The sequence below is a fragment of the Nelumbo lutea genome, chromosome 1 (genome assembly GCF_056320005.1).
Source record: "Nelumbo lutea isolate HS-2025 chromosome 1, American lotus-T2T, whole genome shotgun sequence".
Lineage (NCBI taxonomy): Eukaryota > Viridiplantae > Streptophyta > Magnoliopsida > Proteales > Nelumbonaceae > Nelumbo > Nelumbo lutea.
This window is the reverse complement of record NC_142684.1, coordinates 87,630,773-87,702,007: the sequence shown is the minus strand read 5'-3', so window position 1 is coordinate 87,702,007 and position 71,235 is coordinate 87,630,773. Positions and strand designations below refer to the sequence as shown.

General features: G+C 40.5%; 4 protein-coding genes and 1 pseudogene across 6 annotated transcripts in view; 4 read left to right on the top strand and 1 right to left on the bottom strand.

Annotated features, from left to right (window-relative positions):
* The first annotated feature begins 106 nt into the window (after nt 1-106).
* LOC148875947 (putative protein phosphatase 2C 39) lies at nt 107-3,043 on the top strand. Its single transcript, XM_088965802.1, has 5 exons — nt 107-400; nt 1,310-1,561; nt 1,708-1,984; nt 2,372-2,526; nt 2,694-3,043. Exons 1-5 carry the CDS (start codon nt 368-370, stop codon nt 2,829-2,831), a joined length of 855 nt encoding a protein of 284 aa, XP_088821928.1. The 5' UTR covers nt 107-367; the 3' UTR covers nt 2,832-3,043.
* Nucleotides 3,044-14,875: 11,832 nt separating this feature from the next.
* LOC148875946 (protein TPX2-like) lies at nt 14,876-19,996 on the top strand. 2 transcript variants are annotated; one of them, XM_088965797.1, is made up of 22 exons: nt 14,876-15,139; nt 15,418-15,500; nt 15,601-15,686; nt 15,778-15,862; nt 15,950-16,011; nt 16,115-16,203; nt 16,314-16,506; nt 16,595-16,691; nt 16,821-16,934; nt 17,030-17,149; nt 17,299-17,475; nt 17,588-17,734; nt 17,823-17,899; nt 17,998-18,076; nt 18,184-18,315; nt 18,409-18,489; nt 18,613-18,732; nt 18,817-18,983; nt 19,102-19,210; nt 19,305-19,364; nt 19,451-19,545; nt 19,633-19,996. In XM_088965797.1, the coding sequence occupies exons 1-22, from the start codon at nt 14,998-15,000 to the stop codon at nt 19,751-19,753; spliced, it is 2,436 nt and encodes an 811-aa protein (XP_088821923.1). In that variant the 5' UTR covers nt 14,876-14,997; the 3' UTR covers nt 19,754-19,996. The 2 variants fall into 2 exon arrangements, with proteins under 2 accessions (XP_088821923.1, XP_088821924.1); XM_088965798.1 differs by having other exon boundaries at nt 14,902-15,139; nt 16,320-16,506.
* A 1,136-nt stretch (nt 19,997-21,132) lies between these two features.
* Nucleotides 21,133-22,148, top strand: LOC148875945 (auxin-repressed 12.5 kDa protein-like). The gene is made up of 3 exons (XM_088965799.1): nt 21,133-21,430; nt 21,519-21,738; nt 21,857-22,148. Exons 1-3 carry the CDS (start codon nt 21,325-21,327, stop codon nt 21,891-21,893), a joined length of 363 nt encoding a protein of 120 aa, XP_088821925.1. The 5' UTR covers nt 21,133-21,324; the 3' UTR covers nt 21,894-22,148.
* A 943-nt stretch (nt 22,149-23,091) lies between these two features.
* Nucleotides 23,092-43,467, bottom strand: LOC148875944 (putative E3 ubiquitin-protein ligase RING1a; annotated as a pseudogene). Its single transcript, XR_016105388.1, has 8 exons — nt 43,044-43,467; nt 42,880-42,922; nt 40,098-40,156; nt 34,456-34,537; nt 34,170-34,290; nt 33,946-33,987; nt 23,488-24,098; nt 23,092-23,401 (listed from the first exon to the last, which is right to left on the bottom strand). The product of XR_016105388.1 is annotated as a putative E3 ubiquitin-protein ligase RING1a (transcript).
* Nucleotides 43,468-70,916: 27,449 nt separating this feature from the next.
* MBAC1 (Mitochondrial substrate carrier family protein) overlaps nt 70,917-71,235 on the top strand; it is a 9,789-nt gene continuing 9,470 nt past the window's right edge. The window contains exon 1 of the mRNA XM_088965786.1: nt 70,917-71,235. This exon is cut by the window's right edge and continues 543 nt beyond it. The gene's annotated coding sequence lies outside the window, so the exon portion shown is untranslated.

The window sequence follows — 71,235 nt, the reverse complement described above, 5'->3', positions numbered from 1 at the left end:
ATCTTGTCTGCAGTGAGTCCAAGTTCGGTGAAGCATACTCCGAATGTCTGGTAATTTTTCTCGTTTATTTTTTTATTTAATATTTAATTTATTTGGTTTTATGAGTAGAGAGAATAAATTAAGTAAAAGAGAGAGATAAAGAAGAAAAGTAAAGGAAAGAAAAGATAAAAGTCGTCGACGGGACGCGGTCTTCGCTTCCTTCTGCCTTCACGGCAACGATGGTGATGATGAGTGTCGTCTCTACGACAGCAGGCGCTTCAGAATCTCTCCACGTATATAAACACTTGTCCCTCATTCCATTCTCCACTCTGGATCTTGCTTTGAAACTCTCGTTGCTTATCAGGGATAAGTCTCCATCAAAGGAACCATGACCGGAAGAGAAATTCTACATAAGATGAAGGTAACCCTCTAGACCGTTCTTCCATTTCTCTGGCTCTTCTATTGGTAATTGTTATTTCGCTGATTTTTTTCTTGCGCCTTGAAATTTATAAATTGAACCAGATTATGGATGTTTATGCTCTTTGGTTCAATTGCTATTCTGAGTTTTGCACTAGATTTTTTTTTTTTGGGATCTAGAATTTGGCTTTCAGTGTTTTTGGATTCTTCTGCCATGGCTGATGAAATAAATTAGAAAGAGCGGTAATTATTGAAACAGTATTTGTTGTCTTTTTTTTTTTCTTCATGATTCATCGTGATGAAGGTTGTGGCTTCCCAGCTAACGTTTGATGATTTGAATTGCTAAGGCATCAAAGTATATGAGAGGTTCTTCCAAGATCACGACATGAGATGGGAAGAATATCCTTCGGGGCTTTATTCCTGTTGAATGACCATCTCCTCTCGGGTTTATAATTGGGGGCAATGTGATAAGCCTGTATGAATTGCGTACCCAATTCCAACTTGGAAAGCCTGCTTCTATTTCATTTATTTTTAACTTTTTTGTTTTATTTTTGGCCTAACAGATCACATTGAACCAACAAATAATTCCAGTTTGAGTGTTTGAAGTTTATCATTCTTTTGTCATTTGTTGGGTCATTTCATTTTAAACTGGGGTTCTTGGAACTTATATAAATCGATGTTGTTTGATGTTTATTACTTATGATTTGTTTAAAAGTAAAATGGACAAATTTTTGCAGGATGAAAGATTTGAGCTATATCCCCGCTCCCTTCTACAATAAGAGAATAATGATAGCCTGCACGGACAGTTTTAGCTGAAAATACTAATAAATTAGGGTGCTGATTATATAACTCTTTTTGTAGCAATAATTGATCAATGCATTTTACTAGTAAGTGATTTTTTTTTTTAATGTAGGAAAAAGCAGGTTTTAGTTCATCTGCAACAGATACAGGGAAAGGCAAAAGCAAGATGTCTGGAAAGCACATCACACATGGTTTCCACTTGGTTAAGGGAAAATCCCATCATCCCATGGAAGACTATGTTGTTGCAGAGTTTAAGAAAGTTAATGACAATGAATTGGGGTTATTCGCTATATTTGATGGCCATATGGGGCATGATGTTCCAGACTACTTGCGTTCTCACCTTTTTAACAATATTCTAGATGAGGTGACATATGTTACATAGTAGATTCCCTTTTCTGTTCTTATTTCTTGATAGATAATTCTATCCAAATAGTTGGGATTGAGTATGGATAATTCTGTCATCATTTGTTTTGTATCATTCTGACCTGTCCCTTCTCTTTGTCCAATCAGCCTGGCTTCTGGACTGAAACAGAGGCTGCAATCAAGAAAGCATATTCCACTACTGATTCTATTATTTTGGAGAAATCAGTTGATTTGGGGAGAGGAGGTTCAACTGCAGTTACTGCAATCTTGATTAATGGTGAGAAACTGGTAGTAGCAAATATTGGAGATTCTCGAGCTGTTATTTGCAAGAATGGTGTGGCCAAACAGCTTTCAGTTGATCATGAACCAAGTAAAGAGCGGGAAAGCATAGAGAGCAGAGGGGGTTTTGTATCAAATCTTCCAGGTAACCAGAATAATGTTGAATTGTTGATTAGTCCGATGTCATTACATGGGAAATACAAATCATATTTCTTAATTGGGTTTTCTCAGAAAACGATATTGAATAGAAAAGCTATCATATTTCTAATTTTTCTCAACTTGGAAAGCATTACAAGTTTTGCAAGATATGATCCACGAGGACCAATCTTTGTTACTGAATGCCATTTTCTTCTAATTAGTATTTCATTTCAAAAAATCATTCTGCTTCATTAGATGTGTAGTCAAACCTATGAATTATTACAAGGGAAATCTGCATGCTGTTTTGAACCAGAAGTCTCCCATACATACAGATCTTTCAAGTTTCAAGTCTATGGTGAGTGAGGACTAAATTTCTATTTCATGATGGATTCAGGGGACGTCCCACGAGTTGATGGGCAGTTGGCGGTGGCTAGGGCATTTGGGGATAAAAGCTTGAAAGGACACCTCAGTTCAGAACCAGATGTAGTGACAGAAATGATAGATGATGAAGCAGAGTTTGCCATCTTGGCAAGCGATGGGTTATGGAAGGTGGGTCTTGTCTAAAATCACTGTCTATTCATTCTTATTGCTGAATGTTATCTTGGAACAAGAGGGTGATCATTATCAGTTTGTCACAGTCCTATTTCTTGATTACTACATTTCATTTTTGGCCTAACACATTCACGTTTTCTGGTTATCTCTGAATCCTTCCCCAGGTGATGTCAAACCAAGAATCTGTGGACGCTATCCGACAGATAAAGGATGCTCAGTCAGCTTCCAAGCACCTCACAGAGGAGGCTCTTTCTAGGAAAAGCAAGGATGACATTTCCTGCATTGTTGTGAGGTTCCATTGACCCTCCTTTTGGCTGGAAGTTCTTCGATTTTGTTCGACAGAAGTCACAACACTGTACTTAGCTGATGTGTCTGTATTTTAGAAATAAGGAACCACATTACTCCTGTTCTTTGTCCCTATAAATTTGTAAAGGCTTCTTTCTATTATTGTTTCTATTGTTTGTAATAGTTGTTGTAGATGTACACCCATTGAAAATACAACTGATTGAATGAACATACTGTGTCAGCATTCCGGTCCCTGTTTACTTCTTTCTTTTGATCAAATTCAAAGTTGATACAATGATACTTAAGGTGAAGGTTTTGTTATGGGTCCGCGCGTAGGATTTCGTCACGGGAATGGGGTGATTCGGCTAGGCTAGGTAATACTAATGATAAACAACATAAGGGATGAGGAATAAGATAAGGGATGAGGAATGTGGTTGTTGGTGGTGAATTGGTGAGCAGAGCTGATGTGGAAAGATAAGAGCGGACTCATTCTGATGAGTTGTCATGTGGGCTCTGCCCTATTATTGCTGTTGGGCGGTGCATGCATGCTGATTGGCGATGCGTGCTGTTGTGTGGTATTGCCAGGGGGTGTGTGCTGTTGTGCGGCCTGTTGTGTGTATGACTGCGTTTGGAGTAGGCACTTGTGTGTATGACTGCGTTTGGGGTAGGCACTGTGAAGATCGGTCTAGGGGATCCAGGTGGTCTAAGTTGATGGTAGTCCATCCCATTCCACTAGAACCTCGAAGGCACCTTGATTGATGCACGACTGTACAAGAGCTCGAGGTTGGAGGATGGGGCTGCTGTCCTTTAGAGGGGGTAGAGGGGGCACTTGGTCCGGGGGAGTCCCCGAAAAAGGCTTCAGGAGGGACACATGGAAGATGTCATGGATTCTGCTGTGCTCTGGTAGCTCGAGTTGATAGGCAACCTTCCCAATCTGCCTGAGAACCTTGAAGGGCCTGTAAAATTTTGGGGCTAGCTTGGGGGGGTCCTCGGCGCTTGAGGGAGAGCTTCCGGTAGGGTTGGAGCCTCATCCAAACGAACTATCCCGGCTCGAAGGTGACTTCGCGGTGGTGCTGATCGTAGGCATGCTTCATGCGTGCCTGTGCATGCTGTAGGCACAAGGAGACTTCGGCCAAGAGGGCGTCACGGTCTTGGAGGCTACAGTCTACTTCTTCCAGCCGTGTTGAGCCTGGTTCGTACAACAGGAGACAGGGAGGGTCCCGGCCATATACCACTCGGAAGGGAGTCATGCCAAGGGAGGAGTGGTAGGACGTGTTATAACAGTATTCGGCCCACAGAAGGCACTCCACCCAACGTCTGGGCTGGTCTCCCACAAGGCAGCGGAGGTACATCTCTATTGTCCGGTTCACCACCTCTGTTTGGCCGTCCGTCTGTGGATGGTAGGCGGAGGAGAAGGCGAGGTTTACTCCCTGCAATCGGAAAAGCTCCTTCCAGAAGGTGTTGGTAAAGATCGGGTCCCTGTCACTAACAATGGACTCAGGTAGCCCATGTAATTGGAAGATGTGGCCGAAGAAGGCGTGGGCCACTGAGACCGCGCTGTAGGGGTGTGATAAGGGAAGGAAATGGGCATACTTTGAGAAGCGGTCCACCACTACAAATATCACCGATTTCCCTCCCACCTTGGGTAAGCCTTCTATGAAGTCCATGGAAATATCTACCCAGATTTGAGTGGGGAGGGAGAGGGGTTGGAGAAGGCCTGCTGGGTGCAAGTTTTCCCACTTCTGTTGTTGGCACGTTGAACAGTTTTGGATGAAGTCCCGTACCGAAGCCTTCATGCCCTGCTAGTGGAAATCTGCATGGATGCGGTGCAATGTCTTTTGGATACCCTCAAGTGTGGCGTTGTGTATACTAGAGATAACGGAGGGAATTAAGGGGCAGCCGGTTGGAAGATAAATTCGGCCCTTGTACAGTACCAACCCGTCCTGTATGCTCCACTTGGAGTTGGTCGTTCCCGCCTGTATTGTCTTGAGCAAATTGCTCCATTCGAGTGACTGTGGAAGTTCATTCCGAATGTCTTCCAGCAGGGAGGCTCGGGGCTGTGAAATCGTATGGAGTAGCATGTCGTCTTTGCGACGGGACAAGGCATCTGCAGCACGGTTCAAGGCCCCGGCCTTGTAGTCCACCCAGAAGTCAAATCCAAGGAGTTTGCTGACCCAATGCTATTGTGGCGAGGCAGTGAGCCGTTGTTCCAGCAGATATTTGAGGTTGTAATGGTCCGTCTTGACTATGAAAGATCTGCCCCACAAGTATGGCTTCTAGTGCTGCACTGCCTTAGCTAGGCCAATAAGTTCTCGCTCGTAGGCGGGCAACTTAAGGTGGCGGTCAGCCAGCTTGCGGCTAAAAAAGGCAATGGGGTGTCCTTGTTGTTGTAGTATCGCGCCTATACCAGTGTCGGAGGTGTCACACTCCACTGTGAACTCAAGATCAAAGTTGGGCAACTGTAGAACTGGTGTGGAGGAGAGGGCTTCTCTTAATTTTACAAAGGCTGCTTCAGCTGTACTATCCCATAGCAAGGTGTTTTTTTTTAGCAGACTTGTTAGTCGGGCTGCCAACAATCCGTAATTGTGAACGAACTTGCGGTAGTAGCCGGTCAGCCCTAGGAAACCATGAAGGGCCTTGGCGGATTGCGGTCTGGGCCATTCTTTGATGGTCTGAATCTTGGAGTCATCCACAGTGACCCCTTGACCGTTAATCACATGTCCCAAGTAAAGGACCCTGCATTCCCCAAAGGAGCATTTTGACCGTTTGAGGAAGAGCTGATGGTGCTACAGGAGTTCAAGAACAATTCGCAGATGCTACACATGCTCCACCCAAGATTTGTCATAGACTAGGATGTCAATGAAAAGTACCAAGACAAATCTACGTAGATGGGAGTGAAACACCTCGTTCATCAGGGCCTAGAACGTGGATGGCGCGTTGCTAAGACCGAAGGGCATGACCAGGAACTCGAAGTGGCCATAGTGTGTTTTGAAGGCCGTTTTCTCTACATCTTCTGGGGTCATTCGGACCTGGAAGTATCCTGATCGGGGATCTAGCTTGGAGAAATACTACACTCCATGGAGTTCGTCTAACAGCTCATCTACGACTGGAATGGGAAACTTATCCTTGACCGTCCGACTGTTAGGTTCTTTGTAATCCACACAGAATCTCCAAGTCCCGTCTTGCTTGGGCACCAAGAGAACTGGGGAGGAGAAAGGAGAGCGGCTGGGGCAGATGATCCCTTGCTGTAACATGTCTGCGCACTACTCTCTATTTCATCTTTCTGCCTATGTGGGTAGCAGTAGGGCCTGACAACAATGGGATCTGATCCGGTTATCAGAGGGATTCGGTGGTCACAAGCTCTGGGAGGGGGAAGCCCCTTGGGCTCCTTGAATACTCTAGAGAAGTCCGTAAGGAGCCTTTCCATATCTGTTGCACATGAGTCCCCACCTTGGAGTGTATGTAGTTGCACCATTGTTCTTATTCTGGTTCCCCACCATGTGACTGGTTTGCCATCCAAGTGGAAGGTCATGGTCAGGGCGGCGAAATCCCACAGAGTTGGTCCAAGCGTGATCAGCCATTTAACACCTAGGACAATGTCAAATTCATCCAAGGATAGTATGAATAAATCTGCTTGGAAGGACTCTATTCCGACCTGAATTCTGGTGCCTTTGCAAATTCTGGGGTTGTGAACTCTTTCCCCATTTGCCACAGCCACCTGTAATTGTGGTCTTCCTTCCATGGGCAGTTCTAACTTGCGGGCTGCCTATTCGTTAATGAAATTGTGGGTGCTACACGAGTCTACCAGAATATGGGCTGACCGCTTTGCTATCAATGCTCTCAGTTGCATGGTTTGGGAGGTCTTGACCCCCGTAATGGCATGGAGGGAGATTTCTGGTTCTGATGTTGCAGGTTCGTCCTCTTCCTCTTTGGGTTCTTCTACTAGAAGACAGAACAACTTCTTACACTTGTGGCCCACAGAGTACAGGTCATCGCAATTGAAGCATTGCCCCCTTGCACGCCATTCCGCCATCTCGTCTCGGGTCAGCCGCCTAATGGGGGGTGCAGACCTCCTGCTCCCTATGCTTGACGCTATTCTGGAGGGGTTGCTCGTAGGCAGCCTTGGTTCTTTGCTGGTGATCGAAGAGGGAGTCACTCCTGCTGTCTTCGAAGGCGCCCATGTTGATGTCGACCGTCCTATACTAAAGCCCCCGTGGGAGATCTACATCTTCCTTTCGAAGGCACGTGTGAGGTTCATGGCTATGACTAGATTAGGGGGTGCTACATCTCGACGTCCACCCTTAGGGGTTCCACTAGCCCTGCTGTGAACATGTCGACTTGTTGGTCTGGGCGTACCGAGGATGCTCTGGCGAGAAGAGTTTGGAATTGGCACTGATAATCCGCCGCAGTCCCAGTTTGCTTGAGGTTGATCAGTTCGCCCAGCGGGTTGCTTGTCAGCGGGGGTCCAAACTGGAGGGGGCAATAGGATTTAAATTGTTCCCAACTAAGCCCGGGTTCTTCCTGCTCTAGGCAGTAGAACCAAAGCTATGCCTCTTTTGTGAGGTGGAAAGCGGCCAGATTGACCTTGTCTCTGTCATCGGTGCATTGGTTGCGGAAGAACTGCTCGCAGCGGTGCAACCATCCTAGTGGGTCTCCAGCGCCGTTGTAGGATGGAAATTCTAGCCGACTGTATTTGGGAATAGCAGCGGCAGTCAGGGTGGCCACCTGATGTTCGCCAGACGTTTCTGCCCAGTCTAGTCTGCGGTTGTTGTTGGTGGCGGTTCCTTCTGAGTTTCTTTCCCTATTGGCTAAGAACGTCTCCAGCAAGAGCCGAAGCTCCCGGACATCATCCTTGACCTCACGTACCTCCATGCTGGTCTTTACAAGTTTGTGTTCCAGTTCGTGGACCTTGGAAGACAGTGGCTCTTGTTCCTCCATGACGGTAGGCTCTGATACCAGAATGTTATGGGGCCTTGCATAGGATCTCGTCACGGGTCGGTCCACCGGGAGAGACTCCTGCCTTCCCTTGCCCTTGCCCTTACATACAAACCCTATTGTGGCAATCGCGTGGGTGATTTGTTCAAGAGATCACCCGAACTCTCCTAACACCTTTCTTTGGTTGAAAAACAGAATGTCTTTACTTCCATTCGTAGCTCCTTAAATAGGAGGTTACATAAGGACACTCCTTATTGGATTCGGCTAGGCTAGGTAATCCAACTTAACTCAAACTCTTAATTACCTACTCCTAATGATAACACAACTCTTAAGATAAGATAAGATAAGATAAAATAAGATATGGGTTGAGGAATGGGGTAGCTGGCGGTGAGTTGGCAAGTAGAGCTGATGTGGCAAGATAAGAGCGGACCCACTTTGATGAGTTGTCATGTGGGCCCTGCCCTACTTTTGTTGTCGGGCGGTGCGCGCCTCACAGTGCCGCTGCCTTGCAGTGCGGTGCATGCTACATACTACTGGGCGGTGCATGCGCGCTGACTGGCGAGGCGTGCTGCGCGCTGCCTGGCGGTGCATGCTACTGCGCGACCTGCTGTGTGTGCTACTGCCTATGACTGCACCGCAGTGTGCTGCCCGTAGGTGTGTCCATAACAGGTTTCTTTCTTGTTTCCTTTTTTTTCATGAGTGCATTCTATTGGAGAATGCAGATGTAATTATGTAAATTATGAATCTAAGAGCAATATTTGATTTATTCCATCATATGGGATGTATGGCCCACAAAAGAGGAATGAACAAGATGCGGCATTGTGGAAAATATGAGATGCCCACAAAGCAATGAACTGTGGTTTGGCCACCTGATGCAATCATCCAATCTACATCTATAGCAGCTTTGTAGCCTGTCCTTTATTTGTGTTTTACACAAACAATGTCTCATCAAGTTTAATTTAATCTTTATTAAACTTGATAAAAGTTGGGCTTTATCTCTGATAACAAGACAAGGGTTTTTGCCTCAAAATTGACCTATTAATAGAGAATAGTGAGAGGAACCTTTGTCGCCCACTTTTGGTGCCTAAAACAAGTTTTCCATGAAACATTCCTCCATCTTTTAGCTTTCTTTTAGTTTAAGAATATTTGATTTTAGGGTTTAGAGTTGGGATTTAGGGGTTTAGGGTTGGATCTGAAAATCAGCCATATTTTCTCACTGCAGTATATCGGTATTGTCTACTACTACCAATTGGGAAATTCTGGATTGACCACATTTGCACTTCTCCAATCCACGTTATTCTGTGACCTTGCTTAACGGTATTTTTTGCTAGTAATATAATTTTGATATTTAATATTGGGTAAAATACAAAAACTTCTCCTAAAGCTTTTGACAATCTTAAAAACCTTCCCTATAATGTAAAATGTTAGATTGATGCAGCAGTTTTTTTCTAAATACCCATTATACTTTTTTATAAATTATTTTATATACAAAATTACTGAAATAATCACATTTTAACTCAATAAAAAATGACCATTTCAGTAATTTTACATACAAAATTACTGAAATATGTTTTTTTATTGAGTTAAAATAGGATTATTTCAGTAATTTTGTATGTAAAATAATTTATAAAAGGTAAAATGAATATTTGAAAAAAACTGGTGCATCAATCTAACGTTTCCGCCGGAACAATGATAGAAGGGAGATTTTTGTTGAGTTTCTCAAAAGTTCAGTGGGGAGATATTTATTAAAATAAAACTATAGGGAGGTTTTTTATGATTGTCATAAACTTCAGGGGAGATTTTTGTATTTTACCCTTTAATATTTAGCCTCAATTTCCGACTAAGTAATAGATCTGATTTCTTTTTTTTTTTATTATTTAAATCCAATTTAATAAAAAACTGAGCTCCAAATTGGATGCAATCATACAATTGATGGTCCCAGAAATAGTAGTTAAAATATTTGAATGCAAAATGAGAAAAAACATTTTGCTTTTTTAAAATATAAATATGAAATTTATAATACAATATACAAGATTTATACTATTGTATTTGTATTCTTTTCAATACAATATACAAATATGTTAAATATAAATACATACAAAATAATACAAAATACAAAGTTTTGCATATTTGTATTTATACTCCTTCCAAGCTCAGGGCAAGATTTTGTTTTGCATTATACATTTTATTTTTGTACCCTTCTCAAATTGAGCCTTAGCCTAAGAAAGAGTACATATAAAATAATACAGAATAAAAAATTTTGCATTGTTAAACATATGTTTTGTACTCTTATGAGTGCTGAGCCCAAAGGGACGAACTCACATTTGATCATCTCTAGATCAGCCTGGACTCGCATCAAGCTGAAAATTTTGAATGCTGGGCCTGGGCCCAATATTTTTTTACCACTAAATTTATAAACCTGAAAAGTCTAGGCTCATATACTGGCTCGGGATTTGAGATCGATCAAGCCTAGGGCTCACATTATATAGAAGGTTCAATATATGGTAAGTTCAAAGTATTGATACACCTTTTTAGTCTTTTTAGGTTATGTTTGAGAATGTTTAGGTTAAAAATAAGTGCTTAAAAATAAGCGTTTATTCGAATAAACACTTATTTGCATTTGACACTTAATTTTTTCAAGTGTCTTTTTTTAAATAAGCATTTATTTTATATAGTGCATCTGGTAGTTTTTTTTCTCTAATAAGCATTTGTGACTATTTTATCATTTATTTTCTTTCAAATTTTTAAAATATTCTCTTGGAAAACACTTTTATTAAATTACTTTTAAAAAACACTTTAGTGAAAGTACTTTTATAAAAGCATTTCTATAAAAGTTCTTTCATTCTTAAAAGTGCTTTTTTAAAAGTGTTTTCATAAAATTACTTTCTTAAAAGTGTTTTTGTAAAAGTACTTTCATAAAAATAGTTTTGCAAAAGTGTTTTCGTAAAAGTATTTTCATAAAAGTACTTTTATAAAATTCAAGTAGGGATACTTTTATAAGTAGTATTTTAAAATTTAATTAGGGATAATTTTGGAAGAAAATTTTGAATAAGTGCTTTTGTATAAACACTTAAAAAAAGCTGGAAATTTGGGATTAAAAAATAAGCTCTTATTTTTAAAATAAGCACTTATTTTGGGATTATTTCCCAAATACCAATAAGTGCTTAATGGCCTAAATAAACACTTAAAAAACTCACAAACATGGCCTTAATTTCAATTATATATTCATTAAAAAAAGGATTCTCAACATGTCTGATATGGGGCGTATGAGCATATCTTATAGGTACTTTGAACCTTGATCATATGTGCTAAGCCCATCCTTTTATCATTTCATAGCGGCATAACACCACTATGCTATCATTTTCTTTCCTTTTTGGTCAAGCTCAGTTTGGAAGGAATACAAATACAAATATGTACAGTGCAAAATCTTGTATTTTGAATTATTTTTGCATGTTTTTTTTTATAGAAAGATAGCAAGATAATTCATTAATAAAGTCTCAAAATACACAAACCAAACAGAGGTTAAGGTCTATTTAAGTCTTGGTTGGCCAGATTTTGAATCCATTCTGGCATATCAAGGATAAACAACCCAGACTCTTGTAGACCCTTTTTTGCTAGCAAGTGTGCCACAGCATTACAAGACCTATTTACGTAACCAAAAGAAATTGTTAGATCATCAGTCAATGGTTTAATAACTAAACAGAAAGTTTGCATCCGAAACTAAATCCAAGTTTCTTGTTTGAAGCGCCTGCACCAAAAATTGACAATCCGACTCCACTTCGATTACTTCTTCTTTGTACATGCTCAAAATCTCCAAGCTATTTAGAATCGCTATTGCTTCTGCCTATATGGGGGAAGTTGGTATTGACTTGCCAAAAACTGCAGCTATGATAGCACTATTTTCATTCCTTAGAACTGCTCCAAAACCTGACCTTTCATGACCCTCAGCATTCCCATCCATGTTCAATTTGAGCTTCCCTGCATCTGGTGCTTTCCAAAAAGATGGTCTTCCATCATTCGAGTTTGGATGTTGAAGTGAAGAATCTTGCGATCCTACTTGGGAAATCATCACTCTCTTCCTCCACATCTTGTAAGAAGAGAGTAACTCTAAGGGATGGATCAATGTTCTCAAGAATTTTCCTGTTTCTAGATTTCCAATATTTCATAAAAGCAGAAAGGAAAAAGACATTAGGTTCTCTTTTCTCTCTCTCTCTCTCCGGTTAACAAAAAACTCCACCTAGATTTGAAACCAAGTATTAAACGTTGATTTGTTCCAACTCTCCCTCCCCCCTCCCATGAAACTGAGGTGAGATCTAAACCATGTAGGTTTTGCGTGATCACATTCAAAGAGGTAGTGCATTACAGTTTCAAGATGTTGGTTGCAAATAGGGCAAAGGCTGTCATTTGATAGTTTTCTATTATAAAGATTTTCCTTCACAGCCAAGGCACTTTGAGAGCATTTCCATATAAATTTCTTGATTTTTGGGTCAGTTTTTTATTTTCAAATTTCAGTCTTGTTTTTTCTCCAATCTATCCAAATTTGTATATGTATTTGCATTTGTATTCTTTCCAAACTGAGCCCGATAAAAATGTTTGCACAATTCACTCGTTTGGCGGTTTAGGTGTAAGAACAAGGCTGCCAACGTGTCAGATCTGGGGCAGGTGGTTTTAGTCACTAATCGATTATTAATGGGGACAAAATCAAAGACCCAAAACTGTATTAATAGTCAGATTTATTGGGTACCTAATTATGTGAAAAGTACATTTATTTATTTGAATAATAACTTAAATTTTAAATAATGATCGTAGAACCTTAATAAAAATGATAGTAAAAGGCCAAATTATTTATATGTTAATATATTAAACATTTAAATTAATATATATTGCATATTCTTTATCAAATTTATCATTTCAAATATAAAATATAAGAAAATTATAAAAAAACAAGAAAATATTATACATATTTAATAAAATAATTGGTTTGGGTCTGAATTCATTCAAGACAAACAAGAACCGGAATTAACCCAATTATTAATCCCAAAATCATAAAATCAGAACCCATTGATAGCCCTAACACTAACACATTGCACTAGTGTTAGGGCAAAATGGCTATTAGACATTAGAGATTTAGAGCCCCAATCTAGAATATGTTCCAAACAAGATTTGACACCACACATCTTATAGTTGGTGAGCCTTAGTCTTGGGATTGGGATCCATTCATAGAAAAAACTGTCCCAATAGGCTTCCAATATAATCTGCGTTCATGCATCTCACCATGAGATTGGGATCTGGTGAGTGGTGATTTGGCCTTCCGCTAATCTAGTAATACATGGCATCCTTTTTTGTTGCTTGACACATCAGCGCCACATGGATAGATGCGTATCTCACCAAATCAAGGAGACACACTCTGGAATTAGTATAGGGCACCTCAGCAAGGCGACTAGTAGCATCTTGTTCAGGGTCGACCTGTGGTACCTCACCGTTATCAATCCAAGGGACCTCGGCATGAGGAGCGACCTCCCTCGATGACTTATTGACCTATGGTACCTGTCAATACTAGGGGTGTAAACGGATTGAATTCGAATCAGTTCAGGCAATATCCGAATTCGAATCCGATTAGAAAATCCGATATCTGAATTCGATTTAATATTCGACAAATATTGAAAATTATTATCCGAATTCAAATCCGATTAAATATTCAAATATTTGATTCAATCCGAATTCAATTACTTAATTATTTTAGATAATTAATAAATATATAAAATAAATATTTTATTGATATAAAGTATATAAATATATAAATTATATATATAACTTAATTATATATAAATTATATAAAATATTTTATATATAAATATATAAGAATTAAATAATCAATTGAATTCAAATATTTATTGAATCGAATCAGGTCATATTTGAATTCGAATCTGATTAACTATTTGGTATGAATAGGATATTCGAATTTGACTAATTAGATATTTAAATTATCCAAATTCGATTCAATTATGTCAAATATCGAATTCGAAATTGGATTTTCGAATACCGTTTACACCCCAAGTCAATATTGGTCAAGGAACCTCGAGGTGAGGATCCGTCTCCTTCGAGGACTTGCCGACCTTCCTGAGGTCCAAATGGCAACCTGTGAGACATGCTCACTGACTTCCTCCGTGGGCATCCCACCATTCCTGGGTGCTCCGAAAGTCAATTCCCATACCAAATGTATCGAAGGAAGGCACAAAAGCCTAGTATGCATGCAAAACAACCTCGAAGGACTTTAGACCAGTAAACTACATCTTCTCGAAGATCTCGGATGCAATGCATGGAGTTTACCCCAAACAATATCTATATAAATGTCTCATTTCCAACTTCAAGAGGTATGCACAATTTAGCTCTCACATCTCTCTATTTCTTTTCGTTCTTTAGCTCTCTCTAAAATTTCTAATTCATTGACTCAATCATCGGAGTGCCCACCTCAAATAAAGTAGCCTAGGCACTCTAGTACTGTTTTTTTGTAGGTAAACCTAGCAAACTAAGCTCCGAATTGCTTCTCCAACAAGGAACTGCCAGATCACACATAATCAGGACCCACTATAAGAATGAGATTCACTATATCATACACGGTGGAATGTCGGTGTGAGGAGCGCTCTCTGATGAGCAGATCCCAATTCATGTGAGGATCTGCTCCTCACAAATAGGCGCCTCACATGCACATCCACCGTGCATTGGGAACATCTCCCGTGAATAATAACTAATACTCACGGGAGATGTTCCCAATGCAAGGTAGGATGTGGGTGTGAGGCGCCAGTTAGTGAGGAGCAGATCCGGTCTCCCAATTCATCTGCGGTTTGCGGACAAAGATGATGTTGTTGGAACGTGTTGGTAATTGGCACAGTTTATTTGATGTGGGTTCCAGTCTTTGGCTATGCACGTGTCAAGGAGCATTATTCTCTTTTAATGATAAGAAAATCAGGGCGCGTTCGGACCGTCAGCTATAGCCGTTAGAATATAAGCGCCTTTCCGAATCGGAGGGTCGCTTCCATGAATTATTGTTAACGCCGTCTCGGTCTCTTTGGGCTGCTACTCTCCTTTTCAAATATTCGACCGTTGGCATTGTAACGTTAACACTTTAACACATTGCCTCTCTCCAACTTCCCAAGTCTGACCGTTTATTTCCTCCCATCTCCTTTTCGTTCCCTCACTGCGGAACATCCGAAGGGCTTCATCGATCAAAAGGTATTCGATCCATCAATGGCAATGGAAGCTGCCATGATCGACGAGACGTACGAGTTCTCTGCGCCTCGTTACTTCGACTTCATTAATGGCGAGACTGAAGAGGAGATGCAAAGAGCAGAGCTCTGGTTCGAGACCGCTCTCAGCTACGCCCCCTCGCGTATGTTGTCTTCTCACTATTTCTTGTAAAGTTTTTCTTAGTTTCTGGCGAGACAGAATTAGACTCTGTTTTCTAAAATCTTTGGGTTCTGCGATCTATCGTGCACTTAAATGTCTTAGAAATTCATGATTTCGGAAAAATGTTCTTGAACTCCTAGAAGATTTTTAAAAGCTTTGTGCAAATATGAGGTGTCGTTTCACTTTACTTGATCTATTTTTTCCTGTTTCTATGTTCAAAGAATAGGATCAAGATTAAATCATTTCTATCAATTAATGCAGCTTTCATGCCAAGGATTAAAACAGGTAGGTCTTTTCAAATAGAAACCCTCTGCGATTTCAGTGATGCGGAAAATATCCAGAAGGTAATTTTTAAAACCTTCATTTAGACTTAGTTTCTGAACCAATTGCTAACAAGAGATACGACCTAATCAACACTCGGTCGCTACCTTAATGACGTTTTAGGCATCTGGATCATCGGACACCACGGTTGCATCCGTTCTCGCTCAAGAAGCAGCATTGGCGCCGGCCGAAGAGGTAAAAGCCTCGAGGTACGTTCATCAGGGATGCATAAAACACATTTTCTTTTTCTAGTTCTTATCGTCCACACGAAATTCTAATTTTTTTAGTTCATTAGTCCAGGCCCCAGTCTGAGCACATCCCCGTGGAAACTGCAAAGGGAAATCAGATTGAGGAAGAAAGTAAAACATGTCGCATTGAACAACAAGTATGTTGATTCATCAAAGGGAATTTTTTTCCACCTGATACTACCTTTCAGTCTTGGAAACTCTTCTAACGAATTCCCCTCTAACAGACTCTTGCTGCTGAGCAAACTTGTGAAGACAAGAATGGTGTTCACACTCAAGACAGTGGAAGGTTTGTTTTTATTGTTAACCTACTTATCCTGAAACACATGGACCTAAATTGTTAGTTTAGTTCTCACATCTTAACTATAGTACCATTTTTCTGCCGGTTTCAGTGTTTTGGCACGAAATAACGCTACAATTGTGGAGACTAAGAGAGAGGGTGCCAATGAGACTACTTCCTCTGTGGTCTCTGTCATCCAAGGTGGTCATCATATTCAGATTTTTTTTTCTCCTAGAATGTTTACATGGTTTATCCTTCTAGAATGTCAAGTCGCATTGCAGTTCACAGTTTTTCAATATTCTATGTTTTAGCGGCAGGTACAGAAGTTTGTACGCCCAAACCACAGACTGTATCTAGGAAAGCAAAGCCACTGGCGACAACTTCGAAGAATAAACTGACAGCAAAGAAGATAGCTAGTGCAATTAGAAACCCATCTGCTCTGAAGCCAAAAAATCAGTCCCAGCTATCGCAAGCTAAAAATGGAAAACCAACCAGTGCTAGAAGGTCGGTATTATATTGATTCATGGTGGTTATTTCTGATTTCTGAAGCTGAAATTGTTATAATTCTAAATATTTTGTTCCCGATTTATAGTGTAACTACTGCCAAAAGCACAGTTGTGGCACCAGATTTTGCTCAAGAAAATCAGGCAATTAAGAGACAGAAGCTAGAGGGGGGAAGATCTAGACAGGTTATTCTTGCAACTTTTCTCGTTTTTATTTTTTGGATACGATATTTCTTACTCTTCCATTACTATCAATGACTATGACTGAATTGTAATGTTCGTGGATTTTTTTTTTTTTTTTTTTTGAAATTCCAGATACTGAATGTCAAAACCCTGAATCTTCCCCACAAATCAAAATCAGGTTTAATTACTGGAGATGCTAAGTTGTGCCCCTTAACTACAAAAACTCGAAAAGAGGAGGACAGAAAGGTTAATCAATTAAGTTCTTATAAAGACTATGAATGATAATCAACGTAAAATGCAATTATTTTACTGATTCAATTAATACTTTCTTTAATTACCAGGTCTATGTTCGGGAAGTGGCTGCTGCTACCCCTTTTGTTTCTGCGGCAGAAATGGTGAAGAAATTCCAGACAAGCACTCGAGAGATGGGAATTCCTAATAGCAGCCTCTCCCTTTCACATGTAAATAATGAAGTACCTTACGATTTCTTTTTTCTCCCCCTTTGTTGTATCTATTTTTCTTTCTGTTCCTTCCCATTAAAATCATATATGAGGTTAATCATCTGTAAAGAGAAATTAAAGTTGGGGGGGATGGGTTGGTCTATCCTCAGGATGCTGCTGCTTCTATTATACAAAGAAAGCCAAAACTGACTTTGACAAGGCCCAAGGAGCCAGAACTGGAAACAACCAATAGGATTCGTGCTACAAGGGTGAAGAGTACTGCAGAACTTGAGGAAGAAATGATGGCCAATATCCCAAAGTTTAAGGCCAGGCCTTTAAACAAAAAGGTCAGCTGCTTGCTCATAATTCTTAGATGAATTTTTATTTTATCACTAAATTCTTCTTAGTTTCCTCCCCAGTTGACTGCTTATTTATGGTTGCATATATTCTTGTCTGCAGATCCTGGAAGCGCCAACACTGCCTGCATTTCCAAGAAGCACCCCTCAACTACCAGAATTTCAGGAATTTCATTTGAAGACAATGGAAAGGGCAAACCAACACGCTGAAACATCAACAGTTGTATCGTCAACTGAATCCTCTTGTCAGGTTAGAATGAGTTGTTTTTACTGTTTCTTTTCCTTTTTCTAGTGTGCTCTACAGTTTGTTAATGGGAAATAAATGGTATTATTGACAGAATGTAGACAAACCCCATAAGCTTACTTCACCTAGGACTCCTCGTCTTGAAACATCATTACGAGCTAGGCCACCCAAGTAAGTCATTTTTGTAAGTTGGGATATTTTGGTTTTTTTAATCAGAAAAAGAATTTCTGGATTACTGATCGATTTTTATCTACATATACTTTGAATAGGGTTAAGAGTTCTCAGGAATTAGAGCAGGAAGAACTGGAAAAGATGCCGAAATTTAAAGCTAGGCCACTGAACAGAAAGGTCATTATTCTTCTCCTCTAAAAGTTATTATATGGGCATAAAACATCAAATAAACTTTATTCAGATTAAATCTTATTTCATTAACACTTAAATATAACATTTTTTAGATATTTGAGAGCAAAGGAGACTTGGGAATTTTCCATAGTTCAAAACCCAATGTGACCAAGCCTCAAGAGTTCCATTTTGCAACTGATGAACGTATCCCACCACCAGCGACTGTTATTGACCTCTTTGACAAGGTAAATATCAGAAGGGGATCCCTTCTTTCTACCTCGACTGTTTTTTGTGGTGTTTCCTGTGGTTTTCTCTTATTTGCTATTTTACCTTTCCAGCTTTCTTTGAGTTCGGAACCTCGCCAGGACCATCAAGTTCTGAAACTGACTACACCAAATCCATTCCATCTCCATACAGAGGTATTATCAACCCAACCTCCTTAAAATATCAGTAACCCGATACTTCAAGGGTTATCTGGGTATCATAGACAACTATGTTTTCTTCATCTATTTTTTTTTTTTTTTTTATGCTTCCTCTGATAGGAGCGTGGAGCTGAGAAAGAGAGAAGGTTGGCAATGGAACTTCAACAAAAGCAATGGCAAGAGGAGAAGGCTAGGATCCCGAAGGCTACACCATACCCTTACACTACAGACTATCCAGTGGTAATGACATGCTCTTATGCCCTATTTTCTTCCTTCCCTCGCATTTCTGAGACTAAGCTTGATAAGCATAATTACCTCATGCAGATACCATCAAAACCTGAGCCAAAGCCATGCACAAAACCTGAACCTTTCCAGTTGGAAAGTCTCGTGAGGCATGAAGAGGAAGTACAAAGAGAAATGGAGGAAAGACAGAGGAAAGAGAAAGAAGAGGTTCAGATGAGGATCTTCAAGGCACAACCTATCATGAAAGAGTAAGATTTCACCCAGATATACTTTTCAAATTAACTGAAGATATATGATTTTCCAGTTAAACTTTTTTCCACACAGAAGTTGATGAAACTTGTATACCAATTTTATGGATGAATGCAGTGACCCAATTCCAGTTCCTGAGAAAACACGGAAACCGCTCACCCAAGTGCAAGAGTTTGCACTTCATGTTGATCACAGGGCTGTGGATAGAGCAGAATTTGATAAGAAGGTGAACAAAAACTTCTTCCTATTTTCCTTTTAGCAGCAGGATCAATCTCTACACACTTTGCACTGATGCATGGAATACTTGTTTATATTTGCAGATCAAAGAAAAAGAAATGATGTACAAGAGGTACAGGGAGGAATATGAATCTGCTAAATTGGTAATAATAACAATATATCTTTTATGTTATAATAAGCCCTTGTTTAATTGCTACTTTGAGCATTGATTTATGTTTGTGACTTGCAGATGGAAGAAGAAAAAGCACTCAAACAATTGAGGAGGACAATGATACCTCATGCAAGATCAATGCCTAGTTTTGCAAATCCTTTTCATCCACAGAAGTAAGCAAAACTAATCTCACTTAAACCCCGTGTTTTATTTATAGATTTTCTTAATTGTGATGGTAACTGCTGTGTGTGGTGGAACAGAGCATGCAAAGAAACAACAAAGGCAAAATCCCCTAAACTGCGAGTAGCCCAGAGAAAAGACAGAAGGCGACTGGTTGGTGTTGCTGCCGCAACTTCTAGTGCTGCCACGAACATGAGATGATTGAGAATGGTGGACGACCCCTTGCAATGTTCAAGAATTCTTGAACCAGAAGGCGACTGGTTAGTGTTGCAGCAGCAACGCAACGTGCTGCTACGAACACGAGAGGATTGGGACTAGTGGGCGACCCTTAATGTTCAAGAATTGTTCAAGAATTCTTGAACTCAATCATCTTCTTTTTGTGATGTTATTCAGACTTGCAAAAAGAAAAAAAAAAAATGAACGACTGTTTTCTTTGTGTAACAATTACGAGTCTTCCATGTTTGCTTTACGAGTCTCAGAGATACCGCTAAGAAGCCAAGCGGAGCAAACTGCTGCATCTGAAGTGTAGTCACAGACCAGGGCTTTGGATAAGATGCGTGTAGAATTTTCCTTCCCCAATCAAACGATTTATTTATTAGACCATTATCTTGGACCTAATTGCTTGCCTGCTTCAGCAGAAGAAATTCGGGACCCACCCTCCATCAGAATAAACCATTATCTTAAAAATTTTTACCGTTTCAAAGGGCAATAATGCCAAAAACCATGGGTGGGGGGATTAAGAATTCATTTTCAAGAAAACCTAAAGCTGCAGCGGATGGGCGGACAATGGCTGCTTCTTTTCATAGTTGTGTTGAAACTTGAACTAGAAAAGAGAATGGCAACAAAATCAATTTTCTTTTTTAGGGTCCATTTGGTGCATCTTTTTATATAATTTTTTGGCTGTTTATAAGTTGGGAAGATTAAAAATCGGTTTATTTTTATTTGGCATACTGAACATTTAACTGCCAAAAGATGGAGCGTCAAAAACGTATAAAACTCATTTTAGGCCGATTTTGGAAAGTTTCAAATAAAACTTTCGACGTCTTTCACGTTTTAATTTCACACAAATAAACCCAAAATAATGCTAAACCCGAAATAATGCACATCTGCCAAATAATCTTCGAACTTTCCGAACCTTATGCTTCTTTTGACTTTCAGAACTAAAACAAGATATTTAGAAAAAAACTTGCCAAACAGACTCTTACCTATAGTATTCAATTAATGAATAGTGGAATCCCCATTTCGTTTTATGTGATTGTGGACAGTGAAAAAAACAGAAGCACTTTCAGTTTCACTGTGTTGTCCTTGCCACTGACCACATGACTGATGTCTGATTCTTTCTCAAAATAAGGGCCCCATCCGTTGTCCCTTCGTCCATCTACCCTTCGTGGGCCCTAGAAGAATGGAAAGAGAAGGGACGACGTCGATATCAGAGGGTGACACATGGGCTACCCTCAACATACATGCTATCTGAATTTTGAGCTCATGAGACCACTAATGAGCTCAGTACTTCATCCTATGTAGGGGGACCCTCTCCCGGTCCTTCATCCTTATCCGCCAGCTCTTACCTATATTTCTACCTTGTTCTCTTTCTCATATATATCTCAATACATGAATGGGTTGGGAGATATTTAAGGGAGGCTTAAAATGGTAATTTTGAATACCTGGGCCCCCACCCCTTCTTCTATATAATTGAGCTATGGTAATTCATTTAGCCAAACTATACTGAATAGTGAATACTGATCAACTCATAAGTCAGGAGGAGGATCGCCATGGTTTTGTTGGAGAAGCTCTGGGACGACGTTGTTGCTGGCCCTCAACCTGACCGTGGCCTCGGCAGGCTCAGGAAGCTCAGTACTAAGCCCTTGAATATTAAAGGCACCTTCCTATTCTTCTTCTTCTTCTATTTCTTCGTCTTTTTTATGCATACATGAAAGGGTTTTTAATTTGTTCGTTTGTTTGTTAGACGTGGAAGGAGAGGGAAGCAACAAGTACCAGAGATCGATGTCGATGCCGGCAAGCCCAGGAACGCCGACGACACCGGTGACGCCAATAACACCGTCGACGTCTAGGAAGGAGAACGTGTGGAGGAGTGTGTTCCACCCAGGAAGCAACCTGGCCACCAAGAGCATCGGCGCTGAGATGTTTGACAAGCCCCACCCTAACTCTCCCACTGTTTATGACTGGTACGTACCATAACTCCCATGGCATGCACGTCTGCCAAAACCAGACAGTTGATCATCTTACTTTTTCATCCTCTTGGATCCCATCTGCTTGATTTCGTGACGTGACTTTTGTGTGTAGGCTCTACAGCTGTGAGACTCGCAGCAAATACCGTTGAGGAATGAAGAAGATGAAGAAGAGCCGAAGAGTGTGTGTGTGTTGAGGAACGAAGAAGATGAAGAAGGGCCGAAGAGTGTGTGTGTATGTACATATTGAAGTGTTAAGTTTGTCCTCTGTCTTTGTGTTCAGTGTTCACTAACTAGGCGAAGAAGACGAGTTATGTTAAGACGACGTTACGCTTTCGCATGTGCGATCGCGAAGATGTAATGACTTTTTTCAGTAAAAAAAAACATCTGTCCGTAGATTTGTTATCGACCTTGGTCTCGCTTTCCTACCATGAGCCACGATGACCGTCTGATCCACTGAATTTTCTGATCATGATTTTATCCAGATCAGTGTGTATCACTTCCTCGTATTTGTAGGTTGTTGGTCGTAGCTAACCTACATACGATGGGATATGTTGTGGGGCACAGACGTGAAATCCAGAAGAAAGAAAGAAAATAAATCCATGGGCTGCAACTTCTTCAATAGGAGACAGCCCGTATATTCCAGATCAACCGTTGCATGAGTTGAGGCGACGGGCAATAATTACACATGTCCCTCATCTAGTTATTAACACAGTAGCATCCCAATCTCATCCTAATCTAATCCTAATTGCGTGGGGCCCGCCCCATTTATTAGATAATTGTTTGATTAATTAATTTAAGGAATTGTTCTACTGCTCACAGATCATGACTGATACCAACCAAGTGACCAACGTTAGTCGTCGGACCATGTGTTGGGACCAGATCCGAACTCACAAAATGGAGCATCAGTGTTCATAAAATACAGACGGGGGCCCAACGAGCACTAGAACGAACCTCATATCCAAAGGCACGTCGGGCAAAATGGCAGTGTCTTTTTATACCCATCCAAACTCCAAAGTAGGATTTGTAACCAACCTACCATGCTCGCCCTCTCACACAGCCATCAAGTGCAGCTAACCCGGATCCCTTTCTACCTCTAAGACTGTTCAAGTTCTACATACAATTGATAAAACCATATGTCAGAACTCAGAAGGCCACAATTGTTTTCTGAGTTTGGACTCATACAATGCAACAGACAAAAGGGTTGATGGGTTGGTTACTCTGTAAAGCGAATTAGAAACCTGGGCAAGTCAAGAAACCTCTTCCCAAAGACCCAAACAGTCAGAAATCAGAACACAGAACTGGTTCATGCTACTTAGAGGGCTAAAGCCATGGGAACAAAGACAGAGATGAGTGTTAAATGCACGAGATGAATCATTAACACGCAGAGGGGCAGAACCAAGAGTATGACATGAAAAAGAAGAAAAAAGGCTACATTACATACATAAATATGAGCTGCACAGACCACGACATGCATAAGCTGTTATTTTTTTCTGTTCTTGACAAACAATGCTTCATCAGGAACTATATTGCCTGAGAGGTCTTTGTTTGTATCTATATAATTTAATATACACCTCCACGGCCTACTCTCCATGTGAAAAGGTTGAAAAGTCACCATGTACCCTTCCTAACTTGATACCTTCTGCCTATAAGTCAGAACCTGAAAGTAGCATAGCAGAAGGGATTTATTATAACTGCAACATATGTGCAACTGATAATAACATATAGATAAGATGGAGAACTGACCAGATTGCCTCGACTGGAGGTGCAACTAGCTTGAATCCCTGCCAGAGTTTCTTGCTCTTCCAATATTTGCACACCATTTTTGCAATGATCATCCTTGGAGGTTGAAGGTTCAAGCCCAGATCCACATTGATCAGCAGTCATATGGTGTGGCTCTTTTACCACTAATATTTCATCCGCACACCACCTTTACCCCAAGCCAGTACTTCTGGATTCCCGATACGGCCAGGAGATGCACCTGTGCTCTCTCTGCCCCCTTCTAAGTCATCATTTTCATCACAACCCCCATCTGCATTTGCAGCTGCTGAAGAAGACTGAGAGAACCTGGGTCCTCCCCATCTCCTGCACCGTTTTGGTTTTACATCTGTAGAGCGTTCTTCTGCAGAAGAGGAATCTTTTCCTCCATCACCATTTGCCTCATCATCATCATCATCAGATCCTTGAATTTCAGATCCACGAGAGCTTCTCCTCCCTCTCAAATTTCGATAGTTACCCTGAGATTTTCTCACAAATGCAGCTGCAGTGGCTTTAGCTGTGGTGCGTCTCCTGCCAAGTGCTTCTGATTGTCGCCGTAAAGTCTGGGCAATAGATGCTTGGATCTGTCCCAGGAAAACCTAGCATAAGAATTTGAAACAACATAAAAATACAATCTAGTGTACATGTGTGTGCTTGAAGGCACCCCATCCCAAAATAATGGGTATCTGCCCTATTAGAATATGGAGTTATGGCCTAAAACATGTTTGTGTATGCAAAAAGCGCATAATAAAAGAAAAACGAAGAAATAAACCAAATATGAGCCATGATAACTTTCTACCTAGGTGGAGAACTGAAGTTAAAACTGTCAAGCAAGGAAATCTTCACCTAACAAATAAATACTCTCTATGTAGAAACACGATACCATTTGGAACCTTTTCTGTTCATTTGAAAAATAATGTAATCTCAGAGGGGTGGAAGCTCAATATACCATATCAATCCCAGAGACTTGGAACATAACTTAACGGTTTTAGCTCAAGGACATCTGCATTGCCAAGCTAAAATATGGTGTGGTTATGGCTTTTCCAAAATCCAAATAATAGCTTGCCAACTCAAGAATCAACTCCTTGGCTCTGCACTCAAAGTTGCCTCCATCAGAGTCAGTTGAATATGCTGACCGATGCTTATATTATTAGAGGTAATAGGAAATTTGACGAAAAAGAGGTTCTGAGAAAAGGATAAATTCTAACACTCCTTCAGACTCAATGCTACTCTCTTAAAGCCTTAAAACCTCAAGAAAGAAAGCAAATTGAAACCAAATGATCAATTTTTATTTTATTTCATTAATGCATTTAATCAGTTAAAGGTATATTTCCCAATTGACTAGTACAGAACCTAAGTTCTCATTTTTACTTCCAGCAGGAGTTATTCAGTCCAAATAAAATATTTATGTATTAATTAAATGTCTTGATAACATGATTAAAGAACCCGATGGAGTACTTGAAAAGTACACTTATGCGGTTATGACAAATTCCAATATTTAGATGACTTACGCACAATTTAAAACCCAAGGACTTCATTAGTGTTTAATAAACCTAAATAAATGATTTACTGAACTTGTATATCTTTTTAATGAAAAAACAAGTAAATTGGTGACGCGTGATCTGCTCACTCCCGCATGGCTAGTGACTGGGCTCGAACAAGGTTCTGATCTGGCAGTGCTGAGCTAGTATTTGTGCATCCGAGCTGGAAAGAAAGAAAGATTAGAGTGCCTGGGTAGGTTTTACCCAAGAGAGCACTCCGATGCTTAAGTTAGAATGGGGATTTTGTGAGAATATGTGAGAGAACTCAAGAACTTTAGTGCAAATACCCTTTTGAGTGGATTTGGGGCTTTTTATAGCTATCTGAGGTTCAGGTGCCATTAGGCAACGTCTCTGAGTCTCCTATGGAACTGTTTCCGTAGTTTAAGGCGTACTAGCACGTCTGTTGCTAGATTCGCGTGGCGGTTACAGGTCGCCCGCGGGTCTTGTGGCGTATGGCTCGGCAAGCTGTTCCTATGGTTGCGGTAATGGTGCCTGCGGAGGCGTGGCGCGCAGAATGGTTTAGGCGAGCTTGTATTGACGGTGACCCAAGCTCACCCCAACTCAGCCGCTCACCTGATGCCGGGTGCCACATGTTGACTTATCAAGTTGTTCTACTGACTTGGACGTTGTTGACAACAACAACGTCCATATATCAGTAGTTGTGCGGGGTGACCAAAATGCCCCTCATCAATTGCCCCCCCCCCTCTCGAGCCGCTGCTCAGCAAGCGAAGAGAGTAGAATCTTCTAGGGCGTTTTTGGCCTACTCACCTTTGTAGGCGGTTTAGCTCGCCCGGTTTGGGCTTGGTTTAAACCGCTTCTTCTAGAACCTACTAGAGTTCGGAGAGAGGGAAGTGGCTTTGCACGCGCGGCATTCATGGCGGACGGTTTGAATTTAAACACACGCCTAAATTCAAACTGAGCACACGCGCTTAGTTTTGAAGTTTTGAACTGGCATGCTCAGAGGTTGAGCCCACGCACCAGTCCCCTGCTGTTGCCAGGTTGTCCTGTGCTTGTGCCGTTGGATTCCTGGCAGTGCGCCTCTGCTAGCTGTGGTTTTCATCTGGACCATCAATTTTGTTTCCCGCAAGCTATAAATATGGGGGCCTCTGGTGAGGTCCCCACATATTCATTGTTTTTGGATTTTTCCGAAGGAGGGTGATCTTCGAGTTAGTCTCCAACGCTGGTCTGCTTAGGCGAGCTCTGTTTTTCGTTGGCGATCTATACTTTCTCCTTATCCCAATTGCTAGTGTTGTCATTTCTAGTTCTCTTTGCTTTTCTGGTGAGTTTCTTTTGTCTTTTTCCCCATATCTCATAGTTTTGCCGAAGATAGGCCATCTAGTGATGGGTCGGATGAGGAATCGAGCTCCTCTAGTGAGGATTCATACGAGTCCTTTTTCGGTGGGGACCTAGTGGGTAGGAGGGAGGAGGTAGAGGTTGTAATAGATTCATTCGAACTGACCCAACTGTCTGGGGAGGCGATAGTTGAGATATGTCAAAGATACGAGATCCTCGATGAGTATCATTGGATTGAGCCTACTACTAGTCATTATCCTTGAGACCACAACAGGGAGGAGCTGTGCATCTATGAGGAGTCACTGGCGGCTAGCCTCCGTTTCCCCCTTTATCCGTTTATAACTGCTGTATTGAAGCGCTACAGGGTATCGCTGGGTCAGCTCGCCCCAAATGGGGTTAGGACACTGGTTGGATTGATCAGCTTATGCCACCATCGGGGCTTCCCTTTGAGTCTCAAGGCCTTCTCGACCTAGTACAGATGAAAATAATTTATGGCCCATTTTGTTTTTACCTTCCTTTCCGCAGCATGAGGGAGATTTTTAATTTTCCCAACAAGGTTAGGGGCTGGAAGCAGAGGTTCTTTTTCCTTGAGAATGATGGTGGTTGGGATGTCAACACTGCCTGGTACAGTAGTTGCCAGAAAGTTACTGAGTGCAGGGATGCCGATCTTCAAGCTGTTGTCCAGCAACTCGCCTAGAAACAAGTTAGGATTGGAGAGTTTCTAGTCGAGCTGATGCTTGTGCAGGCAGGACTGAGCCATATAGGTGGGTCAGTTGTCAAGTCGTGCATTTGCCTATTCTTTTTTCCTATTAGCTCGGTTGCTGATGTTTCTGTCTTTGTCTGCAAGTATGGAGAGCTTGTCTTCTATGATGTCAGCCGAGGAATTGAGATATTCTCGCAAGAAGCGTCGAGCTGGGTGTAGGTCGTCTAGGGGGGAGGTTTCTTTGTCTGGAACCCCTCCAGTCATCGACCTAAAGAGGCAAGGATACCAGATGTACACCGAGCAGCACTCGCCAGAGCCGCAAGTAGCCCAGGAGGAGCGGGAGGCCGGCCCTTACGTGTCCGATATCCCCCCTATCCCCAACATTCCTGATGTGTCCATGATTGATCAGTCGAGCGATGCTCGCATAGCTCTTTGGTTGGGTAGGGGCATACTTCTTCCTGAGGACATGCGGCAATTCAACGAGTTGAATCCACTGAGAACTTCTTGATTTCTTTCTGCAAGGCATCTTATTTTGTTTTTGGTTTTCGCAGGCAAACAAACACCTATAGTCAGGTCCTGCTAGACCATGCTCACTCCGAGCAGAAAGAAAGGGCCAGTATGCAGGCTAACATTGGTCTGCTTAATGCCGAGTTGCAAAGGCTCAAGATTGATTCAGAAGGGGAGTGTGTGGAGCACTAGCGCCTTTATAACGCGAACCTGAGTCTGCACTCTACAGCACAAGCTGACCCATTCCCGACGCGAGCTGAACGAGTCACGATCTAGGTGTGCCTAGGAGGTCGACCGAGCTAGGGAGGAGGTCGTTGCTCTTTACTTGCAGTCCCCCGCATACGGGAAGCAGAGGGCTATGGACAGTATCCCATCGATGAAGAGGGGATTCAAGTTGTATCGTCGCTATCTCAAGTCCCTGTATCCCGATCTCGATGTCAGCTCCATCACTACACGAAAGGTCCCACGTGAGCTCGTCATGCAAGTGGATGAGGAGCCCTTGACCCCAGAGGAGGAGGAGGAAGATGGCAAAGAGGGGGTCGAGGAAGAAGGCAACGAGGAGGCTCAGGATGATGTCAGTGGTGACGAGTAGCTCGGTCTATAGCTCGGCTGGTGGTTTGGTGGAGATGGTGGTTTCCTTTACTGTTTCGAGGGCTTCTTGCTCCTATAAGATTTCCAGGGCCTGCGTGCCCTATATTGTCCGAACTTACTAAACTTTTTCTTTCTTTCTTTCTTTTTTTCTTTTTTTTTTAGCGGCTACTTGGTCCGCTTACTTGTAAGGCCATTTGGCCCCTTAATTTAATAAAAGTAGTTGTTCCTTGCAGTACCTTCTGTTTGTTTGGCTAATCTTTACGTTGTTCAGCTCGCTTTTGTTGTAGAGTATAACTTTGCTGTTCTTCAACGCTGTTGATTCTATCTTCACGATGTCGAACTGAGCTATTAGTTGACTCTGGCGAGCTCGGGGCTCGAAGCACTTTTTATCAGAGATAGTATCTATGCAGGTTGTCCACATTCCAGGCCCAGGGCACTGCCTTCCCATCAAGTGTTTCAAGCTCGTATGCGTTCCCACCTATAGTTTTAGAAACTCTATAGGGGCCTTCCCAATTTCAGACCGAGCTTTCCCACACTGGGCTCAGGTACCATAACTTTCTGAGTACCAGGTTGCTAACCCTGAAGTTGTGTTTCTTGACTCGTGCGTTGTAGTACCGAGCTACACGCTGCTGGTATGTCGCAATTTGAATATCAGCGAGGTCTCTAACTTCCTCTACTAAGTTAAGGTTGGCTCGCAAATCTTCCTCATTTGATTCTTCAGCGCATACTTCAAATCGTAGCATCGGGATCTTCATTTCAATTGGGATCACTGCCTCGGTCCCATAAGTTAGGTTGAAGGGCGTATCACCTATTGCTGTTTTAATGGTGGTCCTGTAGGCCCATAGCACGCTAAGTAGCTTGTCCACCCACAAACCATTGACTCGAGATAGTCGAGCTTTGAGGCCACGTAGAATGGCTCTATTGGTTACTTCAGCTTATCTGTTAGCTTGAGGGTGCGCCACCGAGGTGAAGTTTTGTCTTATTCCCAACCGATTGCACCAATTCTGGAACTTAATGTCCTCGAACTGCTTCCCGTTGCCTGAGATCAATACTCTGAGTAGGCCAAACCTACAGATTATGCTTTGCCAGAAGTCCTGGACATTGCGAGTTGCTATGGTGACTAGGGGTTCGCCTTCTACCCTACCCACTTGGTGAAGTAATCTACTGCCACCACCAGGAATTTTTTGTCCTTTAGCTGGCAGGAAGGGGCCCAGCAAGTCTATGCCCCATTGTGTGAATGGCCAAGGGCTAGTTAAGTACCTTAGGTCGGCGGCTGGCTGGTGTAGGATGTTGGCATGCCGTTAACATTTGTCGCACCGCTGGACCAGCTCAATGGCATCTGCCTTCATGGTGGGCCAGTAGTATCCTTGTCATAAAGCTTTCTGAGCGAGGGCCCTGCAGAGGCGAGTTATTCCTATGGTCGCGGTAATGGTGCCTATAGAGGCGTGGTGTGCGGAATGGTTTAGGCGAGCTTGTGTTGATGGCAGCTCGAGCTCACCCCAGCTCAGCCGCTCACCTGATGTCGGGTGCCACAACTGTTCTGTTGACTTGGATGCTGTGTTGTCAACAGCGTCCATGTGTCGGTAGTTGTACGGGGTGACCAAAATGCCCCTCATCATAAATTAATAATGATTTATATGTTATGCACACCGAGCTCTGCATTACTGTCAGTATTTGACAATTATTTGTCTTTAGATTTGCAATACATGAGAAGTTGAAAACTTACCATAAGTACAAACTCTACCTTCACCAACCCTAACTTTTTTATCGTTACCTTTAACTTAAGATCCCTTTATATTTTCCAATTAAGAAAAGGTAACAGTATTGCATTATATCCAGAAAGCAAAATACACATGAAGATGTATAGTGACGCACATGACTTTCCACATTGATTCCAATAAATCCCTAGTCAACTATGTCCCTAGACCTTCTAAATCTGATATCAGTGAGCCAACCTTAAGCAAGCCACTGTAATCTAGCCATCATCTTTAAACAGCCTATCCTTTTCGGGCACATTGATGATGTTACAACTAAAACCAACCATCAATCAGACAGATGACCGTGCTTCATGCCACTGACTGTATATGTATGCATGACATATATGTGTACATGCACAGATAGATAGGTAGCCTAATAGAATAATCAATTAGGACTCTTCTATAGATGATACGAGTAGGGAGCATAGGGATCCTTTTGGTTTTCTAATGGAATGGCTCAATACAAAGTACATAGGGAGTCTCTAGAAGAGAATAATCAGCTGTTGGATGGAAGAAACAGGGAGTTTAAAGGGACAGGTTTGACAATAGAATGGAAGAAACATGGAGTTTAAAGGGACAAGTTTGACAATAGAAGCTTGAGGATCTAGTCTAATAAATTTCAACCTCCAGAAACTATCAGCATTTTGATTACAGTTAAAATAGCCAATGCATATGGATGTAATAGGAGTTTAATGATTTCTTGATGGATGATCTTGTGAGAGGTTTGCAAGTGCAGCCTGTGGCAGGTTCTTAGACCCATTTTGACCCCTCAACTCCAGGTACACCATACACTCAATTTAATATTCCTTGGAGAACCTTGGGCAATCAAGGATCGGATGGGAACTCAAAAACTTAGGGCAAGATTATTGTTTATCAGGAATTGACAGATCAGGGATATTAGTCAGAGCACACATCTTGGCCTTAGTATTAATACAGGATCTCTGATTGATATATTTGCTAGATTTTGGTAGAGTGGAGGTCAAAGGGGACTTGTGCATTGTTATTGGATGGATCAATCGGGATACTTAGGACCATGATCCCTCTTACCATTTCATCAAAGAAGATCAGTTGTTGGAATCCCAAGTTATGATCTCATTTAGACAGGACCCATAGTCAGCCAATTATTTGATGAGCAAATTGCCTAGGGAAGGAGTGTTGTATATAGGGGTGCAAGTCGGGTGGGCTGGGATCGGGTTGAGATAAGGTCATGCTGAGTTCAGGCTACCTAAAGGCTAGGCCTGGGCCCAGCCCAAAAAATAAAAAACCCTGAAGCCTTAGGTCCAAGCCCAGCCCAAGGACCAAAAATCCAAGCCCAAACCCCTGCAAAATTTTGGGCTAGGTCAGTCCGGGCTCAGGTTGGGCATACCTAAGTTGCACCCCTAATTGTATATTTGGGAGGCCTACCTCTGCCATCATGCTTGCATCGTTTGGAGGTTTTTTGAGGATCATGTCTCTTGACCATAGTTTTCAAAGCGCTAAGGCAAGGCTAGGCGATTGGGGGGTGCCTTGTTGCCTAGTCACCTAGGCGGGATGGATTTTTTTATGTTAAAAGCATAGATCCTAAGGTAGTTCCCTAGGTACCATAACCATATTTCTTTAATAATTATTCATGATTTTCATAAGAAAAGTATAAATTGAAGAAGGAAAATAAAATTCAAAAATATATAGGGGCTGAACCCTTATTTTTGTTATAGGAAAAGAAGAAAATAAAAAGTATTGGTAGTAGTAGTAGTAGTAGTAGTAGTAGTAGTAGTAGTAGTAGTAGTAGTAGAAGAAGAAGAAGAAGAAGAAGAAGAAGAAGAAGAAGTAGGAGAAGAATATATGGAAGAGGAAAATGTGCAGATTAGATAAAAATTCAAGTTCTTCCTTACTTATTGGTTCAGGTTTTTAAGTCTTTTAGGGTTCAATACAGCATTTAGCAATGTTTGTGTTGATTAAACCCTAATAAATAAGAAAATAATAAAAAGAAATTAGTATATAAACACACAATGATTATTTTAGTTTAATAATGTCTATTTTATAATTATAATCTCAAAAAAGAATGAATAAAAAAGTATTTTATAGTACAAAGTAGAAAACTGCTTGGCGATTAGGCAAGGCGATCCTCAAAGGGCGCCTTGTCGCCTAGGCATCGCCTTGAAAACTATGTTCTTGACTTGGGGGCTTTGATGGCTGTACTCACTTTTTTTCTGTTGCCAACTAAATTCACATTATCCATAGGAAAAGGGGGAAAAAAGAATATTCTGTTAACAAACAGTTCACAAAAGGTCAAAAGTAGAGCTACAAAAAGAGGACAGCTGGTGGTTGTTTAGGCCATCTTTGGTTCAACACTCATTCTTGCTCAATTCTTTCCAATGATAAAATTCTAGAATGAAAAAAATGGGTAGAAATGGGCAGAATGAGAAAATGTTGCTATGAACCAAATGCTTTTTTTTTTGAAAAAAAAATGAATTCTTTCTGTGGCAAGAATGAAAATAAATTTTAAATGTGTTTGGTTACAAATTTAATTTTCATTCATTTTTTTCATCAACCAAAATAATAATGTAGGTATACATACAATACTCATTAGCAGATATATATAGTGGAAATGTGTAAGACCCACAACAACTAAACATAAATCAAGTAATCATCCATGTGCCCCCCACATCAATAACAAAATATAAAAGAAAAAAAAAAGGCAAGAAACTACAAAGCTTTTGCATTTGGTTGCATAGAGAAAATATAAAAGAATATTTAAAGGGAGCAATTAGCGCCTATTTAAAAATTAAAACTAATTAGAAGGAAATTAGTTTGCTGAATTGAGTAGGCAGTTGTGCAAATGAAGAAAAGAGCTTGGAACTTCCAAGAAGAAATGGAATTTAAAATTTGTGAAATTAAAATAAAATTAATAACTCGAAGAACTACAAAATATCTAACTTCACCAAATTGATGATAGTATATTCAATAAAGATACTATATTAAGAAAGTCATAAAATATAATAAAACATCATATAATCGTGCCTCATATTGTTCATTTTCATTCTTTAAAGAAGCTCTATGTCAGTGGTCATAAACTGCCAGCCTAGGTCTCAAAAATCGCTGGTAAATTGTGCCTCATATTTCTCATTTCTATGCTGGCGGTCATAAACCACCAGCTCAGGTCTCAAAAACTCCAGCATAGAGTTTTTACCAGCAGATGGCTGGTGGTCAATGTCCGTCAGCACAAGTTTTCACAACAGCAGTGGCCAATGGATGGTGGACCGCTGGCCATCCTATTATTTTTCGTGCTGCAAGTTACCTCAATTTTTGTGCCATGGACTCATTTTTCATTCAAAAATGAATGAGGCCCATTGCAAGAATTTTATAACCAAATTCTCTCATGCAATTCACTTTTGCCCATTCTTGCCCAGAATGAGTAAGAAACGATTATTTTCAGCCTGGCTGGCAGTTTATTTATATAATACATACATATGTAAATATTTTTATAACTATATAGCACATGCACACATACATACATACATATATATGTGTGTGTGTGTGTGTGTGTTTGTTTTATTATTTATATAAATTTGGAAATAGCCTCTCTGTATGTGCAGGGGTAAGGCTGCGTACATCTTTCCCTCCCCAGACACCGCGCATTGGCAGGTGCCTCATGCACTGGGCTGCCCTTTATATTTATATAAATATTATAAAATGACATAATATTTTTATAATTATAACATATATTCTGTGCATAGATTATACGTCATATAATATAAAATAAATAAATATATATATATATATATTTAATGTCTTAGGCCCAAAGCCCAGCCTGGTCTAGCACAGGCCTGGGCTATAGCCCTTATCATAGGTGCTAAGCCCTGCCCAACCCATGATCCCTTACAAATATACACCATTCATCGGTAGCAGGAGACAATTATTTATTCAAGCAGGAGGCACACAATCCCAACACACATGCATCACACATGCATACTCTCTCTCGTGCTGTTGCACACATATACACAAGCAAGCAAGTTAATTTGGTTTTATATTTTAGCACATGCATGCATGTAAATATGTTTGTTAACTATCTGACCTGCTTATTGCGATTCTTCTCCTCTTCATGAAAGGCCAGCTCCTGAAACCCGGCATCCAGAAAAGAATGAGTACTTAGATAAATCACACTCAACTTAACAAACCCTTGTCCTAAGTCCTAACTATATAGGGTCATCCATGGGAAACCTATTTTGCAGTTGTACTCCAACTCATTGCCATTATCCAACAAGAAGAATAAAAATAAAAACTACAGCAAACTTATACCTCTTCCTCGTATTTAGCAATATCTGGATATAAAGCTGCAATTAAAGCATCATAATTTGGATCATCCCTCAAAGAACGACGGCTTGCACAATGTGTGCGGCAAGCAGGGCATTCATTGTTCCTGCAGAAAAGACCAAAGTAGCAATACACATCAGAAAGACTTCAAGATCCTTATGGACAGCCAACTTTTTATAAGTTCCAGCCTAGACCCTAGATGATAAGGAGATTGTAGTGCCTGCATGCCATTGAACCAAATAAGACATGGCAGAACAGTTTCTTAGCATACCCCAGTCGCATTGATTTGTCAATGCATTCCCTGCAAAATCGATGCAGGCATTCCATTACAGTTCGTGTCTTCCGTATTATACCTGTCCATACAAGTGTAATTTTTAGAGAACTTTTCTTTTTTCAAAATGTCAAGAAAGAAAGGCAGGAAAGCGACTCAATGAAACTGGCAAATATTACATATCATGAATTTTGTATGTATTCCTACTTTATATATATGGTGGAATGGCTAAACAGGATATGTGTAGCCAACCCATATAGTTGGCATAAAGCTTTATTAACTAAAATATCTTGTGAGAAGGAAAAAAAATGCACATGGGAAAATGTTTTAAGGTGCAAAAGATATGCCATTTAAGCCCCATCATTGGAAAAATGAGGAATGCAGTTGTTTCTATACCAAAAGAAAAAGTCCTTTCCACACCCCTCCTAGCTAGATCATCAGCCATAGTGTTCTGTATTGACAGATTTTAGTCTTTAGTTTTATTGCCAAAAGCTAAAGGAAGAAATACAGACTCATTTTAGCTAGATCATGAAAAACTGTTTTCAATAACTTGTTCAGTTACTAGGCTTTTCTCCTCAATTAATTCCTCCTATTTTCTTCTTGCTTTTACTGCTATTGCAACCCATGAAGGTTGCTACTACAATTTTGTGGCCTTATCTTGTTCAATTTTTTTATAGCATACAATCAACTCAACAAGGCCTTGCCCCAACTATATATATGGGGTTAGCTACATGATCTTTGTTTTGCCACTCCACTCTTTCAAGGGCTGTATTTATTAATAGAAATTAATAAATTACTAATAGAAATCAGAAATAATACACCAGTGAATTATGAATGATCCTGAGAGAATGGCAGTTAGCCCCAGTTAACCACCCCACAAACAAAACAAACCCAGCCCATTTATCTTCTTAGATTGCAAAATTCAGAACCTAAAAGGCAAACATTAATCATCCCTGCTCATTTTATCCTTATAATGGGGCCCAAACATCTATCTTCTATGTACCCCTTGCTGGGATAAAGCATCCACCAAAGAATTTGTTGAACTTTGTACCCAGCATATTATTAACTGCATGTTCCTCATTAGCCATCCGAATTGCTTGATCTCATTTCTGTAGCATCACATCTCCTGACTCTCCTTGTTCAGCCAACTTATCACAGTTTTTGAGTCCCCTTCAATTACAAGTCTCTCCACCCCCATCTCCTTGGCCTCTTGCACCCCAACCACTGCTGCCATCAGTTCTGCTCCATCAAGGGCCATATTGATTGTAAGTTTTTTATGGTATGGCTTGCTAAAATATACTACAAATACATGTTAGAAGAGAAATGTTATGAAGCATATATTAGAATTGTCCATGTAGCATCTGATGTAGTATTGAACACATATTTATCCAGCAAAGGCATACTAAGCATATGTCAGTATTCAAATATTATATAGTCTACAAAAAGTTGTTGAAGTCAGATCCAATAACCTGTGCTAATTTCTAGGTTCTAGGTTGATCCAGAAGAGAAACATGATAATAGGCTTGGGATAGGACGAACATCTAGGGTGTTTCAAGGGAGGTTTTATTGGCTTATTCAGGACTAATAGGCTCAGGCAACTCTTCCAAGGCAAAGGCATTACTGCAATGATTGGGGTTCATGGCAGTGTTGAATGCTCATCATGTGGAGGTGGAAAGATATACTCAGGCATTAATAACTTGGCTCAGAGATGGAAGGACCATGGAGGTTCATTTTGAACCAAGAGTTTGTGGAGATGTTTAAGAAAAGCAATCACTGGGGAGTGTAAATGAAACAAACCAAGAGATATTAGAAAATAAAGAGAATATGGACTGCATTCTTACTGATCTCATAGCTGTGAAAATGGACAAGGGAAGGAAGAATTCAAAGGTGTCTGCAATGGACTTCATTCTTAGGGAGCGGTACATAATTTCAGCTCATTCCCCACAAAGAAAACAGGTGGTCTTTGACTAGTGACCACTTGAAAATGACTGGATAAAGCTTCACTTTCATGGATGTTTGGTAGGCAATCCAGGGTCATCAGATGTGCTAGGTGTACAGTGTACCAGTGATTGTTTTGGAGCCACTGTTATGAGTTACTTGGAACCAATTGGGGGAGGGAACTAAACTCCAATCATTACTGCAAGGTCTCAAACTTGGTTTTGCTGCAGTAGAATAATAACTTGGAAATTTAGGGGGTTATAGAATTGTCATTGGATGGTTGGTAATTAATTGTGATGGTACTTGGATCCTAAGGCATTAATTGGGAGAATTAAGAGCTTTAGCTTATAGCCTGAATTGCTCATTCAGGTGGATCTCAAGAATAGTAAATTAGATTGCTAACAGACTTGAAAGGGAAAGGAGTGGGTAAACCACACTTGATAGAGGAAATCTAGTCCTGGGATTTAAAGCCTAGGAAAGAGGTTCAAATTGGAAAGAAATTGGGGCTCTTTTTAAGAGGTGAAAAATGAGAAAAAAAATAATTTTGGAATTAGAAGAAAGAAATAAAGGCAGAGTTTAGTCGATATATTTTGCTGGAGATGGTTTAAGTGATTTACAGGTTTGAGGGTATGGAAGCTTCGAAGCTTCCAGAGGAGTGTGTGGTTTGCTATTAAAGATGTGGAATTTTTTAATGGAGGGACTTTGGAAATGAAGGTTGTGGAAAAACAATAGAGTTAGAACAATGAAGTGAACTTATTGTGAGAAAAATGTTGGATCATGGTCTAAGTTTTCTTCTTTGTGTAATTTGCTTCAGAAGTAGAAACTGTAATGACTGTTGAGACAATTAGTTGAATAGTGCTCTTGGGTTATGTTGGAATTCTGTTTTAACCGGGGTGTGGTTGAAAGTGTCTCCTATTTTTCTCTCTCACAGATGATTTCTTATTTTAATGAATTTACTTTATTATGTAAAAATTGTAGTATTTTTCTATGGATCATAACTTGTTATAGCATCCTTTGTTCTTAAACTTTTCAAAGGCAGCTGTCTCCTTTATGCTCATTGTTGGTAAAATCTCTTTGACTGTATTTTTTTATTATTATTGGTAAATCTCTTTGATCATGTTGCTAATTAAAAAAGGCCTGCATAGGTTCAGACACCGGGAGACACTAGATCTCTGATTTCTAATGTGAACATCTCGTTCAAGTGGTTCCAGAGACCAACAAACTCATTAGGCCATTTAGTGTTAGATAATTGTACTTTTGTACTCTTTTAGCTTTGCTGGTTACAAAAGCTCTTTGCCCTCTTGTCTTGTCTTCTAATTTTGTTAATGATTGCTGCGTTAACAAGTTACCATGTAACTTGTTCATTCCTCCCAAGATCCAACACAAACCCTTTGTGTGGGTAGGCCTTAACAAGTTACCATCAATAACTAGGATTGGTAAAAAATATACAAGGCCCTGATCAAAAAGAATTCAAAACAGGGAAAAATACTCAGAAGCTAATTACACTGCAGATCTAGATAGAAAAAGATTCCTAGAATCAAAGAAAGAGTTGAAAGATAAATCCATTAGCTGTCTGTGAACTGCAGCCCATGAGTAGATTCTGCCCCACAAACCTTTTAAAATTGTATCCACCATGTATTGTGTTTATTTTCAAACATTCTCCTATTTCTCTCCGTACATAAAGACCAAATCAATTCTGCCAGAATGACTTCCCACAAGACTTTCCCTTTCTTTATAGACCCTTTAACTGCCAGTTCCAAAAAAGAGATTTCAGGTCTTCGGGGAAATAGAAACTAACATCAAACAGCCCCAAAGCTTTCTCCCAAACCATTCTTGCAAGCTTGCAGTGGAAGAATACATGTTCTGCATCCCTCTGTACTCCAGAAATACATAAATCTTACATATAAACAGCATATCTTGATTTAGACTCCGATTACCATTGAAATCATTTTCTGATCTTACTCGTTTTTTTATGAGACAGAAAAGGACAAAGACAAGGAAATGTAGCCCAATGGAAAAGCACCCCCGAAAAGATTTACATTCTACCTCATTCCCAAGTCTCTTAAAACCGATGCTGCAACAGGAAAACAACAGAACTATAGAGAATCAAATGCAAAAATGTAAAAAATATTAAGCATAATATTAAAAAAAATGTTTAAAAAACTATCATCTCAAATTAAAATACATCAACATAACATGTAAAACATATTTAAAATGAAATTTTAAAAATAAAACCAAGCATAACACATAAAATATAGTCAAGCATGTAAAACTCCCAAACTCTCGATCTCTTCATCTGTAACCTGTTTCACCCTTTCAATACAACTCCCTCTATTTTCAACTTTTCCCAGCCACCTAAACATCAGAAAATTCCTCTCCTCCAAAAAGGATAAACCAAGCTTTTTTTTTTTTCTGATAAGTGGACAAACAAGCAATTTCTACCTGCTTTTCTCTGGCCACTGCCTGATGCAAAGGAAAACCTTGTCCACCATGGTCTTGCTTATTCACTTGTACAATAGCAACAGAGGAGTTAAATCACTAGATCTTATAGTTGCCATTCTTTCTTTTCATCGGTAACTGTTTCTGTTTACACTTATTGCTAACCCATCTATTAATCCTTAGCAAACTTTGGAATCTATTATAATTTATTCTCAACTTCACAGACAGCTTCTCAGCCTCCCTCATATAGATCTCTATAGTTATCATTCTGTTGCACAAACATCAAATATTGTGCAGATTGAGTGGAAAACTAAGTAACAGGAGGCCTACCAGAAGCAAGCATGTAATCCTCAGGAATAAATTGGTCATAAGATCGTGCTAAGCAAAAATTATTGCTTCATCCAGTTTTAAAGCAATATTCAGTCAGGAAATAGGCAGGTGAAGAAATTATGGGGTTTTTATTGTTAAAATAAATTTTATAAAAGAAACAACTGGTTAAAGGATCCAAATAGACATTATAATGTGTCAATACATGTAATATTCATATGATCTCACTGCACTTACAAAAGTTGGCACTATATCTATCTCAGAAAGAGGTTAGAATTGGATGAACAATACCACTAGATACCTCCACTGAATTATTATAAAGAACGCCATTACCCAATGTTAGTCCCAGTTATATTAGGTCTTGGGAGGGGTGGACTGGATATGGACCTAACCTTTGGCACAGAGAGGTCATGTTTCATGTTATTGTGCATACAGCAATAACCATGACATATAAGGATATCTTCCTCCTGATGTGTATGCTCAGGTTTCTCATTTATATTTATTAAACAGTTGAGTATGTAATAAATACCATTCTTCCCAGCAGTGTTTTCACACAAAAAATATTGATATTATAATTTTAATTGCTTTTTAAGAAGATATTTTATTAGGATGAATGAACGAACAACATTAGCAAATAGGGGATTCTTGGAGCAGAAAAGCATGAATAGGATGAATGAATGAACAACATTAGCAAATAGAGGGTTCTTGGAGAAGAAAAGCGTGAAATTTTCAAAAGGCGCATGCCTAGGCTGAGGCACAAGGTACATCAAGCACACTTTTGATGTGCATACCCTAAAATGTGCCTCGCCTGTGCGCCTAGGCGTGCCTTTTGAATCACTGCTTCCCAGTGATAAGATGTAACCAGCACTGATGACTTAAGTTTACCAGCACATTTGTTGGGACCAGATTTTGTCAAGTAAAAGCCCAAATAATCATACCTAGGCATATTGGGCACTGCACTTCTTTGCGCACATCTGATAACCTTACTAAAACAAATCTGCAAACAAAGACCAAGAAACAAATCACAGTTAGATTATAGATAAAAACTTTCTTCAATGCATGCTAATAAACATGTTTAGAGGTTGATTAATTGAAAAGCACATGAATCCTTGCCAGAAATATGAAGCTTATACTTTTTTAGCTACAGCAATAGAAGAAAACCAAGAAAAGTCAAAGGTCTTTCCTTATATTCAGTCCTCACCATTTTTCCTTGCAGCTAAAAGAAAGTTTAATAGAAAAGGAGAAGAGATACAAAGATCATAACAAACAACAAAGAAAGCACCCAGGAAACCCTTCACACCAGAAGGAAGACAGCTCTATACAAATCCTATCTCAGCCCACTCAATTTTCTGTAATTTCACAAACATCCATAATCAAATACACACTGTGTATGATAATACTGGTCATGTACACCACAGGCCGACAGATGAAGTGACAGGAAACTGCAATGGTGCAGGTTAAAAACACTAACAAGGACAAGCCAAGCCAAAAGAAAAAATGCATTTGGGAAACTAAGCAATCCTGCTAGTAACAGCACCTATAATGTAATAGTGGAGTAGAATCAATACAGACATCCTCAAAAAAGTTGGGGTAAGGCTTGTTTGATGAAGAAGAGTCAATGTGGTGGATTAAACGATTTACCTACAAAATTAAGATGTTAAAATAGCAATATCTTCTCTAACATAAATTAAACAAAGGTTGACTTTTGTTGTATCTCACACATCCTAGCAAGATGGTCAGTATAATAGTGGAGCAGAAGTAATGCAGCTAACCCTGAAGGTTGGGATAAGGATTACATGATGATGTAACAGAGATAGGCTATTAGTTATATGTCAATTGACTAACAAAATACGATGTTAAATAACTATGTCTTGTCAAATGTAAACTAAACTAAGAATCTATCTTTTTGTTCTACTCCATGCATTCTAACAAGACAGTAATTAGAATATACATATCTTTTTACATATGGATCAACTTAATGAATACAACACATGCAACAATGTGGCTAAGAGTCTAAGACCACCATTCAGTATGGACAACAGATTCACAGAATCTTTTGAATAGGCACTTGATATTTAATACATATTTCCCTCTGTATGGCTTTATGTATTTATTTATTTTTTGAGAAGTAAATTATCAATTCACTAAGAATGTGTACAATCAGAGGCTGTACAAAGGAAAGTATCAAAGTACAAAAATCACTCAGACCACTATCCCATTGGGAATTACAAACAGACTTCCAAATCAAAAAAGATAATTATAGAAAGAACTGTCAACAGTAAACTTTGCTGAAGAACCTTCGTTTTAAAGCATCCTTGAGTTTCTTTCTTGCCATATCGACCAGAAGACTGCACCTGGAATCAATTGCCATAAAGTTTTCCCTTTCTTACTTAAGCCATGTATCCACCACCCTTTCACAAAAGCCACCACTGATGCCAGGTAGCTACTTCTGAATGCAAAGATCCTAAAAGCCCTCTGCATAGCTTTTTAGTAATGAATGGCAATGCATCTACTGAGGATTTCGTATGGGCCTCAAATACCAGTTCAGAAATATGAAAAACTAAAATTCAAAAGCAGTGAACTTAGTTCTCAACTGGAATAAGCACCTTATAATTGATAAGCATGCATACAAACCATTAAAGAACAGAATTAAAATATTTGATCTCTTGATATAGTCCAGATTAGGAGACTAATTGAAGAGAGCAATATTCTAAAGATGAAAAACTGGTTACAGATATTGGAAGTTGAATAAAAAAGCTGCATCTTATTGCATCATATACTCATACACATGGAAATGTCTTATCAAGTGAGCAAGGATCAAAATCTTGGTACAATAAGTTGATTTGTCAAGTCAACTACATTCAGCCAATTCCCCCGTTATTGAATTTCTCTATATTTTCAAAAAAAAAAAAAAGAGAGAAAAATATTTATGCACACGCATATACACACAAACAAGCTCATAGCATGATACGCACTCACACTTCAATTAAACAGGCAAAAAGTAAAAGAACAAAGAATTCCCCACAATTTCCTCAAACTACCATAATTCAGTCCACACAAGATCCACCATAACAGACTGGCTGATGTGTGAACAATTTAACGAGAACGATGATGAACTTGCAGGGCATCTCTTTATATAACGCATTAGAACATGGGTCCTAAACAAATATTGCTAAATTACAAGGATGGCACACTCTATGTGGGTCATTCCGTCGCGGCTAGAGTAATGCATAACTAACCTCCGACTTGACTTGGTTCGAACATGGAGCTCTATGGATCGACAAACAGCAATGCAAATCCAAGTTTGGATAGAACAGAGAAAAAGCGGAGCAGCAACATACAGACTCAGCTACGCCAAAAAGAAACTCGAATTGGAAGTATCGGACCTACCAAATATAGATAGATCGCTCGTGCAACCGAACCAAAGACTCGCGACGTCGAAAAGACATCATCATCGACGAGATCCAAATACAAAAGAAAACACCACCCACATTCAGGGAGAACTGCTATCTTCCCATAACAGAGGAGATAGAAAAAAACCCAAGTCAAAGGAGCCACGAAAGGCTGGTAAGAAAAGCTAAAGACGATAAGTAAAATAGTAACACATCGAGATCCCCTTACACACCCCCACCCCATACAACACACCAACTATAATATTGCGCACAAGGGAGACGAAAGGGTGACAGAGATACAAGGGAAAGAGGAAATGAGATAACGTACTCGTCTTTATCTCCGCCACTGGACGAAGGGCTTCCATCGAAATCTGAGAAATGGCAAATACACGGAACGATCATGAACCGGAAAACCCAATTTCAATTTCTGTGTAGAAACAAATAACAAGTAAAAGCAGGTTATTTTAACATGAGATGAGATGGAATACGTACCCTCTTCTCCATCATCGTCTTCGCCCACTCCTTCTTCCTTGTGTGACTGGTTTTGGTGGTGGTTTTGCTGTTGATAGTGGTGGCGTTGTTGGGATTCCTCCTCTAGATTCTCCGAAGAACGTTTCTGCGCAGGCATTGCGTCTTCCCGTAAAGAGGATTACATAAAAAAGCACGCGAAAATAGAGAAACTCTTCTTCTGAGCTCCCTCGTTGGTGGTGCTTTGTTTGCAACTCTCTACTGCATGTTCATGGCTTCGCTTTTGCAGGAGGTAAGACGAGAAGAAGTGAGAAACGCCGATGGAGAGAGGGGGGGTAAGGGGCGTGACTGGCTGACCGCTTGAGCAAGCTCGTCTCGCTGGAGCGGTCTCGCCTGAATTATCAATATATTACGGCTACAAAGCACATGCACCAAAAAATTTCTCTTCCCTCATGCCCTTCGCTGGCTGGGAGGGGTAAGAATTTCTGTGATGGGGGTCTTTTAGTAAATTTAACACGACTTGCGTCTACAGATTAGAATCATTTTAGATCGGTCGCCGGCGGACTTGTCCTGAGCCCCTTTTTCAATTTATTATTATTATACGTGGATAAGAATTAAGAAATTTCATATCCGTATCTGTCAATTTTTGAAAAGATAAGGGTAGAAGTGGTATTACAGTTTTGGATGGCACACGCTTTGCACGTGACCCTAGGTTCCCAGTTGTACACGTGGTCGCTGTTTGAGTGTGGTTGGGTTAGTGCGAGGCTGTGAGCTCGTCCGAGTAGCAACGGCTTTTGCTTAATGCTTATGTTCGCTGCTCTCCTTGCTTCGTTGCTTGTCATCATTGGTCCCGTTCAAATGTTCAATCATTTCTCTACTTACTTATGTGAAGTTGTGAACTACCCTCGGTGGACCCCAAACAACCCTCCTGAAAATGTGAAAATTAGGACTTAGGAGCAAAACCAAAGTGGGCTTTGGGCCCATACCGTTTTTGTCCCGCTACCCCTCTTTTGTGTGGAAAGTTGGCCCAATAATTTTACACCCATCAAAATGGAAAATCCTCAAGAAGTTTCAGGGGTTACCGTTATGTGATAATTCAGCTAAAGTAGACAATGAAATAGTATCAACAAAGATAATCCAAAAGCTGAATCATCTGAATCTACGATTGAAACACCAGGTGTTTAGGTTGAGTTAGTAGAGAGATGAACATAAAAATGTGGGGTCGAAAAACAGACTGGCCTGGGACATGGGTTGAGGCCCATCTGGAGTCTTAATCAGCTCATCACTTGGGTTGCCTGCCTACATTGGATTTCGTCTCATCTATATTCTCTTCTTCTCTTTGTTATTTCATTTTCTTATGTCTATTGGATCTTGTGCTTTGGATTGTGGCTTGTGGGAAAGGAAAATGCACAAAAAAGAAAGTGCTTTAAAAAAGCATAGATATAAAGCTTAAATACTTTTATGCCCCCTAAGGTACCAACCCAACCCAACATTATAGTAAGTAAAATACATGAAGTTCAAGTTAGACCAAGTTGACCAAGGCACCAACCCAACATTATATTATATTAAGTTGAGGTACATTATGATGCCAAAAAGCTACAATAATGAATAAGAACTTATAGGATAAGTGTTTGGGAAAATTGCTTCTTTCAAATGGGGGTAGTATAGGTATTTTGAAAATCATATGATTGGCCTAGATGGGCTAAAAACACAATAAGTTCTTGAAAAAAAAAAACAAAATTTTGAGCTATTTTAAAATAGACTTATTTCCTAAAAGGTACCTATTCAGACTTATCTCTAAATGCATACAAGTGATTATCGGTGTGGTCCTAGCTTAAAATAGGCAGTTTTCCAACAAATGCTTACAAATAAAAATATGAGCTCCCAACAAGGGCTTAATCAATCAACCCCACCCCTCCTTGCTCTACGTGCGAGTGGATTTTGATGAATAGCCTGATTGATTACCACTTTTTATGATATTGGTTGATCAGTTATAAGTTTTTCCGGTTTCATATATAAGATTAGGATGGAATTTTCCAACCCTAATCCAATTTGGGTTTAGTTGGTTTTGGATTGGTCAAACCCAATTTGATTCAAGTTGCACCCATAAGAGTAGCCAAAATGTGGGCAAATTAGATGAGGAGTACAAAACATATGGTTTTTTTTTTTTGTATTCAGTGCCATGTACCACTAATAATGTCCCCTTGACCCCTTCTTCCCCAAAGTGCTGGTTGCAGGATTTGATTTAGCATCAACATTGGAACATATGACTTTTAATCATCCATGCTTTTTAACAACAAGTAATTTAAGGGCACATGCTATGCACATGCAAGTAAAGATAGATATATATACATATATATGAAAAGACATTTAAATTGCTTCAATTTTTTACTCAATGATTACCATATGTAACTATGTAAGTATTAACTTTATATGATATGATGTTATTTAAATATTTTGATTTAATTTTTATGGCCTACATAAAAAGTAAGACAAATATCACCATTATATAGCATAGATTATTTTTAATGATATTCATCAACTTTTACTATTGACTGAAGTATATGTAACCACCATTGAAAGATAAGATCTTTTATGTATGATCATGATCATAGTGTTTTTTTTTTTTTCAAACCGTAAGAAATTTGGTCAAGTAATCTACTTTCTAGACTAGTTTTAAAATTTAAGATCAACATATGCTTTGTATTGGACAATTATAGAGTAAATGGTTTGGGTTAAGAAAAGGATCAAAGTGCAAATCACATAGATTTCGAATTAGCATATAGCTATCAGTTTAATTAATATTTTTTAATGGATCAAAAGCTGGTTAGGAAAAAAATATGAAACAAGAGAGTCCTATATATGTTGATTGCAATCTTCATGGCTGTCTCACATGTGCATATCCTTCTACTTCTTTTGTCGATAAATTTGGAACAAGTTGATCTAAATTTAATCGGCAAATTGGCCCAAGCATAGGAGATAGTTCAATTAAGTAGGGTCCGGAGCCCAAAATTGCAATTATAAATTATAATTTGCACTCATCCTTTCTATGGTACCATCTTCTATTCTCGATTTAGATTTAGATTTTGGATTAGCTGAAGGTGTGGTAGTTGTTCAACAGGTCGTGGAACCAATGGTAATGCCTCACATGGGGTCTATAGTGAAAAATTAAATAATTGTGATATTACATGGGATTCACAATCATTCGTTCAACAAACCTTTATCAAAAAATAAATGATTATAAATATGTGGTGAAAATGTTCTTTTTTTTTTCAAATGGGATAGTATAGGTATTTGGAAATTACGTGGTGGGCCAAGACAAACCAGATGTGCAATAAACTCAAAAGTGCTTAAAAATGCATAATTTTTAGCTTATTCAAAACGGGCTTATTTTCTAAAAAAGTCTTACTCAGGCTTATTTTCAAAATGCATACCAGCCTAAAATAAGTGATTAAATATAAGGCACATCCAAACGGGGCTTAAACCACCATCTCAATTGATGAGCCAAGGTGAATCAACCCGAAATTGTAATTTTCAATCAGTTCAGTTCTTAAGGCTAAGTCCCAAAGTCTGGGAGTGCTTAAGTTTCAAATAAGTGATTATTCTAAGAATAAGCACTTTTGAGAATCTCAATGTGGGCTTATTTTTAAGTGTTTATTTCCTTTCTAGCCTATCTTGATCCACCATGTTATTTTAGAAATACCCATACTACCTTGTCTAAAACAAATGCTTTTTCATCAAAAGCTCATAAACATGTATTTTAATAAGCATTTATTCAAGGGTAAATTTCTTAAACTACCCTTATGGTTTAGATAACTGACTAAGTGTACCCTTACTATTTAAAAATTGGCTGATACTACCCCTATTGTTTCTGACAATTGACTAATACTTTCCTTACTGTTAACATCCCTTAATATTTCGTTAACTAAAAGATTAAAAGATTATTTTACCCTTTGGATATGTTTTTTGTAATCTACATAAGAATCAGCCCCCTCGGTGATTGAAATCCGACGACAATTTGATGGAGATTTCAGGCATCAATCCTCTTGGTCACTGAAAACATACCTACCGATGATGCCCCATCTCTCTCTCTCTCTCTCTCTCTCTCTCTCTCCATGTCGTAACCCCATTGGCGACCACATGTCGTCAATGCCCCATCTCTTTGTTCCATTTTCATTTTTCCATTTTCCTCTTTGCATTCGAGAGATTCGCTATTCTCGCGCTCCACAGGTCACCAGAGGCCTGTGAGATGACATCAAAAGGGAGCAAATAAGAAAGAAACCTGGGCTCAGAGGAGGCCTTCAAGAGGAGATCTAGATCCAGAGGAGAGAAGCTGGTCAACTCCCTTTCTGCAGAAGAGATTTAGGTCAGGTGCTAGGCTCAGCTCAACCCAAGTGCCCCTCCTATGGCATTCGTGACATAGCTTTATGCTTGATCTTCGAGCAAGGGGAGGATAAAATCTCTACTATGCCCATCGCATATACAAAGATTGTGAAAGTAGGTGAGGACCGTGACAACGACAATTGACTAGAATCCAATGAGGGCTTTTCCTAATGAGAATCCAACGAATATTAAGAAAGAATCTATTCATATGATAAGTAATCTCTTCTCCTTGTTTCTCTGTCTTTGTTTTGTTCTCCTTCTTTTAGTTTTTTTTTTCATTATCGTTGAATGAGTTGCAATAGGGTGTTTTTTTGCTAGAAATAGTAGTGATGGTTGATTCTGGTTTAACTCTTCATTTTTTTTTCTTATTCTAGTTATATCAAGTGGTCTTGGTGGATTGATAAGTCAAAACAAGAGGAGAAGGAGATTTGTTGGTGTTGCTAAGAGAATCAAGATGGACCTCCTAATCTTACTCTTTTCTATTTTCCTTTTGCTCTTACTCAAGAGAGGGGCCGGATATGGAGGGGGTTATCACTGCCACTAGGTTTGTCATTGCTAAAAAGAAGAAAATAGTAAGGAGGAGAAAGAAGAAAAGGGAGAGGGAGTGGGACGAGAGGGTTGATCTTGATAAAAATATTGATTTGGAAACCGATTAGGTATTGACGAAGATGGTCGAAGAAGATAGAGCAAAGAGAGAGGTTGGAGGAGGAAGGGGTGTCGGGTCAAGAGGAAGGGGACGAGGGTAACTTTGGGTTTTAAAAAAATTTAAATGTCACAAGGTGTCACATGTATATGGGTTTTGACAAAATATTAATGGATACTAACGGTAAGGGTAGAGCTAGACAATTGTCAGAAATAGTAAGGGTAGTGTTAGTCAATTTTCAAACAGTAAGGGTACACTTAGTCAATTAGCTAAACCATAAGGGTAATTTAAGAAATTTACCCTTTATTCAATAAATAATAATTTCTAAATAATATTTTAATAAGCCATTTAGGGGTTGGATGGGCTCCCCACAAAGCATGCCCCATATGCACATCCAACATTTGGGTATGAGTCTGGATCTCCTGCCCACAATAACTCTGCTCATGTCTACCCACATAACATTGCAGCCACACATGGAGAATATCTTATCCTCCTACATAGTACTATGGAGAACATCTCATCCTTTGCATAGTATTCAGCGTCAGTACATGACAATTGTAGCAAACAACGTGTCATCCATAATAGGGTGAGCAACTCTTCCAACAACTAATGATGCTTGATACAACTACCAACTTCCAATTAACAATTTTTTTCTTCAAATTGCATACGATAAAATAAGGCTTAGCTCATCAGCTGCTCATCCTCCTACTCCAAGAGAATCGGAGTCTCCTGCCACTTGTGCTTCCCGTATGGATTTGCCAGAAATTGTCCAATTTGTTTGGAACTTTACTGGCATGGTCAGAATCCATAGCCCTGTAAGTCACTCATTCTTTCTCTCTCTCTCACACACACACAAACAATCATGCACACTCATAAGTTGTTTGTTCAAGATATTTTGATTTGTTGTCGTGGTTTTAAGATATGGCTTTTAATCCATTCCAAAGCAATTACTCCATTAGTTTTCACCAAAACCAATAAAGCAATAAGAAAAAGGGAAAAGCAATTTGAGCTCTGATGACCCGTGCTTTTTGGTATTTAATACATTTTTTGAATTGCTTATCATCTGATCTAGGTTTGGAAAGATGACCCTTTCAGCATCTAGGTGATTGGTAAATGTTGCCAAACTCGTCAAGCTAGTGACTTTCTTACTAAGTGATAATGATCAAAAATCTTCATTTGGGTTGGCACTAGTTGTGGTTGTTGCATCAATTGTGGAGCCTTTCCTATTGCTATGTCACCAAGAAAACACTATATATGCAGGTCTATGCCTTTTTTTGTTTATGCCTTATTATTGGAGTATTTGGTGTTTTACAAGGTGAATTCCTTCATGGAGTGAGGTTATTTTGGTTTAACATACTAAACTTCTAAATTATATTTACAAGCATGGTAAGATAGATTGTAAGCTACTTGGTTCAAATTTCTATTTATATGCTTTATACATATATTATCAAAAAGATTCAAAAGGTTCCTGACAGCTTTCTTCAGTTGATGCTCTTGCCAATTGACGCCAACCTCCTTGTTTAGGATACTATTCACGACCAAAAGAGAGTCAGAAAAGAGAGTTACTAATAAATTTCTCCACTCTAGCACTTTTGATAGGCCATGCATCAATCCTCACCATTTTGATTGGTAACTAGATGATGACTTGATTCTCCTACTTTCTACCCACAAAATTGACTGGTCAAAGGATAATATAACAAAACAATGACAACTTTTTCTTGAGACTTGATCAAAAGATCCATCCACATAGACTAATATTTGGGAGGCTTGATTTTCATTTCCTTTATTCTGTTGATTGTCTATCTCATCTTGTTGTGTATACAAATATGAGGCAACTTTTTCAATCAGTTGATCCGGACTCCATATTTTTTTGTTGTGAACTTTTGCATTGCATGTGTCATAAATGAATCTAAATATAACGAAAAATTTCACAATGTAATAAGCTTTCAAGTCAAGATCCAACCAACTTATTTTGTTTTGGCTCAAATCTGACACCAAGTGGCCTAAACTCAGTGATTGAATCATCTCAAGATCTATCCCAATTTGAGTCGATAGCCAAACTGCTTTTGCATAATGACACTAAAAAATAAATGTCTCCAACTTTCTTGAGTTGAATTATAAAGAGGGCAAACTTTATCAGTATCATGTAGGAATTTTAATTTGTCCCTCATTTTAATCCCCTCCCACCAAGCTTTCCACAAATATTTGAAATCTAAATGGGATTTTTGCTTTCCATATTAGATTCCAACTTTCCCTTGACCCAAATGATGAAGGATGCTTATGCATCAGAAATGTTAGCCTGATTACACACTATATGAGGCATTTTTTGATTGTTTTCAGAGTAGAGAATCTAGAATTTCTTGTGATACATGAGGCATCTAAGTTATATGGTGGATTGTCTCCTCTTCAAAATGTTGTTGTAATAGAGGGATGTTCCAAGACTCATCATTTTCCATTAGGTCCTGTACTTTCATGTCCTCTACTCGATCTCTCATTTGTTCTTTTATTCTTGGACAACCATCCAACATTGAAGGGATCCAATGATCAATAATATTTACAGAGTACCCATTATGTACGTGCCAACACAAGTTTTCTTTGAACATATTTAAACTATCTAGTATAAATTTCCACTATGTGGAATCATTTTTTTTTTGTAATAAAAATATTGGCTTTCTTTTAATGTATTTTTTTCCATATGGCCTCTGACCACAAACCTGATTGGTTTGTAAACAATCTCCATACTTACTTAAAAAATATACCCTTATTAAACTCCTCCGTTCTCTTAAATCCCAAACCTCCCTCTATTTTTGGTTTGCATATTTGGTTCCATGAGAATGTATACATATTTCTTTTCTCAGCAAAACAACCCCACACAAAATCTTTTTTTTTTTTTAATTTCTCCATCTTAGATATTGTTTTTTTCTTAAGTATGACTAATGACATTGAATATACCGGAACTGCTTGAAATACAGATTTGACCAAGGTTGTCCTTCTTGCCTATGATAGCAACTTTGCTTTTCATAAAGCTAATTTGTTATTCATTTTGTTTACAATCTCCTTATGCTAGTTTTCTAATTTACCCAATAGGCATAGTTTAACTCCCAAGTACTTTTCTTGATTTGACATTTGTTTCATCTGTAGTATATTCAACATGAACTTTTTTTTCCTCCTATGAATTCCTCGACTAAAATAGACTCCTGATTTTGCAAAATTTATTTTTACTCCTGATCATTTTGCACGTTGGGATAGTATCTCCTTTATTTTTCTCAATTGGGTTGGCTCGACCTTGCAACATATAACACAATCATCAACAAATAGCAGATGGGTTATGGGAGGGCCCTCTGTACTTATCTTTATTCCTTTAATCTCCCATCAGCCTCTACCTTGTTTAACAAGCATGACAAGGCTTGCACGACAATTATGAACAAGTATGGTGATAAGGGATCCCCTTGTCTTATCCCATTATCTAGATAAAAAAATTCTTTCATTGTACCATTAATTTTGACCGGGGTTTTGATGCAGAAGTTTACCATATCACACCATTTTCTCTCAAATTCCATCTCCTTCATTATTCCAATTATGAAATCCCTCCTTAGTCTATCATAGGCACTTGACATGTCAACTTTAAGGAGAACCCAACTTTTACCTTTTTTTCTGTTTTTTTCATTTTATTAATTATCTCCCGAGCCAAAATGATGTTGTCAAGACCCTATCATCATTTCACAAAAGTTGCTTCATTTGGAGCAATTAACTTATCTAGAGTCTTTTGCATTCTGAGCACCAAACATTTTGCAATTATTTTATAAATCACATTACACATGCTTATTGGTTTGCAGTGACAAATTTTTTTAGGGTGTTTCACTTTTGGTATGAATACAAGGTTTGTGGAGTTTATTTCTGATGGGAATTCTATGGTGTCAAAAAACTCCTTTACTATTCTATAGATGTACGCCTTGCCTTATGATAGACTAGAATTTCTAATAGGAGAATGGAGAAAATCCATCAGGTCTTGGTGTTGAATGAATTTTCAAGGATTTTGTTATCAAGTTAATTTCTTCTTCTAATGGAGGGGTTAGCATCTGGGAGGCCTCCTCTTGTGTAAGCTTGTTAACTACGATGTTTTGTAGTTCTATGTCAGTCACAGAAGCTGTTACTTATTTGACAAATATGACTTTTGAAAGCTTTTTCTATCTCCTCCAAGTTCATATTTAAACAATTTTCATTTTTCAAAAATTGTAAGGAATTCCTTCTTCTGTTATAGTCTGTAACTTGGTGATATTTTGTATTCTTGTCCCCTTCTTTCAACTAGGTTTCTCTGGATTTGAGACACCACATCTGCTCCTCCCTAATAAGCCATTTTTCATATTCCTTCAATAAATTCTTTTTTCAGCTCATATTCCCATACTACCCTCTTCACCCAAATTTTTTATTTCTTCTTCAATTTGTTTCAATTTTTCCTTAATTCTATCAATTTTTTCTTTGTTCCATTGTTTAAGAGCCATCTTACACCTTTTCAACTTATCTAGTATAGTAAATATTGATGAACTCTATTGTTGTTCAACCAGATCCCTACATTCCTCCTCCTCTGTCCACATGGGCATAAAATGAAATTGTTTTGGACCTATTAGTATTTGAGGATTAGTCTCTAGTATAAGTATGGCATGGTCTGAAAATAGGTTAGGGGAGATTGAGATTTGTGCTTTAGGAAAGAGATTATGCTACCAGGGAGTAGCCAATCCCCTATCTAGTTTTTCTTTTACTAATCATTGACCCCTTTGCCCATTTGTCCAAATATATGCCCCAACCAATGTTTGAATTTCTAATAGAGAGTGGGTATCAATTAAGCCCTGTAAAGGACTCGAATATCTTCTTGTGTTTATATGAGAGCCTTGATAGTCACTACCCTCCACAACATCATTCAAATCATCGATCAACATCCAATTTTCCTTCCCAATTAAAATTTATGTCAAATTTTTCCAAATTTGGACCTATGTTGTTTATTTGGGTGTCCATACACCAAACATAACCACCATTCTAGATCTGATGGACCATTTTTAGTACTTAGTAGAATCATTCTGTCCGAAGTATATGTCTTCTCTATAAACATATCCTGCTTTCATCCTACAAACAATCCACCAGATAACCCTATTGCCAGCACACCCCACCAGCCCCCTAGTCTTAATTGTCTCCCTGGCTTATTTGTTTTCTCAACATCGAGTTTTGTTTCAAAGAGGAAAATCAGGTCATGATTCTAAATCCTAAATTGTTTTCTAAGAAAATGACACGTTTGTGGGTTACTGCAATCTCTAATATTCCAATTGAAGATTTTCATGGGATAAAGTATGAAAAGAGCACTAAATTTATAGATTACAGGTAATACATGAGAAATTATATTTCCAAACATATACATGGTAATATAACTTGGAAAAGAGGGGATATGCCCTCTTATCGGCATTTCGAAAGAGTTAGTGCACCAAATGAAGAAACCACTGAATTGATTTGGGTCTAGATCTTCAAGCATCCCCATCTCGTTGCTTATTAGGTTATTCTCTTCCTTGTAGGATGAATTGCCCTAACTATCGAGCATCTCTTCCATTATCTCCATTAGGTTGAGCCACCAGTTCAAGTTTTCCAAATTCATTTAGTTAATCTCTTCAGTTCCATTGCCATTTATCTCAAACTTAGAGCTTGTACCATCCATCTTCGCAAATGGGATTAAAAATGATCTCCTTCCATTGGCTAGATTTATGTTTTGCCCTTATGATTGTGAAATAGGGTTTTGGTTATTGAGTCAAAATAGGATTTGTGGGGCCTGCCCCATTTTATAAATTGGGTTTGTGGACTTGTGTTCTACTTAATTTCTTGCATGCATTCCCGTAGTTGATTACTGGTGCTCAAATTGAATAAAATGGATGGATGGATAATATATCTTATACTCCATGCCTTTTTTTGTCTATGTTTTCTTTTGGCCATTGTCCTTTAGTTCCTCATGTCACTAATGGCTGTGAAATCTCACCACTTTACTAAATCATCCTCAAAAGTTAGTGAAAAGAGTTTTTTTTTCTCATTTTTTTTATCAAAAGAAAGGAGTTATGGGTTCTGTTTGGTTCACAGTTGGAATCAGAATTAGAATGGTCTATTTCCATAGTCTATTTGGTTCAAACGAGAAATGAAAATTGGAATAAGCTTGAATAGGATTTTAGTACCAAGGGAGGATATGGAATGACCATTTCCTTAAATGGCGGAATGCCATTTCAACAGAATGGGAATCGAGTTCAGTTTTTGCTCAATCAAACAGTTAGAATCGGAATGACCCATTCTGATTCCGATTCTATACCTCTACTCCCATGAACCAAACGTGCCCAACCAAACAGTTGTACCATAGATGACGGGAGTTTGGGCTTTGGTTGTTTTAACAATCAAGGGTTGATACTCACAAATGCACATCTCTTGGAGCCATGGCGATTTGGGAAAACAATTGTACTAGGCTGAGTAGATGGGGAAGTTGGGAACAGATTGGCATCACCCTTCATTTCCTCTAAGAGATCTACATTTTCTTATCACGAACAAACAATAAAGTGATACTCTAGAAGAAATTCATATTCTACTTCCCAAGACATTGAATATTTTAGATGCTTCAGTGGATAACAAATGCGGTGACCATAAGTTAGGTTCAATTTACAAAGCCTACATGCTCGCTTGGATAATATGAACCCATATATGGATGTGGTGTGATGGTAAGCTATTGTATATTTCTAAATGACCTTTAGATGTTTCCTTACTACTGCTTGAATCTGTTCCCTATCAATTGTGTCTTATTGTTCAAACTTCCTCTACATGCCCATCTCTAGGATCAGAGCCACATGTTATTGGATGGGTTATTTGGATCACACTTTGGTGATGGTGAGGGACTTTTTGGTACCTTTGATTTTATGTTCTATCATCATCACCTACTAAAAAGAATCTTAAGATTTCCTATTACCTCTTTGGCTAATTTTCATTACCTTTGTTTTTTTGCCAAGTGTCTACCTATCTCCTTACGCTGGGGTAGTTGCATGGGTGGTAAAAGCAGATATTCCTCTCTACTCTTTTGAATCAGATCTAAAAGAGTATAAACAAACAATTTACCAGAATGGACCAAGGCATCTACTAGCAATGCTTGAAAACATAGGTTTTGTATATCCTAGTGGTAGTGGTGCTGCTATCTCAGTTAGGGAAGAGTACAAATACAAATGTATATGGTACAAATACATATAAAATAATACAAAATACAAGGTTTTACACTCTAGATATTTGTAATTTACTCCTTCCAAATTTATCATTGGAAGTAAAAATTATGTAAAAATAAATAAATAAATCAATTAACTGTTGGTATTACAAGGATATTCATGTTACCTGTTGTGTATTCCAAATATTCCTATGTACATAAATCTCAGATAAAATAGAACTGCCTTTCTAAAAGTCCTTACTAGAGCTAACTACTAAATTGATCTATCATAGAACATGGGTGAACTACAAGGTAGAAATTATAGACTTTAACCCACTTATGATTATAGAAGGTGGCAAGAAGCGGGCCAATAGTTAAGGTGGAGGGTTTATAGTACAAAGCCTAACATACTTTAACCCACTTATGAACATAAAAAGTTGGCATCCTTAGATAGTGCATATTACCAAATGCATAATGCCAATTTCTATCTACTCATATTTGACCATACCATGCCATCGCTCCATTTGCACACAAGTGTAAAACATACGTTGTGTCTTCTTCATTCTCTAGACACATTTGGCGTGTATTTGGCTCTGTGGGCATTTATTAAATAATGTTGCCACATCTGCGCAAGCTAGGCATGGGCATTTATTAAAGGTTAAACCACAATTTGGTTCACTCATTTATTGAAAAATGGTAAAAAACTAAAATGTATAGATTTGTGTGCCTTGAGCCGTTGGGGGTAGCAACAAATTCTCTCACTTCCCTTAATGGCATGGCGTTTCCCGAAACCTCTTGTTGATGTGGCATCAACGTGGATGCTGACGTGGTGGTTTGAGTATGTTGATCCCATGCATCGCATACCAAGAAGAAGATAACCCTTTTCACCCTAATGCGAAGAGAACCCTGAGACCTTCCGCCATCGTTGTTTCGTCTATAGAGACTATCGCCACTGTTTGCGACATATGGAGAGACCTACCGCCATTGTTTCGTTGCAGTTAATTCCACTGTCAACCTGAAACCTTGTACTAATTTCGTTGTTGCGGATATTCACATTTTCTTATTGTTTTTGCAGATCTATTATCCCCCATGAATAGACCTTTTGGGCTCTTTTCCCACCATCGATGACCCTCAGTGTTTGTTGTTGTACCCAACTCGAAGGTACATTTGCCTGTCATAGGTTACCTACCAATTGTGATTGTTTATTTTCATTTGCTAGTTGGATGTTGATTCATTTTATTTTTTTTTCCAAATCTGATTTGTTTAGAATTCTATCGATAGAGAACCATCTGTTTAGAGTTCTCTTTTTTCCAAATTTGGTGTTGGATGCATTTTTTTTTCTAGATCTCTATTTACTTTCATCATATCTTTGAAGAAAATCTTACATTTTTTTTTTTGTTTTTGTTTGAGAACTAGTGTGAAAATGAAGGTTAGCCTCATTAAAATTGTAAGGAAATTCACAAAGGAGATAAAGCAACCATCGAGGTCCTATTCAAATTACTTTTGAAGTATATTACCTCAGATAATGCAAACTAGCATGGGCCATGTCAGGTTCAGATGAGTCCACTACAAATGGACTAGGTCCAATCCAATTTGATCAATACTTTAGACCATCTTAGATCAGTACAATTCAATGTCCAGACCATCCAATCTGTTCAAATTGGTTTTAATTTAGATTGGTTCTAGTCCAAACCTAGTCCATTGACACATGTATTCTTAATAAACTAGATATTGGTTCAATCCAACCCAATTCAATATAAATCTGTTATGGATGGACTAAGTCTAATCCAATCCAATTGTCAACACAAATTTCGCGCTAAATTTGGAGCACAAAAAAAATGTGAATAATTTCAAAGAAATTTATTTATTTTTTTGCAAAAATTTAAGTGGGATACAAACTCTCTTTTTTCTTGACAAAGAAGACCCTCTAATTCTCTTGTCTTGGATGAAATCTGAAACTATGACTAGAACTTGCAATTAGGAGAAGCAAGTAACGCCCAAACTTATGCGAACAAAAATTTACTCATTCTCAATCAATGATGTAAACTGTTGAAAGCAATGTCTTTGCTTGTAGAATTGACGAAAGCCTTTTGGATCATGGGAATTTGAAGATTGGAACTTCACAGGTTGATGTGGTAGCAATTTTGGTGCTTCGATAGTTGAAGAGTTGGAACCTTTCTTTTTTCTTCCTTGATCTTAGTACAACATGTTTCTTCTCCTTCTTCTTCAAAAAGAACGACAGCGGTCGGAGACGAACTTGGTGGTTAAAGGGGGAGCTGAATGAGAGAAAGACCATCCTCACAAGAAGACCCCCATCCCCTTTTATAGTGAAAGAGATTGCCCAATTCAGATCTGATTGGGAATCAAGCATTTAATTTGGGGGACCCACAAGATTTTAATGATCAATTTGTGATATGATTTAAAGACTTATTAAGAAAGGAATTGGATTTGCCCTCCTCCCATTTAAAGACAAATGCCACTTGGCAAAAATGGGTTGGGCCCATGCAACTTCTAATTTATTTGGCTAGACTTGATTTTCAAACTTGGCTGATTAATCAATCCCTCTTGTGATCAATTTATGATCCTATTTAGAAGTTAATTAGGGAATGGGTTGGATTTGTCCCCTTTCCTTTAAATGAATCGGCCTAAGAATTTGAATTCAAATTTCAATTTGACTAACTATTGTAATTAATATGATCCCACTAGATTGACAATTCGGTGGTCAATCTTTGGTCCCCTTTTAAATTCATAGATTGGATTTAACATGCCACTTGGCAAAGGGGCTGGGCCCATGCATCATTTAGCCCATTGACCAACCATTAATTTCCTTTTTTTGGTGGATCAATTAAGCCTTGAAAGTTGTTGGTTGCCTTATGGGATTCACTAAATCCTAATCAAAGATTTGTTCAATCTGTCCATCAAATGACAAATTTAAATCTATGATTTTTTTAAGAGCATTGCACTAAAAAATAGAGGCTTAAGCCCATGACCCATTAATGTAGTGTAATGGGCCAACTCCTTTTTTAGTGGGCCCAATAACTTCCTCTAGTTGGTTCGTCTTCTTTTTCCCCTTTTTTTTTTACGTATCAACAAATGCCCCCCAAGTTGGTAGTTGTTATTACAATTGGCAATGCAACCATCGACTTGCAAAGTTTACATTCTTACAAGCTAAGAGTAGAGAATCTTTTCTTTTTTTTTTTGTACCATCAGTAGTTCATACTCTTACAGGTCACTAGTAGATTTTTTTTTATTTGTTTTGGCCGTTCACAGTTTATACTCATGCGAGCCAGGAGTAATACATGAATATTTTTTTATTTGATTCGGCCATTCACAGATTATACTCATGTGGGCCAGGAGTGATATAAATAAATTTAATGCATACAAATTCAAAGAAATTTAATTTTTTTCTTGCAGAAATATAAATGGGATATAAACTCTCTTTTTCTTTGAAGAATAACCTCTGATTCTCTTGTCATGAACACAATTGAACTTGCATTTGTAGCTTGTCACGGACACGACCCGTAAAGCTTGACGACTTTAATGGTAGGAGGTCCCTTGTAATGATTCGACAAAGATCTTCTTGACTACAACAATTTAATAGAAGATTTCTTGTTTGCAGTAATTTGATGTGAGCTTTCCTTGAGTACAGCAACTCAAAGGACCAAATTCTTCGATTCACGTGATACGAGACTGCAGTAGTTTTGAAGCTTCAACAGTTGAGAAGCCAAATTTTTGGTTGGGAATTGCTAGAGAGAGCTGAAGAGGAGAGAATGATTTCAGTTGAAAATCTCTCAACATGCACGTGGCTAACAACATTTAATTTGAAACTTCAATAATTCAGCATCGGCTCATGAGCTAGTCTTCTTCCAAATTCTTTTGTCTTCTTCCTTCCTTCTCTTGTTATTTTTTTTTATCTTCTCTTTTTTGTAGACAAACCAGCTCTCTTCATCTTCTCGATTACCTCTCCCAGGGGGAGTTTCCTTGCTTTCCTCTCCATTTTATAGTAGATGTCTATGTTTGAAAAGCCCTCCCTATTTCAATTTTGTAATCATTGTTATAAAAGGGAATGCAATTAGTGATCTTCAAGAGATTTGTTGTCCAACATTAATTTTCTCTTACCAAATCATCAATGAGGCAATATTGCACATTAATCTCCATTAAATAGGTCCCACTAGATCCTCCAGCTATTAACGTGATTCTCTCTTATCAATCCTAATCAATCATCGACAATTTATTAATGGGGACATCTTACTAAGATCTAATTGATCCCCACAAGTTAGGCCATAGGATCATTTTTTTTGTGATTTGGTGGAGGGCCCACATAAGATAAAAGGAAATACCATATCAATTAGCCAATTGTAATTTCTCCTTTTATTTTGTCACTTAAGAACATTTAAATGTCAATACAATTTAATCCAAACCCGCTACATGAGTTTGAGAGGATTTCTAGCTGATTTGCCATTTTGCTATCACCTAAAGGTCGGGGTTCGGAATGGCAATTGGGTGATTACGCGCACCATGTGTAGCTTTACCATATGGGATTGGCATGCCAAGGGATTAAATCCACTTACAAACAAATATATATTGGCCATCCTTCTTTTCATATTAATTTCCACTTAAATGTGGGTCCCACCAAGTTGATTAGAGGGGATCTCTCTAACAAGATTTGAGAGTTTAAGAAAACCTCTGTAATTGCCACTCAATGGTGGGATTTGTCTCAAAATGCAAGCCTCTATGTGGTAGGTGCTCATTGCTATTCACTTTGATTTGTAGTGGGCCCTATCCAATATCTTTTTTGGGCCCAAATTCTGCTATCCTTTTCTTAGTGGACCAATAGTTCATTTTCATTCAATTTCTTATTGGGTCCAAAATTTACATATCAACACAAATAAATACTTTGGACCATTATGTCTGAACTAGTCCAATTCAATATGTCTTATTAATCCATCCAATCTGTCCAAATTGATTTTGATTTGGACTTCTTCCAACCAAAAACCGGTCTATTGATACCCTTAATTCTGCATTTCTAGAAAATGGAACTTAGTTTTGATAAATGGAAGCTGAAATTCATGGCTTTAAATGTTATAGAAAATCAAGAAATTAAAAAAAAAAATGTCAAGAATACAAATAATTTTCTTGTACATTGAACCCTTGAAAATCCATCATACACCATAGGGGTAGCACATTGTGTTGGTCTACCAATTTTCACCAATTGATTGATTTTTTTTTAATAAAGAGAAGAAGTGCTACACAAGCCTAGGGGTAGCATGCCCCTAGAAGTCACACAAGCAGATAAAATCTAAGTCCCAAGGAAGAGACTTGCAGTCAAGGAAAATAGAATTAGAATTCGGTGAAATAACCAAGTTAGAAATCCAATCAAGGGCCTGGTTGGCTTCCCTATAAATATGTGTATACCTTAATCCTCCACTAAATTTATCCTTGCACATCAGACAATCAGGACGGTTGGTAATCCCTTTGAGGTAGGAGATGACTAGCTTGGAGTCCCCTTCAATTATAATCTCATGATCTTTGAAGTTGCATGCTAGATTGTAACCCTTGTAGTCGATGATCTTGCCAGAGCAGTCCCTCACAATAGCAGCTACTGAATAGGTCCCATCACTTGAACGAGAAGCATCAAAATTGATGTTTATAGATCACTGGTTAGGTGGAGTCTAGGCAACATATTTCCACACTCTGACTCTATTAGAGCAAGAAGGGGAAACAATGAAATCCTTAAACTCCATAAGATCTTTATTAGCTCTCACTACAATTAACAAGGGAGAGGAATCCTCATTATTCAAAGTCTTCTTGTTCCTGCACTTCCAGGAAGCCTGTAATTTAAGAGGAGAAATAGAAAGACTTTTATTTTCGGGCGACACAATAAACTCCAAACTAAACCCTTCCAATTAACTAAGTTTTCTCTATTGCAACACTCAGTACATTTCAGCTTATAATCTGATTTCAAGGAGAAGGCACCACTCGGATTTAGGCTCCTAATCATTTTATCCTCCCTTTGATCTGGCGGGATAAAGATGGATTTAATTTTATTCCAAGTGTTTGAGGGAACCAAGCTTCGAATTTTGTCATCTCTCCAAACACCTCTCTCTTTATCAATGAATTCACTCACCAAGATTTGATCATCCCCGCCGCGGCCAACATCAACACTAACCGAAAGGGGAGTATCATTGACCCAACAATCCGTCCAAAATTTTATAGAATTGTCGTTGCCCACTTCCCACCTTAACCCCTTTCTCAATAGTTCCCTAGCATTTAAGATACCTCTACAGGCCCAAGATATACCTTTCTTCACCTTGGCTTCCCACAGATTTCCATCTTTTAAATACTTACCCCTCATCACTGTAACCTAGAGATTTTCCTTCTCACTTAGGATCTTCCGCCCAAGCTTCGCCAGGTTTGCTTCATTAGTCCATTTGAGGTTTCTTAATCCTAATCCTCCTCACCCCTTTGGGCGACAGACTCTATCCCATTTCATCAAGTGAATGGACGTTTTATTTTCAGAGTTGTTCCAAAGAAAATTTCTGTAGGTACAATCAATGTCCTCTAAAGCGTTATGGGGAATTTTGAAAAACCGCATCCCAAACTGCAACATATTTGAAGTTACTGAATTTAAAAGGGTAAGGGAAAGGGAAAGATAATTTATTCCACCCTTCTAATCTCTTATATACTATTTCTTTAACTCTTCGAAAGGTATCTTTTGTGACTCTTGCGTTAATTGTGGGGGCCCCCAAATAGTAAGAGGATTCTACAAGAGTTGGGATCTTTAGAATCCTAGCTAAAATTTTTTGGAATCTGCCAGGAATATTGATTTATTGAAATTTGGTTTCTGGCCAGAAGCCAAAGAAAAATCATTTAGGATTTCTTTAATTTTTAATTCAATAGGGATGGTGGGCTCAACATAAATAATGCAGCCATATTGGGATTTTCGGGCAGTCTTTTGCCACCTTGCATCCAATTGGAATACATGAGAGTAAAGATTCCTTTTCGAGCTTCCTACTAAGAGCTTCAACACAAACATATGGGGATAGAGGATCCCCTTATTTGATCCCTCTAGAGGTAGCAAACTCCCTAGAAGGAAATACCATTAACCAGAATTTGAAAAGATACTGATTTATGGCGAGTAGAGAGTGGGTAGGAAATCTGGTTTGTTTCTGGAGGGCACATTCAAGGTGAATGGTGGCTCTATCATTCCCAACCTCTTGACTTGATCTAAGGAATTCAGGATCTTTTGCTTTCTTTTAAAAACATTCCCAAAATGATTTTTGTTCCTTTATTTTAATTTTTTGGTCCCATCCACGATAAGATATGGTGTTTTGCTATGTGTGAACAATCATCGTCCACAAAATAGCGTGGATAGGGATGGGCTACACCCCAATTTATCATCCATAGTATTTTCTCGTGGATGGTCCACACTATGGTGTGGGTAGTTTGTGGGGAGGTTTCATACATTGGTCCTGATGTAACCGTTTTCGGCCACGTACCAATGTTTTGTGATGTAAAATTTTTTGGCAAAGTACCTCGTTATTCGACCCGGTGGTGGCGTGCCTTAGTGACGAGCTACTTGGTGGCGAACTCCTTAGGGGAGAACTGCTTGGTAACTAACTGCTTGGTGGTGAACTGCCTGGTGGCGAACTGCCTTGGTGGCGGACTGCCTGGTGACGAAGTCCCTGGTGGCGAACTGCCTGGGGGTGAACTGCCTTGGTGGCGAACTGCCTGGGGGCGAACTGCCTGGTGGCGAACTCCCTGGTGACGAACTCCCTGGTGACGAACTGCCTGGGGGTGAACTGCCTTGGTGGCGAACTGTCTGGGGGCAAACTGCCTGGGGGTGAACTGCCTGGGTGTTACGGTTCAAAGCAAGCTTAGCCTTGCCTACGCTTGGCAGGCTTACGTTAGGGACATGCCCGTCATTTTCGCCTGTAAGACTTTTGGGAGAACTGATGTCATCTTCAGGCAGACCACCGAAAGCTTAACGTACTCTTTGAGGAGGGGTGGTCGACCTCCTTGGGTGCCTAACCTTGGCACTCCTAGACCATCATCCCCTTGCGGGGCGGCCCTGGTTAACGGCTAGCATGGCTACCAGGGTTCCTCATGGGCGCACACTAGCTCATGGGGACAGTGTTGGACCGGCACTGCGCTGCCGACACTCAAGGGAGGCTTGGCACGCAGGCCTGGCTCAAGCATGTCCCTACACCTCGCCAGCCCCTTGCCCAAGCTGATTGAGCTATCCTGTTGCCCCTAGCGCATGGGTGGGTTCCGTCCCAAGCGGTTGCCTATCATCATGGCACACAGGTGACTGTCATCATCGGCATACAGGAGACCCTACACATCGGTGCCAAGTCACCTCATCGGCGCATGGTCGCCTTCCATGATGGTTGTCCCCCTTTAGCACGTAAGCGGCGCCTCCCATGGACCGGTCTGAGCCAGAAGAGTGCCCCGGCCATTGGACTTGAGGTCATGATCCAGTGCTACTGACTTTGGTGGAGCCATCCCATCGGGCAACTCCTAGCCTCTAAGCGCACAAAGGCTTGTCTTGGCCTGCCTTGGCCAGGACGCCGCACGGGTTTCTTCCACTGTAGAATTACCCCCGTGACAGTTGGTATTAGAGCAAGTTGGCCAGTTGCAGCCGCAGTTGGTTTTCAGCAGATTAGCCCAGAGCCAGTTGAAGCGGTCATTTCGACAAGCAGCATTTTGTGGGGTGCGGTCCCTAGTCACCTCCACCCAGGATCGAGCATAATTCAGATCAGGCCTGGCAAGAGGCCATTTCATAGTTTGTGGCCCCATTCCAATGACACTAAAACAGCTTCCCTAGCGGTTGCAGACGCTTTGGTTGTTGTCCTCATGCGGTGGCAGACGCGTGAGCCTTGATAGGAATGTGGGTACACTGCCCAAGCAGATTGTTAATCAGGCCTATCAAGAGGCCATTCAATGTTCGCGTTCCCATTCCAATGACCCTAAAACAGCTTCCTTTGCAGGGGCAGACGCATTGGTGGTTGTCCTCATGCGGGGGCAGACGCGTGGGCCTTGTTAGGAATGTGGTTACGCTAGCCGTTGGAGCATGGCGGCCCTACACCGGCAAAGTATCAGGTGGACATGCTCAGCTTTCAGGTTGAACACTTGCAGCAGCAGAAGCTTATCATAAGGCGAGTGCATGTTCGGCAACTCATGGGTAAAAGTTGCCACACTCGCGTTCGAAGCGGTCAAGTCTCATTGAGGCAACAGCAGTGGGGCCCCCTCGGAGTGAAGATGTAGCCCGAGTCGGCGAGGCGAAGCGTAGTTTCGAGGGCCCAGGAGAGCATAAGCCATGGCTAGGTTTGAGTAACCCGCGCAGGGCGAGGTGAAGTCTGCAGGGCAGCATGGTGAAAGGGTACCCAGGTCATCGCCAACATGAGGAGTAGACCTATCAACGTGTTCGGTAGCATCACTGAAAAGCTACCAAGAAGACGGTTGAGCCTTGAGGTAAGATGATGCATGGGGCGGACCTCCGCGAAGCACCACACACATTTCTTCGAGGGCCCTTCTTTCACAATTCAACGGCATGGCCATTGCGCGGTTTGAGTAACCTCGACACTGGGGTGAAGTCCAGGTAGGGCGACATGGTGAAATGGTTCCGTCCCCATAAATAGACACCAATATAGGCAAGACCCGGGCTAGCCAGACAAGCCCTGGAACTGGCAAGGAAGTGGATGGCGCGGGACACAGACGCCCATTCACGAGGAAGACCCATTGTCGAGGACGACAATGGATTGAGTGGGGGAGCCTGTTACGGTTCAAAGCAGGCTTAGCCTTGCCTACGCTTGGCAGGCTTACGTTAGGGACATGCCCGTCATTTTCGCCTGTAAGGCTTTTGGGAGAACTGATGTCATCTTCAGGCAGACCACCGAAATCTTAACGTACTCTTTGAGGAGGGGTGGTCGACCTCCTTGGGTGCCTAACCTTGGCACTCCTAGACCATCATCCCCTTGCGGGGCGGCCCTGGTTAACGGCTAGCATGGCTACCAGGGTTCCTCATGGGCGCACACTAGCTCATGGGGACAGTGTTGGACCGGCACTGCGCTGCCGACACTCAAGGGAGGCTTGGCACGCGGGCCTGGCTCAAGCATGTCCCTACACCTCGCCAGCCCCTTGCCCAAGTTGATTGAGCTATCCCGTTGCCCCTAGCGCACGGGTGGGTTCCGTCCCAAGCGGTTGCCTATCATCATGGCACACAGGTGCCTGTCATCATCGGCATATAGGAGACCCTACACATCGGTGCCAAGTCACCTCATCGGCGCATGGTCGCCTTCCATGATGGTTGTCCCCCTTTAGCACGTAAGCGGTGACTCCCATGGACCGGTCTGAGCCAGAAGAGTGCCTCGGCCATTGGACTTGAGGTCATGATCCAGTGCTACTGACTTTGGTGGAGCCATCCCATCGAGCAACCCCTAGCCTCTAAGCGCACAAAGGCTTGTCTTGGGCTGCCTTGGCCAGGACGCCGCACGGGTTTCTTCCGCTGTAGAATTACCCCCGTGACATGGGGGCGAACTGCCTTGGTGGCGAACTGCCTGGAGGTGAACTGCCTTGGGGCGAATTGCCTGGTGGCGAACTACTTGGGGGCGAACTGCCTTGGGGCGAACTGCCTTGGGGTGAACTGCCTCGGTGGCGAACTGCCTGGAGGCGAACTGCTTAGGGGCGAATTGCCTGGTGGCGAACTCCGTACTAGGCGGTCGATGCCTTAGAGAATGTTGGAGCTCCCTGGTGCGGCGCAATCCGACTGCCCTCAGCACGAGGTGGTCTTCTTTCCTTTGTAGGCTGCGGGAGATGAGGGACCTGCGAGAACTTCATCTTTTCCTCCTCTTTGTAGGTGGCGGGAGCTGAGAGACCTGCGAGAACTCCATCTTTTCCTCCTCTTTGTAGGTGGCGGGAGCTAAGGGACCTCCGAGAACTCCATCTTTTCCTCCTCCTTGTAGGTGGTGGGAGTTGAGGGACCTCCGAGAACTCCATCTCTTCCTCCTCCTTGTAGGTGGGGGGAGCTGAGGGACTTCCGAGAACTGCATCTTTTCCTCCTCTTCGTAGGCGGCGGGAGCTGAAGGACCTGCGAGAACCGAATCAGAGGTCCCGGGGGTACTTTCCCGGTGGGGGCTCTCCGATGCTTAAGTTAGCACTCTTATTGTAGAGAGCTTTGAAGATAATATGAGAGAGCTAGAGAGCAGGGTTACTTCCCTTTCTTTTCCCCCCCTTTCCCCTTTGGGGGGTGAGGTCTTTATATACCGGAGTCTTCGCGGGTTAGGTGGGTGAAAAGCCTCCAAACGGTAAGACTCGTCGCATCCTGTCAGAACCGGGGTACGGTGGTGAACTCCTCGAGGTCGTTAGGCTGGCACTTGTGTCAGGCGGCCAGGTCGGCGCTTGGGCCGGGTTGTCAGAGGGGTGCCTGCATCAGTCGGCAGGTCAGTGTTTAGGCCAGGTCGTCAGGTCGGCGCCTGTGTCAGTCGGCGGGACAGTGTCTAGATCAGGTCGTCAAGATGGCGCCTGTGTCAGTCGGCGGGTCAGTGTCTAGATCAAGTCGTCAAGCTGGCGCCTTGGTCGGATCATGCGCTAGGCTGGTCCAGGTCGGCCAGGTTGCGCAGGCCGTGCGCAGTTCGCGCACGCCGTGCAGGCGCGCGTCAGGCCGCGTGCAGGTCGCGCCAGGCCGGCCAGACAGGTGCCCGGGTGGGTCACCAACTTCGTAAGTTTGTTGGCTGGGTGTTTTCCTAGTTGTCACGGGGTGCCATGTGTCACAATTTTACTGGAGGGCCAAATCTGCCCTCATCAATAGCCCCCCACTCCCGAGCTGATAGTAACTCAGCGAAGGGAGTAGATTTCTTTTGGCCCGTAAGTCAATGAGCTAGTAAGTGCTGATCCAATTGCTAGTATGGCCCGTAGGCTTTGGGAGTGACTCGTAGTCTATTCTTTTTTGACTTTGCCCGTGCCGAAGAGGCGACTGGGTCTTGAGCAGCAATGTAGCCCGTAGGCTTTTGGGAGCGACTCGTAGTCTACTCTCTTATTTTGACTTTTGCCCGTGCCGGAGAGGCGACCAGGTCTTAAGCAGTAATGTGGCCCGTAGGCTTTTGGGAGCGACTCGTAGTCTACTCTTCTTTGACTTTTGCCCGTGCTGGAGAGGCGACCGGGTCTTAAGCAGTAATGTAGCCCGTAGGCTTTTGGGAGTGACTCGTAGTCTACTCTTTTTTTACTTTTGCCCGTGCCGGAGAGGCAACCGGGTCTTAAGCAGTAATGTGGCCCGTAGGCTTGGCCTGCATCAGCTTCGTAATGCCGGTCACCTACTCCTACAAGAAGCTACTAGGGGCTCGACCTTCGGGGGCAACACCACTAACTTTAGGTTGCCAGCTCACACGGGAGCCTTGGAAGGCTCGACCAGTAAGGGCGCCTATGTAGTCAGTTGGCCGCCAACTCCCGCGGAAGCCACGAAGAGCTCATCTTTGTAGGGGGGACCTTGCAGAGAGGACTGATGTGGCATTATCTGAATTGAAAGTAAGGTTGGTAGATCTACTTAGTCCGTTAGCTCCCTGCATAGTCTCTGAGTTCATAAAAAATGTAAACTATAAAGCGATAGCTTCAATTTCTAAAAAGTGAGGACTTAGTTTTGGCAAGATGAGAACTTAGCTTTGGTAGGATGAGAACTTAGCTTTTTGTAGCGGTTTCCCACAGACGGCGCCAATTGATGTAACCGTTTTCGGCCACGTACCAATGTTTTGTGATGTAAAATTTTTTGGCAAAGTACCTCGTTATTCGACCCGGTGGTGGCGTGCCTTAGTGACAAGCTACTTGGTGGCGAACTCCCTGGGGGAGAACTGCTTGGTGGCGAACTGCCTAGTGGTGAACTGCCTTGGTGGCGGACTGCCTGGTGACGAACTCCCTGGTGGCAAACTGCCTGGGGGCGAACTGCCTTGGTGGTGAACTGCCTGGGGGGCGAACTGCCTGGGGGCGAACTGCCTTGGTGGTGAACTGCCTGGGGGTGAACTGCCTGGTGGCGAACTCCCTGGTGACGAACTGCCTGGGGGCGAACTGCCTTGGTGGCGAACTGTCTGGGGGCGAACTGCCTGGGGGCGAACTGCCTTGGTGGCGAACTACCTGGGGGCGAACTGCCTGGAGGCAAACTGCCTGGGGGCGAATTGCCTGGTGGCGAACTACTTGGGGGCGAACTGCCTTGGGGCGAACTGCCTCGGTGGCGAACTGCCTGGAGGCGAACTGCCTGGGGGCGAATTGCCTGGTGGCGAACTACCTACTAGGCGGTCGATGCCTTAGAGAATGTTGGAGCTCCCTGGTGCGGCGCAATCCGACTGCCCTCAACATGAGGTGGTCTTCTTTCCTTTGTAGGCTGCGGGAGATGAGGAACCTGCTAGAACTTAATATTTTCCTCCTCTTTGTAGGTGGCGGGAGCTGAAAGACCTATGAGAACTCCATCTTTTCCTCCTCTTTGTAGGTGGCGGGAGCTAAGGGACCTCCGAGAACTCCATCTTTTCCTCCTCCTTGTAGGTGGCGGGAGTTGAGGGACCTCCGAGAACTCCATCTCTTCCTCCTCCTTGTAGGTGGGGGGAGCTGAGGGACTTTCGAGAATTGCATCTTTTCCTCCTCTTCGTAGGCGGCGGGAGCTGAAGGACCTGCGAGAACCGAATTAGAGGTCCCGGGGGTACTTTCCCGGTGGGGGCTCTCCGATGCTTAAGTTAGCACTCTTATTGTAGAGAGCTTTGAAGATAATATGAGAGAGCTAGAGAGCAGGGTTACTTCCCTTTCTTTTCCCCCCTTTCCCCTTTGGGGGGTGAGGTCTTTATATACCGGAGTCTTCGCGGGTTAGGTGGGTGAAAAGCCTCCAAACGGTAAGACTCATCGCATCCTGTCAGAACCGGGGTACGGTGAACTCCTCGAGGTCGTCAGGCTGGCGCTTGTGTCAGGCGGCCAGGTCGGCGCCTGGGCCGGGTTGTCAGAGGGGTGTCTGCATCAGTCGGCGGGTCAGTGTTTAGGCCAGGTCGTCAGGTCAGCGCCTGTGTCAGTCGGCGGGACAGTGTCTAGATCAGGTCGTCAAGCTGGCGCTTGTGTCAGTCGGCGGGTCAATGTCTAGATCAGGTCATCAAGCTGGCGCCTTGGTCGGATCATGCGCTAGGCTGGTCCAGGTCGGCCAGGTCGCGTAGGCCGCGCGCTAGGCCGCGCGCAGGTCGCGCCAAGCCGGCCAGACAGGTGCCCGGGTGGGTCACCAACTTCGTAAGTTTGTTGGCTGGGTGTTTTCCTAGTTGTCACGGGGTGCCACGTGTCACAATTTTACTGGAGGGCCAAATATGCCCTCATAAGGTTCAGTTACTCTTATTTTATTTAATCTTTTAATAATTTTGATATTTTTAATATGTTATTGATGAGGGGTAATTTGGCTTGACTTGTTAGCGTGTGGACACGTGGACCGACATGATGACATGGATGATGATTCAACATTCTTGCCACTTCAGCATGCCAAGTCAGTTCGGGCACCTTGGCCAAGATTGAGGTTTTGAGTAGCTTGTGATGGCTCGACCTTCCGAGGTGACACATAGCCAACTTCTAGAAGATAACCGGCTCTCTGACCTCTTTGGGATCACCCCTCACGTCAAGACCATCACCTCTGAGTAATTTATCAGATGGACTTGATAAGCCTTATCAGCTCACACGAAGTCCACATTCGAGTGCGGAATAGACTCCTGGCAGCGTGGGCGAGGGATCTTGGAGGTATTACGCAAGACCTACAACAACTCACCTATATAAGGGCTTCAACCCCAACGCTACAAGGTATGCATGATTATTTGCTCACTAGCCTTCTAACTTATTGAATCCTTCACCTGGCATACTCCACTCGCTAACTTAAGTGTTAGAGTGCCCACACCGGGTTCTCTGATCTTGTTTTTTTGCAGCTCGACCGACCAACTAAGTAGTCCGACGTCTGAATTGCCATCCAATTAGGAGCATTTAGGTCGTGCACCATCAATTATCAATAAAATAATAATTTTTAATGTTAATTCAAGCACAAGTTTGGTAGTTCTCCTTCTCAACTATTTTTCATCATTTAAATATTATTTAAATATTTTTATTAATAAAATAATATTTAAAATATATAAATTTTTATTTTTAATATTTTAAATAATATTTTTTAATTATTTAAATATTATTTAAATATTTTTATTAATAAAATAATATTTAAAATATATAAATTTTTATTTTTAATATTTTAAATAATATTTTTTAATTATTAAAAAAATGCAATTGTTGTTTACATATTGGTGTTTTTTTTTTTCAAATTATTTATTATATAAAATGCAAAAGTTAGACATTTATGATCGATTGTGTAGATCTCCCATAAAATATATATGAGATACATGGAATAAAAAAATATGGTATGGACCAATCCACACTACACTTACAGAATGCCACCGTGGGTATGAATTGTTCTGGTCCACACAATCTATCCACAATTCAGGACTATGATGTGGTGTAGATTGGTCCCTCCCACGGGGTGTGAATCCACACCCACCAATTTTTTCGTCCACCCTACAAAAATACCCCCTAAATGTTAAAACTCTTGAACCAAGGACTTCTCCACACATGGTCCACCACATCATATATATATTGGGGTCGAGGCACCACACCACATGGCCTTGAACCTAAAAGGTTTTTAATCAGGGGACAAGTTCGTATCGATGGATAGAATCAAAGTGGAGTGGGAGGAGATGGACGGTAAATGCATCGTGAAGTCATTCCCATGTTGATTTGTTATTCGGACAAGTACGGATCAGAATTCTGAATTCCAGCCCACTCCTATTACTGGCCCTCTCCCTTGTAAATCACATCCTAGGATGCATTTATCCTGTACTTTGGGGCTATAAAACTCTGATCTCGCCTGATTGGTCATTCTCACTTTGATTGATTGTTTGATAAATAATGACACCTGATGACCTGAGAAAGAGAGAAGC

What these genes read in the sequence shown, in the direction of transcription:
- LOC148875947 (XM_088965802.1), top strand. Translation starts at nt 368, where the DNA reads ATGACCGGAAGAGAAATTCTACATAAGATGAAG. An exon ending in AAATTCTACATAAGATGAAG is followed by an intron (nt 401 to 1,309) that starts GTAACCCTCTAG and finishes TTTTTAATGTAG; the next exon opens with GAAAAAGCAGGTTTTAGTTC. An exon ending in TTTTGTATCAAATCTTCCAG is followed by an intron (nt 1,985 to 2,371) that starts GTAACCAGAATA and finishes TGATGGATTCAG; the next exon opens with GGGACGTCCCACGAGTTGAT.
- LOC148875946 (XM_088965797.1), top strand. Translation starts at nt 14,998, where the DNA reads ATGGCAATGGAAGCTGCCATGATCGACGAGACGTACGAGTTCTCTGCG. An exon ending in AGGGGGGAAGATCTAGACAG is followed by an intron (nt 16,692 to 16,820) that starts GTTATTCTTGCA and finishes TTGAAATTCCAG; the next exon opens with ATACTGAATGTCAAAACCCT. An exon ending in GAAAAGAGGAGGACAGAAAG is followed by an intron (nt 16,935 to 17,029) that starts GTTAATCAATTA and finishes TTTAATTACCAG; the next exon opens with GTCTATGTTCGGGAAGTGGC.
- LOC148875945 (XM_088965799.1), top strand. Translation starts at nt 21,325, where the DNA reads ATGGTTTTGTTGGAGAAGCTCTGGGACGACGTTGTTGCTGGCCCTCAA. An exon ending in TAAGCCCTTGAATATTAAAG is followed by an intron (nt 21,431 to 21,518) that starts GCACCTTCCTAT and finishes TTTGTTTGTTAG; the next exon opens with ACGTGGAAGGAGAGGGAAGC. An exon ending in TCTCCCACTGTTTATGACTG is followed by an intron (nt 21,739 to 21,856) that starts GTACGTACCATA and finishes TTTTGTGTGTAG; the next exon opens with GCTCTACAGCTGTGAGACTC.